This window comes from Pholcus phalangioides, unplaced genomic scaffold (assembly GCF_987345545.1).
Source record: "Pholcus phalangioides strain wild (caught in Gottingen) unplaced genomic scaffold, Ppha-v1.0 ptg000008l_1, whole genome shotgun sequence".
Classification (NCBI taxonomy): domain Eukaryota; kingdom Metazoa; phylum Arthropoda; class Arachnida; order Araneae; family Pholcidae; genus Pholcus; species Pholcus phalangioides.
In genome coordinates this window covers 27732657-27804745 of record NW_028301601.1, presented here as the reverse complement: position 1 = coordinate 27804745, position 72089 = coordinate 27732657, and the positions used below count along the sequence as shown (strand labels likewise).

At 37.3% G+C, this 72089-nt stretch overlaps 1 protein-coding gene across 5 annotated transcripts; it reads right to left on the bottom strand.

The window, feature by feature from the left end:
• Positions 1 to 15641: 15641 nt before the first annotated feature.
• On the bottom strand, positions 15642 to 61409 carry Aldh-III (Aldehyde dehydrogenase type III). Of its 5 annotated transcripts, none has more exons than XM_089234493.1 (13): positions 60807 to 61409; positions 35769 to 35830; positions 31158 to 31301; positions 30959 to 31054; positions 30204 to 30425; positions 25999 to 26162; positions 25582 to 25812; positions 23582 to 23708; positions 21745 to 21815; positions 20863 to 20978; positions 18047 to 18182; positions 17767 to 17917; positions 15642 to 16237 (listed from the first exon to the last, which is right to left on the bottom strand). In XM_089234493.1, exons 2-13 carry the CDS (start codon positions 35796 to 35798, stop codon positions 16214 to 16216), a joined length of 1512 nt encoding a protein of 503 aa, XP_089090619.1. In that variant the 5' UTR covers positions 35799 to 35830; positions 60807 to 61409; the 3' UTR covers positions 15642 to 16213. The 5 variants fall into 5 exon arrangements, with proteins under 5 accessions (XP_089090619.1, XP_089090617.1, XP_089090620.1 ...); XM_089234491.1 differs by lacking the exon at positions 60807 to 61409 and adding an exon at positions 40487 to 40729; XM_089234494.1 differs by lacking the exon at positions 60807 to 61409 and adding an exon at positions 37575 to 37820.
• Positions 61410 to 72089: the final 10680 nt, after the last annotated feature.

Genomic DNA, 72089 nt, shown 5'->3' with positions numbered 1-72089 from the left:
GCTCGAGAAAAATACGGAAAATTGATCTCCGAAATACGGGAAAATACGGGCCATTGCCAATAATCGCCAAAAATGATGCCGATAGTAAACAAAGTCGCCAACTCATAAACGAAGAAAAGTCGTCAAATGCGGAAAATGAAGCCGCACTTCAAATTGCAGTGAATTTAAAAAAAAAAACTTGACAAATGCGTCATAATTGTCAAGTTGTTTTTTCAAATTAGTAATAATAAGCATTACTCATTTTTAATTGTAAGATTAATACATTGTAAGATGAATATTATCGGACACCAAAAAAAGCAGAAAACACCGATTCTGTTCCGGGAAGTACAGGACGTCCAGTACGTCACTGCAAGCATTAGTGGAGAAGGTCGAGGTTGTAACTGAAAACAAACTGTTTGTATAGCACTCACATCTAGTGAGTCTCTGACATCATCATAAGCTGAAAGAAGGATATATTGGGCTTTTATTACTTTTTAATGAGGTGACAGTCCCGGTTTCTTCTGTTTTTTTGGCTGTCCCGACATTTCTGCAAAAATTTCCCGGTTTTCCACGTAATTTCAACGAAGCCAACATGACTTTTATTCTTCAAATTAACGATTAACGACTAAAATTATCTTCCCAACTCAGAAATGGCATTGCGATAATTACAACTACGAATAAGAATATTTATTTCACCCCTGATGGCTTCAGCGTCCAACCCCCCCCCCCTCTCAAACTCCTCCAATGGACCTAACTACTCGTCACATCTTTATTCATCAAGCAAAATATTCCTGAGGGAATGCGAATGCCGACCACCACCATCGGCAATACAGCAAAATAAGTAATGCACTGCCATCATAAACACAGCATAATATTCGATGCATACGTTATACACAACGATAGGCAATACACAGTAAGTAATTTTTGCTAGTTGCGCACTGTTATGCATTACGTATTGTAGCGCATATGTGCCGTATTGCTTATTATAATACGGTGCTTATGGCGGGCATATTGTGGTGCATTGCTTAATGCTTTATTGTGCTTTCTCAATGCGATATATCCCGTATTGCGTATTACGGTGTATTGCTTACGCAACACATTATTATTATTATTTTACACATTACGCAATAAGCACTGCGTTGCTATTAGAAATTACAGCATGCGATGCACTACAATATGGATGGCGCCACTATTTGCAGTACGCCGCAATAAGCAATATACCCCCTATACCCAAGAAGCACTCATTAAAATAAGCAATACAGCACGCGATGCCCTACAATACGCAATGCATTCCAATCAGTAATGCACCACTATTTGCAGTGCACCACAATTCGCGTCCCCAGTTGATAACTCACTCTATCGCTCACTTACCCTATCGCCCAATCACTCGCTCCCTCACCGGAGGCGCCGATGTGAACAAACATTGGAGGGGCTGAAAATTGGTATACGGGACTCATGCGCGTAAGGGGAGGATGGTGCATTGCATTTTTTTTCAGAAATTATTGATGGACCCTCGACCCCTTTATAAAATTCATTAAGGGGGGGGCCCGAATGTCCTCATTCCCTAGGTTCCGGCGCCTATGTCCTTCACTCGCCCACTCACTTAGTATCTCGCTCACTCACACACTTACTATTTCGCTCGCTCTCTCACGGACTCGGTAGCTTCGTGTCAACCTGTTGTCGGTGAATTTTCCTAGCATGGACCTGCATAGCGGTGAATTGTTGTCGGTGAATTTTGTGGACACGGATCTGAATGGAGCCTGACGAAAAATGTACACTTATTTTGCATAATTTTTCCTATTTTAGGGGGCCCACAAGAAAATGTCTGCCCGGGGCCACTAGAAGGTACGTTACGGCTCTTCATTGTTTTAGATGTTTTCTGATTGTTTTGATATGTTCATTGTTTTAGACTTCTCCTTGTGCCCTGAAGAAATAACTGAACTTGCTAATCAGTTCAGTTTGTGAGCTGTGTCCGTAGGGAACAGTACTTTTTTTTTTTTTTTCACACCGAGCATAACTCAGGTCTATTGCCATAGGCAATTTACTACCTAGTGAGTTGTGCCGGAATTATGTGTGTACCTAACAGTCTGAGTGCGTATCTAGTGTTGTGTATGATTTTTCAGTGCTGCCATCTATATCTCAGAAGTGAAGTGAGTGATGTGTAGTGACTGAATATTTGTACTGTTTGTAGGCCTGTTGCTCACTGTGGTAAGACTTTTTAACGGGTAGGGAACAGTACTGAATGAAAATTTCTGCTGTCGTCTGCTTTATCCAAGGTTCTTTGTTTTGGACGTTTCTTTATGCCCCGAAGGAAGAACTGAACTGGCCGTTCAGTTCAGTTTGTGGGCTTCACTCGTAAAGCCGGGTTTTCCTAGGAGCAGGTTTCCTGTGCCGCGCACAACGTGATTCGTCCAGCGCGGCACGCCGTCCACTCACCAATAAGAAAAGCAGCATGACTGTTTTCCTACAGAGCGCAATACGCCTGACGACAGCACTTTACGCCGGGCGTGATTGGCCGACTCCTTCTGGAGGAGTCAAATGCGTCGGGCACCGCGGTTTTGCCGATATTCTCTTCACTCTTGTGTGTTTTCTTTTCCTTCCCTTCAAATAGGAGCATGCAGACAACAGAGTAGCTGATGCCAAAGCCATATACTTTATATAGCCACCCTGATCTGATGCGCCTCGCTAGGAAAACACAAACGCGTAGCGTGATTATGTAACATGTTTCTGGCGGCACGAAATAGTCTAATTCGGTTCACGCTGCGCAACAAACATATTCCTAGGAAAACGGCTTAAGGAACTGTAGTGAATGTCATCTTCTGCTTTATTCTAGGTTTATTTATTTCTTTGTTTTGGATGTTTACTTATTCCCCGAAAAACGAGCTGAACTTGCCATTCAGTTCGGTTTCTCGACTTCACTCCTAGGGAACAGTACTGAATGAAAATTTCTTCTTCTCGATCCTAATTTTGTTATCACCGTGTGAGTCGTTTTTAATTTCTAACCTAGATGGCAAAAATTTCAGTACGAATCAACCTATGGAAATACTAGTTCAGGCACGAGCTAGAGATAAAAAAAGAGCACCCCTCAAGGTTGGCCAATCAGTGCTGGACTCAGAAAAATACATTTGCATTTTTTCGAGAATTTGCTACACATGGTCTCAGAAAAATCGCTTAGTCCAGGGATTGTCCTAAGACGGTCCTGTGGTCGACACAAGCCTTTTTTTACATGTTAACTGGTGGTGATTTTGCCCCACCAGTGAAGATAAGAAATGAGCACTGGTGGGGCCGAAACCCTTTTCTTGTTTTTCTGAGGCAGCTTCAACTTTAAACCCTACCAATATGAAGGGCTTCCTGTTAGTGTGAGGGAAATACGGAAACAATTTTATTTATCTTTGGTGTCATTGTTTGGCAGCAAACACCGGTATTTTCATCGAAAAATATGGTCAGTTTATGCAAATTACATTCGTCCAAACTAGAGTGACCATACGTCCCGTATTTCCCGGGACAGTCCCGGTATTTTCTGTTTTTTTGGCCGTCCCGACTTTTTCGCAAAAGTGTCCCGGTTTTTCCCGTATTTTACACGAAGCCTACTTGAATTTTTTTCTTTATTGAAGTCAAAGATTTACATTATTTTTCAACTCAGAAATTATTTTATGATAATAACAACTATATATGAGAATATTAATCTCCCACATTTGCAATGGTGAACGTTTTTTTTTCGTGGAATACATTTTAATCCACTGCTATTTGTAGTAATGCATCATTTCCTGCCATTGTGATTTTTCCGTAATTTCAACAATATTTGGCAACTTTGTTTGGTATTGGCGTCATTTTTGGCGATAATTGGCAATGTCCCGTATTTGGAATCCCGATGTCCCGTATTTCTCTCGAAGAAATATGGTCAGCCTAGTCCAAACAGAAAATGTCTTCAGATGCCTGAATCCCTATATAAAGATGTTGTTAACAATTAGGCTGACCATATTTCCTCGAGATAAATACGGGACATTGGGATTCCAGATACAGGGAAATACGGGACATCTCCAATTATCGCCGAAAACGACGCCAAAACCGAACAAAGTTGCCAAATATTGTGAAATTACGGAAAAATCACAATGGAGGGAAATGATGCATTACTGCGAATTACATTGGATTAAAATATATTCCACGAAAAAAAAACCGTTAAAGAAGGCAAATGTGGGAGATTGATATTATCATATATAGTTGTAATTATCATAAAATAATTTATGAGTTGAAAAAGAATGCCAATCTTTGATTTCAATAAAGAATAAAAATTCAAGTAGGGTTCGTGTAAATTACGGGAAAAACCGGGATACTTTTGCCAAAAAGTCGGGACGACCAAAAAAACAGAAAATACCAGGACTGTCGCGGGAAATACGGGACGTATGGTCACTCTATTAATAAATAGGTAATATTTTTTTTTGTCTGTCAGTGTTGCAATCACGCGCATGCGTATCGACACCAGACACACAGTCATACATGCAGCAATGCATCACAGCTGATATATGCTCTCTCTGGTGTTACTTTTCCGCACAAACAAATCCCGTGATTCTTTTTAAAAGGCAGGCCGATCGATCGATCGAATACACTAGGATGATCGGGATGCAAGAGAGGGAGAGAGAGATGGCTCTCACATATTAAAAATATCTTCTCTTTTCTCACAAAAACTAATTACTCCATTAAATTAATTGATAATTATCACATATAACGGGATAATGAAATAGCGGAATTTTCCGACGCGAATTTCATTCACACAGATCTAAATTAGCATTTTTTCTTTTCTCAGCGCGCGGAGATCATACTGTTGATGAAATGACGATGGCCGCCACATCGCAGTTGTTATCAACCCGAGCTTCCCTGATTATCTTTATCTGCCTCTTCTTCTTCATCACCCTGGCCATTGCGAGCGTACGGGACCGCCACTACTGCTCCTGCCGGACGAGCCTGGCCGGTTCCTCGGGGTCCGAACACGGTCTCTTCTCGTTCATGCTTAACAAACTCCAATGCTGCCAGGGTTTCCCGGTCTGCAGGCCTTGGAAGACCTCCATATACGGCGGGGAGTACGACCTCGACGACTACAACATGGTGTGTTTCAGTGACGTCAGCTGCCTGAGACAGGAGGCACCAAACCCTGGCACGTGCAGCACGAAAACCTGCTCGAACAACACGGTACTCAGATTCAAGATCTTCAACCCGTTCGGAGAGCACTCCTACTATAATTGCTACCCGCTGTCGAAGAAGTCTAACGACTCCCTGTGTCTCTTGCCCTACTGCGACAACTTCCAGGCTATACAGAGGAAATGCAATTGCAACGACGATGATCTGTCATGCGTATGTTACGGCTCGGCTGAGGTCAGCATAGCTGACGTTGAGCCCGAAACGCAGGTTGTGTTTTTGACTTTCGGTGACAACTTCGTTGCACAGAAGGGCAAAAATGTATTCCTTACGGTTCTCGTCGCTACATTGGTCAGTCTGCTGATGGTCTCTATCTTGGTTGTCGCTTTCAAGTGGCTGCAGTTCCCTAAGCTGTTGATAGATGAAATTGAAGACGAGCTTGAGTATAATCCTCTTGCGAGCGCGACAAACCTGTCTGCACAGATACCTAGAGCGTGTACAATGGATGGCACTGAATGCATCGATAACAGCATATTGCCCTCGTATGATGACGCTGTGAATAGTGAAAGAGAGCTGTACAATGAACCGCCTCCCGAATATACTCGTTGATTGTTTTCATTTGATTTTTTTTAACCAAACATTCTCATTGGGAAATTCTCATCGTTTTTATCATTGATCGTTATGTCAATGATGATTATTGACTATATATGTAAAATCATAAGTTAATAATCTGAGGTTCAGGAGCAGCTAAAAGAATCAACCTATCAATTGATGTAATCGCCCTCGAAAACCATGGATCTCATTCTCCTCAAACATTATAGGTGTCTTGACCAGGCTCATGTGCTATGACAGCCATGAACATATATATATTTGTTACAGTAAATGTGATAAATCAGCTCATATACATAATAACTGGTTATTATGCATGCTTACCAATTATCTTGATAAGTTTGATAAATTTATCACCTTTGCCAGCGAATATGCATAAAACCCAAATGTCGGTAAATTCGATTAAAAACATCACTTTTACTTTCAATTATGCATAATAACCAGGTGTCGTTGGTGAATTTGATAAATACTTGAAATTCATCGCCTTCATCTGTGATTATGCATAATACCCTAGTGTAATTGGTGAATTTGATAAATGTTAAAAATTTCCAAATGAGAGTCTAGTATGTGTGATATAGTCAGATATCGACATAACAAATTTTACGATCATACGCCCAATGATAACAAATTTTATGATTGTTCCCCAATATAATGATACATGTTCAATTATCATGTATAATTATCATATAGTACAATTTATCATATTTACCAATGATGCGATGGTTTTATATTATGCATAATTGCCGGTAAAAGTGATAATTTTTTAGTACTTGTTAAATTTAAGCATGACGCTTGGGTACTATGCATGATCACCAGTAAAATTGATAAATTTAGAGAAATTCATCAGAGTTACTATTGATGCTTGGTACTGTGCATAACTGGCAGTAAAATGAACAAATTTAGGGAAATTCATCAAACTCACCAAAATGCTTGGTAAGTATGCATAATAACTGCATCTATCATATTCACCGTAACATATATATATGACCAAGTATTTCACTTGGTGGAGCATCTTCCCACAGAAATCGGATCAAGGCACATCTTCTGAAACACTTCCTGACAGACCATCATTCTATGCTGTTGACACAAATACCAGATCATGCAGTGCTGCTATTTATTTGGGATATTGTACATATTTATACACAATAACGCTTTATTTATTTGAAGGTTTCATTTAAATAAACCCCATACATACATATTGAAACTGTTTCATAACGATCATCTCAAGGGGCTGAAGAAAAGCATCATTATACAAGATTTATTGTTACAGATGGAATATATTAATACTACGGGAAGCGCATCGGAACTAAAGAGTAACATTGTCACACCGGATTATCGTTATACAGGATTTACACTGCATATGTACAGCAACATTTCAGTCATCAAAGATTGTTAAGGATTCTGCTCTTTCCGTTAAAATTTGTCAGTTGGTTTCACCAATATAAGCAAAGGCCTCGATTGGACACTCAATCATCATCAGGCATGTATTTTATTATACTGCATAATGAGAATGAAGGTTGAATTCTGTGCATAGAGGGGCATTAGACTGGCCTGCACCGATTTACCGTACTTGATATTTGAGACTGCTTCAACTATTTTGGTGATATCAAGTTTTTAAATGTCTAGAGCCCAGATTATATGCGCTGAAAAAAAAGTAGCAAGATATGCACTACAAGACGTATGGAGCTAAAAAGGAAAAACGCTGAAATGTGTACTAAAAATTAAGAAAAATCTACATTTATATATAAAAATGCTCAGCTATAAAATGAAATCAAACACATGAGTGAAAAATGAAAACAAATCCATCTAATGATGCTGAAATATGCATTTAATTAGTCTAAATATGCCTTTAAAAATACCGAAACATGCATAAAATAAAAAAAGATGCTTTAGGCCAGAATTACACTTTTCAAATGTAACCGATATGCTTATTAGTTGTTTTTTTTTTAAAGTTTTTGTAAAAGATATCTAGTCAAACTTTTATAATGTAATACTGGTCTTAAAAATCCTTCAACAAGGGGCATATACTTAAAATGAAAAATATATTCCCCACGTGAATATAGAAAAAATATACTGAAAATAAAAAAATATATATGCATGCAATTAAAAGTGCTGCATTTTTTCCCAAGAGGAAAAATTTTTTAAAAAATGTTCATTTAAAAATGCAGTAATACAGTCGAATTCCATTTTAACGAACACCATTATTGCAAAAATCTCATTTTAACAAACACTTTTCTAATCCTCCAGATAAGTTTACATAGGAACAATGCATAAACCTTGACTCTTATAACAAAATTTTGTTACAACATTTACAAAAACAAAAATGCATGAAAATGAAAACAAATTGCATTTAAAACTGCCAAAGAATGAAAAAAATTCTTAAAAATAGTTAAAATAAGAATTTAAAAATGGGGGGAAAAACCGTGAATTTTTTTAAAAATGCAGAAATATCACCTAAGAATGAAAAATATGCACAAAAATGCCAAAAAATGTGTATTTAAAAGCTAAAGTATGCCCTCAAAGAAAAAATAGCAAAATATTAAGAAAACACGCATTTTCAAATGCAAAATATGCATTTAAAAATGTCTAAAGATTTGCCCTAAAATAATCAAATATGCCTTAATCTGCATTTAAAAATGCTGAGCTACGACATGAAATCAAGTATATGTGAGAAAAATTAAAACAAATCCATCTAATAATTCAGAAATATGCATATAAAACATGAAAAAATGCATAAAATAAAAAAATATGTTTTAAAAATCCTTTAATATGCTCCATGTAAATATTTAAAAATATATGTGAAAAAAAATGGTAAAAAGGAAAGTATTTAAAAATACTAAGTTTTTTTCTATAGGGGAAAAATTTGTGCGAAAAATGTAAAAAAAAACCCATGCATTTAAAAATGCAAAAATATGACCTAAGAAAATGAAAAATATTTACAAAAAAAGAAAAATGTGCACAAAAATGTGGAAAAAAAATGTGTATTTAAAAGCACTGAAGAGAAGTATGTTTTTGCCCTAAGAGAAAATAAAAATATGCAGTAAAACTGAAAAATATGAGCAAAAAATGACCAAAATATGCATTTATGGAAATGTAAAAATATGCCTAAAAAAATGAAAAATGCTCTATAGTAAAATATTTTCTCAAAATATTATAGAAATTTCATTGAATTTGAAGAACAAAAAGAAGAAAATCATGAAAACATTAATACGATGCAATTAATAGGAAAAAAAAAGAAAAGAAACATACTACACTTATCCTCAGGGTCGCAACTGGGGGGGGGGGGGGGGGGAGGAAGCAGACAGGTCTAGTGACCCGGGTGCTGGACCAGCACAAATTTCACCCTTGATCCTCTCTTTCAACATTACAAAGTGGGAACCAAAATGCGTGCTGGTCCTGGCTGAATAAGCATCTAGTTGCAGACCCGCTTTTAAAATTTCGGTGATGTTTATGCATTTATATCTACAATAACTATAAAAATTACTAAATATATGCAATTACATATGCACTTATACATTTGCATATTATCCGGGCTCTAATGATGTCAAAAAAAAAGATGACCACATACCGTTATTGACTTCAACACTAAGATTATTCATACAAAACTTAGTGTGACTTCGAAAATTCTATGTGGAACCCTCGATTACCTCCATCAACACACAAATCGCTTCTATTCTCACATGTTTTTCCATTGATATTAAATCAAATGGCACTGAATACTTATTTTTTTAAATTAATAACTGGTTCTTTATATGTTTTTCACAAATATATATACACACGGCTGCAACTAGAGACAAAAATTATACTTTATCACCCCACCCTTTAATTTCAAACAAGGGTCTGGTAGGGAAGGGGACTAAGGTACCAGACTTGCCAGTCCTCCCTCTAGCTGCAGCCCTGTACATACAGATACTCTACACACTTTGATATTCAAACTGGTTATAATGAAAAATTATTTTAAAGTATTTATCACCAGTTTCAACTAGACTTTTTCTCGAGATGTTGAATCCTCATAATTATCGTCAGATTATTACAGCTAACAGTATTTTATTCTAATATTTAAGTTTACAGTCTTTCCATCAGACGCAATGCAAGAAGTACAATTGAAAACTTGTTTGTGACAAATCTGTTGGATCCATTGCGCCAGATGGAGGGATAAATTTGTGCCATGGAGCTTTTTGTCAGCTTGTGTCAAGAGACGATAAAGTGAAATAAAGGCAGCTTTGTGACCTCATTTTGTTTTATATATCAAAGTGACTTAGAAAGAAAAATGTTTTTATTTGAAAATTATGGAGGGTGTGTGTATAGATTAATATATGATTTCATGGCCAGCTACAGAAGAACTATGTACAATTTAGGGGCTATGTGGTGGTCTGGAAATTTTTTTCTCTGAGGTATATGGTGGTGGGCCTCTCCGCAAGGCATTTTGAAGCAGTGACAAGATGTGGCCATAAGAGTCAGAGAGATTTTTACTCAATAGCCTGAAAGGGAATTGACCGAAACCATGGGCCAAAAGCACAGAAGTAAATTTCCCAGTGAAACTCCGGAACTATATATATATATATACACACACACAGACCTGGTCCAACAACTGAGAGTGAATTGCCCAGATCTTTGATTAATAGCTCAGAAGGAGATTGCAAAGGCCATGGCCCAATAACCAGAAGGAAAATTCTCTGGACCACCACGCAACAGCCCGGAAGATGTAATATTGGTTATCATATATTGGGATAGTTTTTGTACATGACATGGTTGATCGTATTTTAATTTTGTTATCAGTGATAACACAAAAAAAAAAAAAAAACTACAAATTTTACTGATCTTGCTGCCGAATTACTTGTAATTTACTGGTTGCAAGTCCCCAGCTGGATTATATTATTGAACTGTTTGGAATCGTACGAGTTCTGTCCCATTTTTATTGATGTTTTCTGCATGACAGAACTATTATAATGTTATTCACAGTGTTCACAATCCATTCTATGTATCAATTTCACTCAAGTTATTATTTCCAGTGTTGCACCAGATTCACAACAACATTGTTGGCATAATGATGTTTCCTATTATGAAGATATTTATATACACTAAACCCCCCTATTTAATGAATTGAATGTATAATTATATCAGTTTTATTTCTTAAAACCAGGGTTAATTATTACAAATATAAACATAGAAACATGCCCAGGACCTTTGGCAGGCCCCCTTGTATTTATTTTATAATGTCAATTATTGGGGGGATATCCTGATTCACTACCTCCCATCAAGTTAAGAGTGCTAAGGCCGCTCTCGTTCGGTTCACAGTCCATATACAACTCATTAAAATGGTATGTGTTTAAAATGTAGGTTTCCCAAAGTTTTTACTTTTTTGTGTCACACACCTGCTCAATCTTGAAACACTTCAGTACCATTTCATAATGTGTTTTGACAGATGGAAGATATTTTGGGGCCCCACAATTCCCAAACCACCCGGTTTGAACATCACTGCTCTGGGGGGATAAGCAAGCCTCCTACGCATTTCCAAGACGTGCTTGAAGCATGAAAGAATAGGCACCAGATTTTTGCTGAAGACCCACAAGCACTGTTCTCTTTGCACAAAGTTTTATTTGTTAAACGTACAATAATGCCTCGTTACATTGCAAATGACAGGAGACAAAAAAAGCGCAATATACTAAAAGCACGAATATATACCTAATGACTATAAGTTTTAAAGTTGAATTTTTAACTGTGGTTTTGATAAAACGCGCAAAATATCCAAATGTGCACCATAACGAGACGTTACTGTACTACGTTTTTAGTTTTCTCTATCATCAGCATCTGATATCTTTTCCTTTATCTATGTAACTTCGAGTAATTTTTTGATGTGTCTTAGTAGAATTAGAATTGCATGAGTTATACACAAATGTTATGTGTAAGTGAAAATTTTTATATAATTTATATCTATTGTTTGGTGTTAAATATTGTTATTATATGCATGTTAGTGATATATTATCCCCCCCTTATGTGTTTGTAAATGTTAGATCTCATTGTTAGCTGAACAAATTTTTATGGTTCTGTATCAAAAAACTGAACATTCTGGTCACTAACACGTTTTTATTTTCCCGTTAAAAATCATATATAACAAAGTAGTGTTTATCCATTCTTGGATTTTATAGTCGTTAAAATTTTTTTTTTGTTTTGTTTTAAAAATTGAATTTTAATAAATGTTATGTCAAAATTCTGTTTCATTACTTTAAAATACTGTGTTTCTCTATTTCAAGTCTGAAATATTTGGGATGAGTGAACACATACACACAGTTGCAACAAGCTTTATCAGCTGAGTAGTTGAAGGATAGATAAAATAGAGCGAGTTCTGTGCACTAGACCCCCTTTCTTCATTGTAGCCCTTGGGTGAGAAGTGTCAACATCATCTATACCAGAAGGCCTCTGAGCGAAGCTCGTGACATCACTGAAGGTCATCTCACCTATAGCCATTTGATATACCATAAAAAAAGAAAGAGTAAAGATGGCACATGCGTCAGCCTGCTATATCCAATGACTATAGGGGAGATAACCTTAAGTGACACCACAAGCTTTACTTGGAGGCTTTCTGCTATAGATGGTGGTGGAAGTGTTGAGAATGCTCTGGGTTTGAAAAGATATAGCTGTTTCATTCCTCCATACTTCAGTTCCCCCAATTTATATCTGAATACACTCAAAGCAGAAATATATCCAAAATAGATATATTTCACAGAACCATCCATTTAGAGAAAAATTTTAAGGAAATAACTCTTCTGTATAGAAAATACATTATGATAATTTTAACTGGATTCAAGCCACCAGATGAACCCAGGTTTCGATTTTTCTTATGCAATTTTGAACCTTTCCGAAGGATGAATGCAACTGGAAGTCAGTCTCAGAAACCCTCAATGTAAACATCAATGTCATCCCGCAGTGGAAGAGAACATAAAATGTATAAAGAATGAAAATGTTTCTGCAGGTAAAATTGCCTGTCAGGCAGGGTTGGTAAAAAAATCAAGAACTGGGTTTTTTGGTTTAAACTGGTTTTCTTTGTTTTAAATAGTATTAACATTAAAAACAATAAAATTTCTGAAAAATCATTCAAACTTCTAAACAATTAATTTAAATAAAATGTTTATTAATGTAATTAACACTATTCCCACATTAATTAATCAATAAATATTTCTTACATTTTAACAAAAACCAACTTTTGCAATTTAATAATTTTTTGTTCAACTCAATGGATTACTTTATGTGTGTTTGAAAATTCTTTTAATGTAATCATATAATATAAAGATGTTTTCTCCAGTTACTTTCAGTATGCTTAATTAGGAAGCTATTTTGCAAAAACTATAATAAAAATTAGGAGAATATAATGTATTTAATAAAGCATAAATAATGCAGATTAATTAACAATGATTTATGATATGCAGGGTGATTATAACTAAGGTTCTGGTTTCAAAACACTGTAAAGAAAGAACAATTGTGAGAATGACTTGAAAATTGAAATGAATATTCCTGAAGAAATAGAATTATATTAAGTAGGGGGGGGGGAAATACTTAAAAATGTAAAATTAATGGCATTATTCAAGATGTGGGGAATTTGCTCGTAGAATGGAAACAATAGCCAGTTATGGCAAAATGATAACTTAATTATAGCATTACACGATTTCATAATTCATGGAAACATTATAAAAAAGTGAAGTAATTGAACAAATAACTATAACTTACTCAAGAAATGTTAAATATGTTGTCCACCATGTTCTGGCTATGAAAGCACAAAAATTCTTGTTCAACAACAGATCAGAGTATGCCATGGTTATGATGTGGATGTGCTTGCAATTCACCTTTATTAAACCAAATGCGTCCCCACGTTAATATTCCTGAGGAACTTCTAACATATAGGGGATGGGCTGAAGCTCGCAATTCACCCAAGTTTGCGATCCGACCACTGTTCACAACATTTTGAGGTACCCCGACAGCCAAAAGTTGCAAGGGTTAAGGTCAAGTGAACTGACGGCCAGCCAGGTGTCGTGCCATCCTGTTATTGTCAAAATGGGTCTTCAGCTTTGCTGGTATTGCAATGTCCATCTTGATAGTTGTTCTATCCACACACTGATGCTGTGGAAGTGCCGAAAGGATGCGGTTGCACAAAATAGATTATACTGCTGGCCAAGTACAGCATCATCTACTTGCACTTTTTTCCTTTTGCGAAAGAAATTTCTATTGCTTCAGTAGTATCCATGCAAATTTTCGTCATTCTGACCAGTACTTATTGTAGTTTTGGAATCAAAACTTTAATTATAATCACCCTGCATATAGCTGATAATTTTTCATTAATCTGTTGCTACTATACAGTAGAACCTTGATTACACACACACATGAAAGTATAAAAAAAACTGCTGAATATATTAAGGCTGGGTGATATACAGTGTGAGATGTGCTACTTCTTATGGGAAAGAAAATTAAAATGTCTGAGGTAACGTAACTACTAGTCTTTGTCCTTTAGGGACAGCTGGTGTCTTTATTAGATTATAGGACCACCTGTGCCCCTAGCATGATGGTGTTACTACTGTTGCTGCTGCTTTGTGAAGGAAAAAAGAAACCCTGTGAGATAAGATAATACACCACTACGTTTAGATGTGTGATGAAATTATTATTCATGAATTTGCCTAAGATAGAGCATCAGAATGTAGCCAAAGGTTAGAAAATATGGTAAGAAGCTCCTGTATATAACTTTAAATAACTTCATATGAAAAAAATATATATATATTCAGGCCACTTTTACGAGACTTTTTGGAAAAACCACTTATACCATTTAAAGATATATCAAAATGTACCCCAAGAATATTAAATGTGGTAAAAATGAAAAATTTTGGCTAATAATGAACCAATATATTTTTCAAGGAAAAAATATTTAGGCCACTTTGATTTTTTGAATAAAACCAAGGTTTAAACCAAACAACCCTGCTGTCAGGTGAGGGCTTGTTACAATACAAAGCATTCTGCTTTGGGGAGCCACAATATCCGCGTCAAGGGTATCCCCACATATTTCCAGGGATAAAATTATAGTGAACATCTTTATACTGACTTCAAACCAGTGTGCTATACAAGATTCCTCAAAAGACTGGTTATATTTGGAGATGAATTTTCTTCCTAAAATCACCATCTCCGCCTCCATGGAGACTAACCCCAGTCTCTCGTTTGCCAGACAAGTGTTATGGTACTTATATATGGATTGCAGCAGCAACCAACTAATAGCTCATTAATAACCATGAGTTATTAGTTGATTGCTGCCATCCATGTATTTAGTCATTCAGCATATGTACATAACACTTATCTGGCAAACGAGAGACTGGGGTTAGAGTCCCAGTGGAGGAAAAGACAAATTTTATCCCTAAAAATCACCACCTCCAAATATAATCAACCAGTCTTTAGAGGAATCTTGCATTAACAAGTAGAGGCGCCACCTTTTTCTACAATGTGTCATAGTACTCTAAGGATGCTGGCAATAGAACACACCAGGTTGTCCATAATAGTTACAATACAGGATCACTTGGGAAAAAAAAGATGCCTACTCGTGGAAATTTTTTCTCAATGTGAATAAGAAAGGCTGGAAGGTCAAGCAGGCATATCTTTATATATGCCTGTAGAGGCTGAGCGGCAGAACTTATTCACAGGTGGCAAAACCATTAACCAAAAGAAATTTCAAAAGTTTGTGCAAAATGTGAGAGCAGCGATTACTGCTCTATAGGGTAGTCATTATCATGCGTTCGTTTTGTCATAATTCAACCACTACGTAACTTTATTGAAATTTTCTTTGATCTTGCTTCCACAATGTTAAGTTATACTTGTAAACTTTCAAAAAGCTTTCAAGATCAGACAGGCGTAATAAAAAAACCACTTAAGAAATAAAGCTTGCAATATTTATATCAACGTAAAAATTTTAATAGTTCCATTTAATTGTGTCATGTACAAAGAGCATTTACCATTGATAAACTCTCAATGGGGAGTCAATATTCAACATGATCATGGCACTAAAATGTTTTATAACAAGTGGGAGAATATATTTACATTTTATTGCTATAGTGTAAAAAAAGGCATCCTAGGATATAGACAAGAAAGCACTAATGTGCTAGTGAAGGTATTCGTGTGCAAAAGCATGTTCACACATAAAAATCTTAAAACATATTCATAGTGAATGTGTAACAAATTTCTTAACGATCGTTTAGGAAAATACAAATGTAGTTCAACAATTAAAAAAGAATATATAAAAATGTCTTTAACAAAAATTATGAAATATATATGTAGATATAATATATATGAAAAAATCTAATACATCATACAAATATACACGTCACTGTCACTTGAATTTTTTGAATGATATCACTAGAATCAGAAATAAAAAGAAAATTCACTTCTAATGTAATTACACTGGTCATACAGCAGAAAATTTTTTATAAATCTTGTTTTCCTCGATGATTACCAGGCTGAAGCTTCAGAAATAATTGACTCCGGCAAACTAGGAAAAAAAAAGGCAGTGAAAACCATTAACTCATGTGACAACATTTTACTATACTTTAGACAAGCAATTAGTGTTATTTTTAAAAACGAATTCTTACAGTAAGTATACAGGATCAAATGTATACTTAATATTGATTAAAAACAGTGGTACGATATTAGAAAGTTTCACAAATTTTCTGACAGTTTTTAGCATTATGTCATTATCTGTGCTGTCTCTGATTCAAAGTTCGGCAACCATGGCTATCCGTCCCACACAATCTTGAGCTTGACTCAACAAACAGTGCTGTCCACTCCATTCCTTCAGGTCCTCTGTCTCAATTCATCTGGTCTTTCTTCTTGTATCATTCTAATATCTGTGTCGTGTCCTGTGCTGTAGACCCTCTTAGGATGTGTCCAGCATACGTATTGACACTAAGAAATGCTGCAGAGAAAAGATTTCCAGCTCTCCTCTGGTGATTTTGTCACTAACGACGAAATAAACATTACATATGCTGCCATTATTACGAGCAAAGAAAAAAATGTCACCACAGGATAAGGCACAAATTGTTTCGTGGAGATGATGGCAGTGAATCAGATTTCTCTTCTATGGCATATGTATTCAACCCATGGCCTGCAGGATAATCACTCAAGTGGCCCACTCTCCTAAAGGTTAAGCACCCTTGTCTACAAGATTACTTTTTAAAAGCAAACATTTCATGTATGCAATGGGGTAAATAAACACTATTACTGAATTGGGGGCTCAGAAAATCCAGATGAAATTTTTGAATTGAAAAGAAACTGGCAAAATCAACATGTGGTATGCACTTCCATGTAATATGGTTATTTAGGCAATTTTTTCGCGAGACATCAATGACAGCAAACATTCAATTTTATGTGATATGCTAACTGCAACATTTACAGTCCAATATCTTCTAGCATGGCAGACCTCTCAGCACTGGGGGATGCAGTGCAGTCTTAACACAAGCCTTCCCCTCCCTAGCATGGCCTATTGGCCTCACATGCAGAGGCCTCTTCAAAATGAGATCTGGTTGAAATTTTCACGAGGAAATCTTTTAAGTGTAATGCTTGAATATTTGTACCATTGTAGATCTGAGGCTAGACTTTATTATTTTACGATATAAGTCATGCATCCGTTATTAGTCATGGCAAGATTTTTTTCAAAAGGGAGGAGACAGCTCATACTTGTATCTCAAAGTTGGCTTTCCAACTTCAGCTGACCATCACTGTGCTGCCAGAAGGGTTTGTTCCTGGATCCTCATGGTAAAAGCAGAGTCGTGCAATAAAGTCTAGCCACAGAAAGCAACAAATCTAAAAGGGTACAGATATTCAAGCATTACACTTCTCATAATTTGAAGAATAAATGGCAGCACTTAACTCAAGTAGAACACTGAGAATGTAGGCACATATGCACATTTTTGATGCAATTCATTCAGTCGTGAACAGCCCACAGCAATGGAGCAGAGTTGTATTCAGTTTGAAAAAAAACATTTACAGATGCTATGGTCATATAGCAAAACATGCACTTACATGTAGAATCATTTTCAAGATGAAGGCAGAGGCAAAGCCTAATGAGAAGAGAACAACATAATCAATGTGCGAAAACATGAGTCCAGCTCGTTTCTTCATCAGACTCTTCATGAACTTCCGTTTGGATTCTGAATATGGTGGATAACGAGGCCTGGAAGTAAACAATCAGAGAATTCAATTGTGTTATGAACTAACATTATAAAGGGAGGGCAGGACTCTTCAAACATTTTCAAACCAAAAAAATTAGATTAAAAGATAAATCATTGAAATAAAAACTTACTCGCCAAGTTTCTCCCCAAGCAATGAGTAATTTCTAACCAATACAGCTTTATTATGAGAGAACGTGTCAAACGAGTATTTTCCGTGGTACTGGCCCATGCCACTTTTACCTACTCCACCGAAAGGCAAGGAATCAACTAAAAGAAATATTCAAAGAAACAGAATTTATCATTGTTACATTGAGAAATATTACAGATTAGTGAAAATTTCAACAAAGCATATATAACAAAAAAAAAAAGAAGCTAATGATAATGAAGAAAAAAGCAGCTTAGATAACATTTCTATAAGAAAAAGTTTCTTTGTAGAACAGTATGTACAAAGGTTTTTAACAGCTGGCTGATGCAAAGATATATTTTGATATATTTCCCCACAGGGGCAGTTGAATTTTCTCTTTCCAAAATATATCTTCGCATCAGCCAGCTGTTAAAAACTTTTGTATGGATAGTGGACAGTGACATCATCCTTGGATAAGTAGTCATCTGGCGTAATTCTCAGCAATTGTGAGCTTTGGCCCGAGTTAGGTCCGACCGTCCATGTATGGTCCTGTTCAGTGCACACGCGCTTCAAGGAAAGATAGAGATATTTGCTGCCTTTAGTCTAGGGCATTCACCCGGAATGTGAAAGGACGGGAGTTTGATTTCCCATGGGGCAGTTGAATTCTCTTTTCAAAACATCTTCGCATCAGCCAGCTGTTAAAAAAACTTTGGATAGTGGAGAGTGACATCCTCGGAAAACAGTACGTCTCTAAAAGGTTTACAGTGTCGGAAATTCAAATCAAAAATAGAAATGTGCTATAAGTAAGACACTTAAATTAGGCACATTATTGAATAACTAAACTGATATACACCATAGTTATATGTAACATATTATAGTCAACACAAAAATTACTAAGTATAGGCAACAAATTTTTCTTCCTTATTTTGGAAATGACAGCATGATAATATTCTGCAATGGTGTTTGAGGCTTAATGAATGCTTTGAAATTCAAATGCGAGCCGAAGGAATGGAGACTTTTTGAAGATGCCCCGGAATATATTCTAAAGAAGTTCTTCATATGGGAAATGTAATTTCTTCTATCCCAGTTGCTTATACAAATATAACTGAAGAGTCAATATATATATATATTTTTAAATACACGATCAAATTGGTGAAATACAATGAGCGCAAATGGGAAAATATGTAGTGATTTGTAAGTATTTTCTATGATATTAGGTTTGCAACAAGACCACATGAAAATTTGGATGCTTTCTATGCAAGTAGAATAGCCGTGACAGAAATCCCATTCCAAAAGAAAGATTTTTGCCCCATCATAAATGGAAAGGGGAAAAAATATGCACAATGAGAAATTGGTAGCCAGTGACAATATCCTGTTGTCTTTTTTTACATCAAAAAATCTAGGTCTAATAAAATAGTTTGTCAAAGCCATTGACAAAAGGGGGGGGGGGTTAATCCATCTGGGAAAGGGTACTATGTACTTTCAAAAAAGTTTCCTTGACTTTCAGCTGAAGAAATAAAAAGAAAAGATTGAGGTTCCCCAAATTAAAGAACTTGAGAAAGACAGATTTTGAACAATGCCTGGAACCAAAAAGAAAAAAGTGCATGGATTTGTAATGTACTAAGAATGTAACTAAACACTTTCTAGGAAAGAAAAGAGCTAACAACTATGAAGAATTGGTTCAACAGCTGATAAATGCATACAGGGATTCAGGTTGCAACATGTCCTGTACATTTCCTAGATTCACATCTGCATTATTTTCCTGAGAACTGCAGGGATGTTTCAGACGAATATGACGTAAAGGTTTCATTTAAGACAATGACAATAGAAAAGCATATTTAGGAAAATAGATGAATGCACATTCAAGAGTGATCACAAAGGATAAAAATAAGCTTTATAAATTCTTGGAGAAAAACAAATTTGTTGATATTTTCTATTTATAAATAAGTTGTGAAATGTGAAAATTCATAGGCCTGCATTTACTTTTATTCTGTTTGGAGCATTCCAATACAATTCTAAAAGTGAATAGAGTAGTGAATATTACATATTTTGCCCACATAGATAAACAGCGTGGGAAAAAGTAAAAAAAATAAATTAAAATTGCTTATAATGAAAACTGTGCCTGACAAAGAAACATTTGAATTCAGGAGGTAGATTTCCATAAGAATTGTGACTGTCACCCCTAGAATAAAGAAAGATTTCCATCTTTATTTGTTGAACAGTAATATAAAATGATTGCTGAATTAAATATAGAATCTTGACACCTTCATGTCCTATTTGCCAGTCAAAGTTAAAAATTGTGCAACACAGAATAGGTGGGGGGGGGGGGGAAGGGGAATCATTATTTGGGGAAAACCATTATATTAAGGAAGCTTAGATAGACTGTGAAACTGGTACACTAGCTATTTTTTCCAAGAACAGAGGAGCTACCAGAAGTGAAGGGTTACAGATATGTTCTACAAAGAAATCCTGTAGAGCCCGCAATGTGTATGTGTGCCTGTGGAACATTACGTTCATGTTATGTATCCCAGATGGCAATATTAGTTCTGTAGAAGAATTTCTTCATGGAACCTGTCAGTAATAGTTTTTACTAGCAGCTCCTTGCTTCACGAAAGCTGCGAGTGATGCCACCAGTTTCTTATAATCTGCCATCTCTAATATAACATCTGCTGTATTATAGTTAAATGAAAAATATAAAAAAGGCATTGCAATGTAAATAAAAGGCTACATGTTCAATAAATATGGAGAAACAGAATACTTGCCCAGTACTTCAAAACATAAGCAAAGATAACACACATAACATAATAAATAAGATCAAAATACCTGATAGATTAACAATAGAATCGTTTACACAAACACTGCCACTTGACGTATTGTCTAATATCTTCCTAACGACATCATTCTTCTTCGAGAATATGTTCAGTGTGAGTGGCTTCTCTCTTCAATAAGAAATCACCAGATATGTGAAAGAAATGAAAAAGGTAGAAATTTATTGAAAACAATGCACGCTTCACCGAAACTGAATTACTTTCACAACTTTGGTAAACAATTTCAGACTTGCAAAAAAAAAATTAAAACACGTATATTTGCAAGTTGAAATTCAAAATACAGCAAGTGATATAATGGTATAGGCAATTTGCCAGTGATTGTCAAAGAGTTAATGAAGATATAAAAAAATAATTTGATTATAGAAAGTGGGAAATTATAATATGGGGGAGCAGTGTTCTGCCCTTGTGAATAGATCAAGAAATGAAAATGAATTGAACTGTGATGCGCAAAGGAAAAACAGGATGGTGGAAACAGAAATTCTGGACAAAGCTACAGAAATGCTACTTCACTACACCTAAATTCTGGCCATATCGCTATACTGCAATTTACTACTAATGAAGGCACCATTTATCAGTGCTTCCCTCAAGCTCATTAGGAAAAATCGTATCTACATTCTTCCCCCAGATTGAACCTGGGACCCGAAGGCAATCTTCGTGGCGACAGACAAGAATCTTACCACCACACCACTTAAGTGATTTAAATGATAATGGATGACTTGAAATGATACTGGATAAGGAGAATTACAATCAACAATGTAATCTCTGCGTAGATCAGTTATGGTTTCTACCTACCAACCCCTACATTTGTATTATTATTCAGTTTTCCTTATGTTTAAAATAGCAAAAAAACGTTTAATGTTTGTCTCGACAACCATACTTGCTATTTATGATGTCCACAGCTTCATCAGGACCATCAACAGTGATGATGGGCAAAAGAGGACCAAATATCTGAATAAAAATAATGCAATGTTAAATGAAAGTCTATTTGTTTGCAAATTAAATTACATCAGAAGCAAATGAAAAAATACACAGTAAGAAAGATGCCACCACAAGGTAGCCAGATGTCCTGGCTTTCAGGTTTCATCTCACTTACAAGTAATTTTGGCCATAGCTGTGCAGCTTGTCACTCTGAGAAAAATTTTCCCCACATGTCCTAGTTCTATTTAAAAAAAAAAGATTTGTCCAGGCATCTCTCAGATCTGGCCACTCTATATCAGCATCATTGCATTGAATGTCTACCTTGACATATGAATTTGCTGTACAGGACTTATTTCAGAATATATTAAAAAATACTTGGGAATGAGAAAATTTAATTAAGAAATGCAAGAAACCCTAATAACTGTCCTAAAAGCAACAGCATTCATAATTTTTTTTGTATGGCTGCATAATGTTTGTTAAGTGAACTAAATGTGATCCACAAGTAAAATTCTATAAAAAAAACATTGATCCACAAAGCAAAAGTACATCAGTTTGTGATTTGCAAACAATAGCCATCCCACATATTTGGCCCGCAAAGCTTGTGTACCTTACATGATAATGGATGACTTGCAGAAATGATACTGGATAAGGAGAATTACAATCAACAATGTAATGTGTCTGTAGATCAGTTATGGTTTCTACCTACCAACCCCTGCATTTGTATTATGCTGCACATCTGCTTAATGACAGGGTTCTCTATACGAAAACAAAGTACCTATCATTATCAACCAAAGTGCAATTTTAATTGTGCATATGGTTAATCACATATCTAAGTGTTTTATAGGATAATCGTATCTACAGCAGGGGTGGCCAACAGCTGGCTAGTGGGGGGAATTTCGTGCAGCCCCAGACAAGGCAAAAACACTGTGCATTAAATTAAATTTGTGATCATTTGATCTCTATTGGTTCCAACAGCAGATTTCCTGATTAATGAACTACACATATTCATTAATTCTGGTGACAAAAATCATTTACAATGTTTTCACCATATAACCTGAGAGAAAACAATTGATCAAAGTTTGGGCAAAAGTTGGCATACCTTGTCTCGATAATAAAAAAACTCCTTTTGAAGTCTACTGGTGCATATTCATCGTAATAACCCATGCTGCCACACAAAGCGCTGTTATATTAAGGGTACCAAATCAGAGGAAGGGAAGTAAAATTTTACCTTTAAAATTTAAACAATGAATGTGGTGGATGGAATAATTTGCAGAAGAAATTAATTTCAGATGCATTGATCTAGCTAAAAATGCAATCATATAAACATTAAGTGTCCATTTATAAAGTGGAGGAGAACAAAGCCCAGTTGAACGACTTAATTGCCCGTGTTTCTCCATATTACTTATGGCATATACAGATATGTTTACCGAGTCATTTTACTGGTACAGCTTACATGCCAGAAGGTGCAGCCTATGACGCTGCAGCTGACTATTATGTTGGCCTTCAGAGAAATTGACCCCCGGTCTACAGAGACTAGGCATTTAATCCCTGGAGATTTACATTATGAATATGTTTGAGAATTTGCAATACATGTAATACAGAAAATACTTATATTAATTGAAATTTGATTTTTTTTTTAAAGTTCCAAAATTTTCAGAAATAGTCTCAAACATTTAACACATTTCATAAACAAATATTAGTCCGTGGAATGGATGTGAAAGCGGTAAAAAACACCTGGTGTAAAAAAAATATATTGTTTATAAGAATTATTAAATAAAAACAAATGACAATTTTACCTCTTCTTGCATGATTGCATCATCAGGTTCAACATCAATAATAACTGTGGGTGCAATGTACCTAGTTTTCTCATCTGTGTCACCACCAATAACTATTTTGCCACATTTCATCAGGTCTTTGACACGACTGTAAAAATAAGCAATCAAAATAACAGCAAGGATTATATTTAAAAAAAACCACCAAGCTTTATATATATATATTTAGCTGCTTTCTATTTATATCCCAGTTTCTGAAAACCCACTCTGCTTTCAATATTTCTTCATTAATAGATTTAAAATTTGCTGAGATGTCTTCCTCCTGGATGTCGCCAGCCCATTTTCCAAATTTTAAAATTATATTTTGTTTGGGATAAAAATATATATTGAAAGAAATTTCTGAGACTAGTCTACTTTTATATTCCACTTTTTTCAGAATTTTAAATATTTTTTATCAATAGTTTATAGCTAAATGAATTTTTCCACCTTTTTTCCTCCCATTTGGAAAATATTGGCTGAAGTCCAAAAATACAAGTTGTCTACTAGTAAAGATTTAGCTGTTTGCACATCCGCAAGTTGAATCTCCAGGTGGGACTTTATATCAAAAATATTTAAATTGTTCAAGTGAAAAAAACAAAAAACGAAAATGAGCAGAATTTTAATAACTTATCATGTTTCTTTAACATTTTTCATGGATAAGTTTCTACAAATAAAGTGAAAGGAAGATGTCGATTACGAAGCAGTGATAGTGTCCTGTTCCAAAATAATAAAAATACCAAAAACAGAAACTTTCATTGATTTCAATAGAAAGGTTCACAGAAAATCAAGCCCAAACTCAAAAGATTACTTTAAAAAAATGTTCGTCATAGCTAAGTAAATACCTGATATGGTCAAGTTGAAGAAAATAAGAAAACTGATTTGAATTTTTGAAAGTCATGAAAAAAAAAAAAATGGTCCTCCTCTCCAAACGGCGAACACTGCCACTAAAGTTGGCATCTATGTATTAGTTAAATCACTGTCAAATTGATCAGAAAGAAACACCTTTAAGTTTGTAAAAAGATATAAAGTCGGGATGGATGGAAAAAACTGCTTGATAAAAATTTGTTCGGTGCGTTCAATATTTTAGTTGAATTCTGGTGAAATTGTCATTTCCTTGCTGACTGAAGAATGATTTTTTTTCAGATGACTTCATTCTTTGCTTGTCAAACCAGAGCAGAAACTTTTAGATTTCAGTGAAGAAATAAAGTTACTTTATCAACACATGCAGACAGCATGGTAGACATCTTACTAGTTTTATGGTATTGGTGTGCACCAATTGGCCACACAAACCTTCCCATGCACATTGTAAATGGCTTTATTGTCTCCTTTACTAAATAAAGAACAGATTCCTTCTCCCCCTTTGATGTTTGTCTCTAAAGAAGAGCTGAGAATTAAATAAAGGGAAGTCAAATCTTGTAATTGTGGTTTTGGGTGATGAGAAATAAAAATTAAGATAAATTTTCCCTCTATCGAAAAAAGGTTTTTTTATTCATTAATTAGAGAGGTTTCTAGAAATTTCAGAAAAAAATTTCCAACTAAAAAATTTCGACACCAAATTAGTCAAAGGGCTTGACAAATCCCAGGGGTTAGTTTGCCATATCAAATAAAAAAATTAGAACTGGCACTTAAAATTTTCCCATAGGCGATTTTATTAAATTTGTATCAGAGGACACAATTTGTTTATAATTTATGTTAGTGACCTTTTCAGTGTTGAGAGACATGCTAAGTCTTGAGATAGTTTAAAAAAATATTTTTGAAAGTTGTTCTGAAGAATATATATTTGACTTTGATGAAATTTGACTGGTGTTGAAATTTTTTTGATTTGTCAAACGCTAGGTTAACATCTTAGATTGAACACAACTCAATTGCAAAAAAAAAAGTCTGATCAAAATAAATAGAAGTTGACTATCACAAAAATTATTGCATAAATTATATCCATAATAAAGCTTCATATTTACTTTGACTAATGCAAAAAAAATCCTCACTTGAAATGTTTTTCGTTTATTATTCTACCAAGATCTGGAGACTTCTGTGGGTCATCTCCATAATATAATTTCAGGACCCTCTCTAAAGCAGGTACCAGCTTCTCTCGCGTTACTTTAGTGCACAACACATAATCTGGAGCAACACACGTCTGACCAGCATTGATGCATTTGCCCCATAGGAGTCTCTTACAAGCGATGTCCATATTCACAGAGGTATCAATATACACAGGGCTAGGAAAAAAAAATTTCAACGAAATAAACATAACTAATATTTAATAGATTTAACATTCAAACATCCTCCACTGTTATTACATTTTTACAAAGAATGAAAAAAAGTTCAAAAAGAAATAGAAAAGAATTTAAAGGATCATGCCATAGTTTGATTTTTTATGGTTGATAGGAGGTTCCCACAATTACCTTTTTCCACCCAACTCCAATGTCACAGGCGTCAGATATTCGTTCGCAGCATCACGGACAATCTTGCCTACAGTTGTGGAACCAGTGTAAAAAATGTAATCAAACCTCTCTTTCAACAGCTCTCCAGTCTCTTTCGGACCTCCAGTAACAACATGGAAACAACTCTAAAAACCCAATGGATAAGAAATTTTTTATGGTTATCGGTTATGTTTTATAGTCAAAAAACAGTATTCATTACATATTAAGCAACAAAAACCTGATCAAAAGCAGCTAAACTGAGGATTTTTTTTACGAGATATTTTATGGTTTAGTAATAGCAGCTAAACAGTTTTTTTTTTTAATGTTTTACCAAGATGTTGGTGTACTAACCCCTCACAAGAAAAAGGGAACACATTTTGTAGTCACTGTTTTATATCTGCCAGGTGAAAGCTAAAGACCAATTTAAGACTATAAAAAGGGGCATGTGACAGACTAAGCTTTATACAGCAAAGTCGGTTATGGCAAGTATGGCTTATAAGGAAAAACTTGCTATTATGAGTAATTCACAAGTGATTGTGTCAAAGGGATGTTAAAGATAAAAAACTAAGTACATTTTTTTTTATAAATGGAAATCAAAAACACATTTTCGCTATAATGACAAGATTCTCAAAAATGAAAAAAAAAAAAAAAAAAATATGTATGTCTTAAAAAAACGGGAAACATGGAGTGGAATTCTTTAAATCCCTTCACCTATTCACATGTGTTTATAAACGGGACATGTCAGTACCTTGCCCATTAGATAACAAGACCACATACTGTAAAAAGCACAACTGCCTGGATACCAAGTGAAGATGAAAATACAGAAAGGAAATTCACATTCCTCTGCGGGGGGAAAAAAAAAATAGAATTTGTCTCTCACTGTGAGCGAGTGCTTTATGCTCTACTATTAAAGCTACAGAGGACAGCCATTGTTTTTCCAAGACATTTGGTTTGAAGGTTGGCGATTTGATTTCCCACAGAGGAATGTAAATTTTCTTTCGTAACTTTCAAAAATTGGCTTGGTACCCAGGCAATTGTACTTTATATAATTAGTTGAGAGGTTTATCATTTTGTGTTGCATATTTTACATCTCATCTAGTGATCTATCTGTATAGGAGGTAGAAAAACATTTTTTCAATGAATACTCTAGTTGCAGAAACTGCTACATTCTGCAAAGTGCCAAAGTTTTGTTATACAATCAACATTGTGTATTCATAAACAGTTAACTGTACGTGCATGTTTCAGCAAAATTAGTTCAAATTAAAGGAAAAAAGAAAGGTAATTTTATATAGTTTGTCCCCCCCCCCCCCACCACATGTTTCTACAGTGCAAAAAACTAAAATTGGTTTAACAAAAAGTCTATTGTAACGACAATTTTCCGATTCACTGATTGTGAACTCTGTTGTTATAACTATTTTTATTATATTTTTAGTGGTAATGTCACAAGATTGTCTTTTCCAAGTTTTCATATTTTATGGAACCTACGTTGGAATCTACACGTTGATAACATTCTCTCACCACAAATAGGCCCAAATATTTTCTTCCTTCGCTGCAACCTTAAACATTTTATTCACAATGTAGTCCAACTCCTGTTACCAAACTTGCATTATTCCTGTACTCTTCTATGTACCTAAAATTTGAGACCCTTATACCTTAGTTAAATCGATAAGCTAGAATAAATTCAAAATAAATTCACCCGGTCTATCCACACGACTTGATCCTCCTCTATCTTTTCCAGAATTTAAACACAAACTTAAATCTTCACCTTCTTGTTGCTCAGTCTTACTTTCAAGTCACAGCAGTGGTGGTCGGCTGAAGTTGGTTTTCTGTGGTTCCCAACTATGAGGTGCAAATGCGAGCCAATCTCCCCATTAAAAAAGTCTCGCCGCAGAGAGCAACAGGCTTACAACAGTATAATTATTCATTCATTACACTTCACTCACTACAAGTTGAGAAAAACTCATAGTTTAAAAGAACTGATTGTTTCTGTGTAATGCTGCCATCTGCAAACTTTATAGAAGGTTCACTATACGTACACACACACTGCAACATGCACCAATTTGTTAGACGTTCCGCAGAGGAATATGGACGAGGTGCATGTCTGGTTTAGTAGTAGTCTTACTTCAAAGTATATTTTCTATGGTTCCCAACTTCGAGGTGCAAATGCGAGCCAATCTCCCCATTAAAAATTCTCGCCACAGAGCAACAGGCATACAAACACATAGCTGCCAACTTTTGAAAATGAAAATTCGGGAGATTTTTGCGCAAACCCGTATTTTATGCTAAAACCACTCCCTAATAAATACAATAGGGATTTTTCCAAATAAAATAGGGATTTTTCAAACATAAAAGTTAAAGCATAGGGAATAAAATCCCTACTGAAGTCAAATTAAAATAGGGATTTTACACACATGGAAGTTAAACCCTTGGGAATAAAATTCCTACGCAAAAAACAAGTGAAATTGGGGACCAAAACTTCAATGATGTAAAAATAAATATTGTGTTCAGTCAGAAACGCTGTGAGCAAACATTTTGCGCGAATGACCCCAAAATCATCGGAAGATGAAGGAAAACACCGTCAATTTTTGAAGAACACTGACTTTTTGTGACACTTGCTTGATGTTTTTTTTCCGTTTCACGAGTGATGATGGCAGTCTTTCCATGACCGATGTTTATGTCCGTAGCACAACTTGTACAAAAAGGAAAAGTCGGCCCTCTTCTGGAACATTTGATGAAAGGAAATTCATCGGAATAAGTATCTTTAAAATTGATTAAATATGTTTTTGCTTATTATTCATGCTTTGTTATATCGCACGTACGTAACTTCAACAAAAGAAATTTTGACCATATGAGCGTCACTATAATCTTCAATTATTATCCAGGACTATTGGCTGCTAAGCCATTCCCCTGCACGATAAGACAAACAACTTCCTTGTTACCATCAGAGGGTTTGTAAAACTTCCTTAAAAAGGGAATTTCCCCATTTACGACGTGTGACGTCATTTTGAAAGGGGAAAAAAAAGAGGCTTCATGCCCCACAAGAAATTCCTTAGGGATTGTTTTCATAAGCGGGGATTTTTTTAATGAAGTAGGGAATTTTTAGGGATTTTTGTGATTTTTGTAAAAATTCGGGAGATTTAAGAACTTTTCGGGAGGTCGAGCGATGAAGCTAAAATTCGGGAGATTCCCGAAAAATTCGGTAGACTTGGCAGCTATGCAAACAGTACACTTATTTGGCCATTAAACTTTTGAATTATAGATGGCAGCACTGAAAAATCACACACAACACTAGATATGCACTCACACCAGCAGGTACACATACTTACACTTCTGGTAATAAATTGCCCATGGACACGAGTTGTGTGCTCGGTAAGAAGAAAAGTCTTATTTCTTCAATTAAAACTATATATACACCAAAACCCTGATAAAGCTACTATATAAAATTCTCTGCGGACATCTAAAATCAGGTACTTCTGGTATTTAATCTAAGCCAACATATTTCTTTAGCAGAGTAACAATGCACAAAAATTAAACCCTATCTACATTTCTACCGACTGCTTTAAATAGTTTCTGTCAATATTATAGAACTGACTGGAATAAATTTCCCTTCTACTGTCATTGATTCACCCACACAACCAATGAATTTTTTAAAAATTTGTTAAAATAGCATCTCTGCTATCATATATGCATTCTCTTGTAGCATAGCAGCCAACAATATTGTATAAATATGTGCATTTTTGTGTGTATTAATACTTGAGTAAATCAAAGTAGATAAAAATAACTAAACAAGACTTATGTAATATTAGACTAAAGCTGGCATTACATTATAAAAAGTTTGGAAAAGTTATTTTAGAAAACTTGAAAAATGCAACCTATTGGTTACATTGAAGCAAATGTAACCAATGCTCTTATTGGTTGTTTTTTCAAGTTTTGTAAAAGGTATTTTAACAAACTTGTGTAGTGTAATCCTGACCTTATAAACAGGGCTTGGCAAATTGAAAAAGCAAATAAATTTTGTGTTTATCCTTAAACTTCAATTTGGGAGCCAATACAAATTTTCTAGTTGCCATGGCGACCTGGTGCATGGGATTTGTCAAGTCCCACTTACAAACTAAATCCTGAAAACAACGAAAAACATTACAATAGCACTAATAAAAAATAATAAAAACGATATAGATATAACTTACACTGTCCAAATATTTCGGAATGAGTTTCTGCATAGCTTCAGCAGTCTTTGGCGAGATCTCTGATGGTTTCAAGATGGCACAGTTCCCTGCAGCAATCGCCCCTACCAATGGCGCTAGTGACAGCTGTAAAGGATAGTTCCAAGCACCAATGACAAGTACAACTCCATATGGCTCTGGCTTTATGAACAGATCGTCGAGTGTGGTAATGAAGCTCTTTTCACACTGCAATAGGAAAATGTGAATGAAAGTAACCTTAAACTTAAATATTCATTTCACTGTTTATAATTTTATTCAGTGCTAAACCATTGATACTTTCACAGAAGTGCTGAAAAGTGACCTTTTAAACTTTTAGTGCCCTCCCCCTTAATCTGAAAATGGCAGATTAAACAGATCTATTGGATCTAACTCTTGCCTAACACAGAGATATGCACTGTCATTAAATGTTATAAAATAAATTATGTTTAAACAATAGTACCCAATTAACCGCATAAACCAAAATCTTCACTAATCTGAATAGGTCTAGATTCCTATTAGTATAGATTAACAGTGTTCTATTGAAATCTAACCCCCGATTTAACACCAGAAATTTTCAGTGAATGATTTTTTTTAATATATAAGGAATACATGGGTTCAACCACGATTGAATATAATGCCGAACTCGTAGCACTAAAATTGTGAGAAATAAATGGTGCCATTGAATCTGGCCTTGACAGAATTTCACATGGCATTGATAACAAAATACAAATTAAACATACGTTTTGAGATTTGGCCCATTTCTTTAAATTGTGCTTCATGCACCTGATATCATTGAGCGTGAATTCAATTTCAAACAGGACTGCTTCTTGCTCAGGCTATAATGAAATAAATAAAAAAAACAATTACTATAATTGCATAATCACTCGACAAGAATTTATGCGTATTTAAATATCTCCAGTACAAAGGAAATAATTTTACTTTTTTCAAATCTTCCATCACCGCAGATTTCAGAGCATCTGCGTTTTCCGTACACATCATATACAGCTTGTTCAGTTGGTCTATTCTAAAATCCAGGTTCCTGGTGATGCCACTTTTGAAGGCAGACCTAGCAGTTTGAACCACCTGAACAAAAAAGAAAGCATATTAGTTTGGTCCGTTATATAAGGCATGCTAAACTAATTACAGTCCCAGATCTGACACTGCAGAGCATAAATATCTCAGTGTGGGAGATATATTAGAGATGAATTATATTAAATGTAATGTGAGAGAACTCTCAAGTTTTTTTACAAGTCTTAAACTACTTTTGAATGCAACCAAACTGTCTCAAGATCAAGCAAAAGATCCTCTGATATTTCAAATTCTATCGCTATTTGTCACAATGGCACGACATATAAAATTCAGTTCTTTTTAAATCATGAAATTCTTTACTTTGTATGCCCAGATAGTTTGAAATAAATTTTCACACTGTTTAATCATAAAAAACGTGTCCCTACAGGTACATAATTCGACAGACTCCACACCCCTTACGAATTGGATTTGCCCTTCCAATTCATGCTCATCACTTTTTAATAGTTGAGATTGCAATAGTTATCTTCATAGTATACCCATGGGCGGAGATACACCCATGGGTATCATATCAAAGGTGAAGTCAACAGATCTAATGCATATATGTATAGATGAATCGACATCATCTTGCCCCCCCCCAGCAATAATGACCGTGCCCCACCCAGACTTCCAAATCTATCTCCGCCTATGAGTATACCAAGTAAAAAAGGTGACATCATACATTAATTTTATTGAAATTAAATCCAATAATAGTTTAGGAAGCCTATGTGCCAATAACTTGACACATTTTCAATATGTCTCAAAAGTTTTTCTCGGTATAAGTTATGGATAAATATAGTGGTTAAAAATTTTAGTGGCCATAATTGATCAGGATGAAGATGGTGAAAACTCAAAGTTCCCCCCTCCCCCACCAGGAGGAAAAACTAATTTTGGCCTGCATTAAAAATTGGGGAATCATACTGACAAAAGTACTTTGAAGCCAAATTTAACATTGCATGCAAAAAATTCCCTTTCTTCAGCGGCAAATAGACCTATATATACACTGAATCTACCAGAGACAGTACGATTACAATAATTAAATGCGTTTGAAAATAGGCCACTGTTGGGATGTATTAATAGTAAAACCTTCTCCAATCGAAAAAAAATCTTGATCCTGTGATTTCAATACCAAAATACACATTAAAAACCTGGATTAAACGGAACCTGTTCAATACAGAAACGAAAAGGTAAATTCTTCCTTCTTAACTGAAAATTTCACACAAACACTTTGCCTGTTTCATGACCAATAGACTGAAGGATCGTACAAAATGTTAAAGTGGTCAATCAAAATTTTTTTAAACAATCATTGCTTGCCAATGCGAGCTTTATTTCACCCACAACTCTTACATTAGCAAAAACCGTTTCTACACTTGATGCTGTGGATTTAAAAAAGCTGTATGCAACGGAAGTTTTCTGAAATTGTAACAAAATTTTTCGGAAAAGCTGGCTTTTTTAGGGGAGAAATCAGTGCGAGGGTTGGATTTTGAAATGATATGCAAGACTTACAAAATTTATACAAGCTGCTTTCAATGATCGTGTTGCAGAGTGAGACCGGACTTTGACGGAGGCGAAATGGACGATTGCCGACCGGCAAGATATAGGGGTAACAAAATTTTAATGACCGGGACAGAAAAATTATGTTGGCCTTCCAAATCACAAAAATCCTAGTTACAGTCCTGGTACTGAAAATTACATGAACGTAGAAAACAATACGTAAACTGAACCAGACATGACAGATATTGACACCCTCATTGAAAATTTTAGAAAAAGTCAAAGAATGTAAATATCGTCAATTCAGATGAACAGTGTGGAGTGAAGTTTTATACAGAGATGTCAAAAATCCAAATGCAATAAAACTCCTAACCCTTTAAACAATTATAATGTGGATCGGGAAAATTTTTAATAACTGCTACACTTAAATTGCAAAACCTTCACAAATTGCAACCTATTTTTAAGAAACTATCCAAGCCCCCACCCGATTTAGAGCTGATAACTGCTTCCCCCTCTAAACAAGACAATTTACTCTGCTCATCAGCCTACGATACAAAACATCTGCCTAGTGTTTGCCAATATCCATCTGGATGCGTGATTTACACAAAATTAAAATTTTTCTCCAACTTTCATTGAGGAATGAAAATACAAGTTTTTCTAAAATTGCCCCTTAAAATTCTGGAGAATGAAAATACTTCTCGAATTTTTTTTGGATAACACTACATCTGTCTTGACGTGTGTGGATTTCTATAGGAAGAGATTATTTGGCGAAAAAATCATCTTTGTATTATATTTACCGAGCATATATTTCATTACAGTGTTGAAAGAAGGGGGGGGGAGGGGGGAAACAGCTATTTTTTCTGCTCCTTCCCTTATCTAACCTTGAACAAGAGCAGACTGCCAACTGGCAGTTGAATGACTAGAGTGGGGATGGGAAACATATTTTAGAGTAAAAACTTCAACACATTTTCAGAAGCTGGGATATTTTGGGATGGCCGAAATAAAAGATCAATTTCGACGAGATATCTCGGGATTGCAGCTGAAAGGGTAAAACGGACATCGCTCAAAAAGTCACTATATTTTACGGCGAAGTCATAATCTCCCCTTGTACAATAAAAATACGCATTTCAAACCCCTCATTAACTGTCACCCAGCCCTTCTTTTAAGGACAATTTTTCATCCCACCGGCCGATCCGCAGGAGGTTTTACTGTATTCAGTAGAATAAATATACATTACTTTAATTTATTTAAATTACTTTACTTTCAATTAACTTATTTTATTTCAATTGCATACGAGATCGTTACATAATTTTACACATTATGTCACTTTATGAATGTTTAGTGAGCAGAAGCTTGTGTTCAACGGGAAAAAAATCTTGTTCCCTTGAAGACAGGTTTTACTGTATTAGATCTAAGCCACCACAGATTTAAAAAATATATTCTAAAAGTTTCAAGGTATGAATGTTTTGATTAAAAAACCCACTTACACACTACACCATTTGTATATCACATAGCTGCCAACTTTGAAGAATTAAGGTTTTCGTGAGCTTCCAAATTATGCATGAAAAAAATATATAAAGGGATTTTTGAAAAACAAATTGGGATTTGATTTTGGGGTTTTTAATTAATAAAAGCAAAATTGTAACGATATCTTCCCTTTGCAAAAGCGTGCCATCGTGCAAGCTACCACATCGATTAACATTACTACTCTCAAATCATGCCAACAAAGATATCTCCATCGGCTCGGAAACAAGATGACCTTGCCAATTTCCGATACTGAAAGACCAATTCGCACTGGCTGTTTAACAAATTTTGATATTATGCCGAAAATGAAATTTTTTGCTATTTGATGCAATGGTGAAAATTTACATTAAATTTGTGATGTCACTTTAGGGATAAAAACAAAAGCAGAGGTCCCCACCCCAAGTAAAAAGAAATTCTTTAGGAATATTTTTTTTTACCAAAAGTAAAAATTTTTTTCACAATCACTCAAAATTTCAGAGATATAAGAATTTTTCGGGAGTCCAGGAAATAGATTAGAAATTCTGAAGACTTAGCAGCCATGATAGAGCTAAAACAGATATTGGCATTCGACTTTAAATGTGTTCGCTACAGGGATTTATTAGAGCGATTCATGCTTTATTAAGATTTTTCTTTCAAACCATGAACAGCTCTATGCTATCGCCAGAGGCAATTTACTATGATTCTACCTCTGAAGAAATAGAAACTACGTAGACTTTGTCAGAAACGAAAACATTAACAATATAAAGTGGTCTATAGGTATTTATACATCACAAAATATAAATTTTCTTTTATTTCTTTATTGACTTGAATACCGTTACAAAAATTATGTAAATAGTTCCTTGGGTGTCCTTTTATAATTTATTACATTTATTTTTGCCTTTAAATAATCATTAACACATTTCTCTATAAATCTCAATGGCGAACTTCTTAAGTCTAGTGACAACTCCAATGATTTGGCAAAGTCACAGCGTCAAGAAAAGTGTAAAGATCTCTATCAGAATCATGGAGATTGTGGAAGGATTCTTTTGGAAGGTTGGAAAGATTGGAAGGTTTCTTTTGCCTATATAGTACCGCTGCCAGAGCAGAACTATGACAAGTTTTACGTTTTTTTTAGGAATAAGAGATCTCGTCTATTCAAGAAGACACTTTCCTGAAGCTCTGTTTTAGTGTGTATTGTCAAATCGCTGCTTGTGAATACACATAAATAGCTGTAAATAAATCTGTTGTCCTTCGAATTGCTTGCTCCCACGTAATTCTGTTGGGAGAAATCATCTGAAACACTTATAACTGCAATTTAATGCTTTGTATAAAGAGTTCCGAAAAATACACGATTTAATGAATTTGATTAAATAGACCCTTATTTTTGTCTATTAAATCAAGAGTTTGTATTTCAATCAATTTTATGTATATATTCAATTGTTGTATCGTACTATACTTTGATGACAAAATGAAAACAAATGTTTTACAAACCTTTGTAAAATTCATGATGCCATTCTCCATTGCAGTGTTCTTGTTTTGAGAGATTGAAAATTCTGTAAAAAAAATTAGATATTACAAAACAAAAAGCATTTTTGTTACAACAATGAAATAAAACTGCCATAATATCCCCCCTTTCCCATATGAATCTAGGCTAATGTCCAGCCCAGTTCAATGACACCCACGTGGTGTAACAGTAAGATGCTTGTCTTCTACCACAAAGGTTACCGCCAGGGTCCACTGGTTCGATTCATCTGAAGAACATTAAAAACAAGTTTACCTGCAGAGTTCAGGACGACCACTGTGATGGTGCTTTCATTTCACCAACTCCTCAGTAAGAAATTGCCCTATGGCCATATGACCAGAATTGGTGTGCAATACAACAGTGTGTGGTCCAATAGTCATTTGCAAATATTTACATAAAATGTTTGCTTTTCTTTACCCCAACGAAACAGCTCCAGTATAAACTGGCTACACATTGGCTCAATGTTCCACGGCAAATAGTTTCTTCCAGAATATCTCATTGTCGAGACCATTAGGGTTCTTCAACGAACCTGTGGCCAAACAGATTTAAAGATCAGGGAGGAAGACAGCTACTTTTGACTAAGAATGGGGGGCTAGAAGGTCCTGGTTGTTCTCTTCAACCAGGACTTTCCAGCCTCCAACATTTGACCCTCAAAGCAGAATATGCCAAAATCTTCGGCATACGTTACAGAACAGTCAGTGCTGCCTGCAGGACAATCTGGAAGAAAAGGGTAGGAAACACTTAGGGGGGGGGGGATTTTTACCGCAGAACATTTCCAGTCAACCAAGGACTCATTGCAGAACAATACAAAACAATCTGTTTTGGGGACATTTGACGATCATTTCCAATGACAGAGCGGCCACCCTGCTCGCCCACGACCAACCTTGGAAAGTATTGTCCCAATACTTTCCACACAAGCGTTACATCAGCTACATTATATGCTTGAGCCCTCCCAATAACTTCACACCTCCCCAAAGCAGAATATGCCAGAATCTGCGACGTACATTGCAGAACAATCTGGAAGAATTTTTAGAAAAAGTGCAAAAAAAAACACCCATATGGATTTTCACCCATAGAACATTTCCAGTCAGCCAAGGTTTCGTTGCAGGACAATGTTAAACATTCTGCTTTGGGGTTCACAACTATACCTCCTCCTAAACTTCATCAGCAAAAATAACATCAACAGTAACATTAGATAAATTTTGAAATTCTTGACTACACACTTAATTTCCATTGAAAATTCAATACCTTTACACCTATAACACAAATTTCATAACACACACACACACACACAGCTTTATTACAAATAAATATTTACCGCAATCACATGAACCCATAAAAAACTTCCTATTCAGTAACTACCACATGGTTTAGCCTCTTTTGAACTCTCAATTTTTTTATTTTAATTGAGAGAATGGGTTTATAATAAACATCAAGTTTACACATTTAGTACATTGACAGTCAAGGCCATTGACATTCATTTCCTTCCTCGAGACATCACCACTTGGATTAAGGTGAATGTCACGCACGCACACACATCCTCGTAGACACTTTATTTTCCCTCCACGAAAATAATCACCTAATTAGATCAAACCTATAAAAAGAAATAAATAAACCATTCAATGCAAAAACTCTCAAAATAAAACGTTCACCAACTTACCCAACACAACGTCACCCCCAAATAGAAAAACAAAAAAGCTCTCCAACCAACGTCAAATTATAATAGTATTTCGAATTATTATAAAAAAAAAAAGATAATTATCTCATGTCCGTACCGCAGTTATCGCAAATATTTCCCAAGTGATAATCGCGGTTTTTTTTTATCTCCAAAGATCCAGCGTTTTTTTTTTTTTTAATAGGAAATTATCACGTGACGGACCCCATTGGTGAAAAAAAAAAAAAAATCGTCATCGCATCGTTGTTGTTGTTACGAGCTGATTGATGATGATGATGACCTTTAAAAAGAAATAGTAGAGCTGGTGCTGGGCTTTTCTTTAATGATGGCCGGTTATCACCTGTTTGGCTGGATACGGTCCCCCCCCCTCCCCTCACAGCTGGAGGTGTTGCCATGGTAACGTGGATATAAACTATAGCGCAGCGGTTACCGCCACCCAGGGCCGGACTTACGCAGGTGCGGCCGCACCGGGCCCCGCTAAATTTTTTGGGGCCGCAATAGGGGATAAAATGTTTTGATTACTTTTTGACCTCGAACTTCTTAACAAACGCAATAGCTTTAAAATTCAGTCCAAAATAGAGAACCTCTAAGGTTGAGGGCCCAGGTAGATACAGTCGGTCCCGCTTATAACGTTCCAGCTCACAACAACTTCTTAACAAACGCAATAGCTTTAAAATTCAGTCCAAGATAGAGAACCTCTAATGTTGAGGGCCGGGGTAGATACAGTCGGTCCCGCTTACAACGTTTTCCCGCTTAGTAGGACTTATTTTCGCGGGGGTCCTAACTCTAACAAATTCTCATTAAGATTTCCCGTTTAGAGCGCTTTCTCGCTTACAACGTTTTTTTATGACGATTTTTTTTAAAAACATTATAAGCGGTATCCACCATGTGATCGGTTTTCTAGCCCTGAGAGCCCTAAACCTTCAAGTGCCCGGGGGCGCACTTGCAATTTTTCACTGGGAAGCGAACACTTTTGTCCGTATTTATTGCCAAATGGTATTTTTTTACGACCACGAAGTAGTTTTACAGTCGTTTTTGGACACTAGTGTGAACCTGGTGGACACCAGAGTACCCATGGGGTATTGGAAAACCCCTGTTCAGAGGGGCCGCATTTTTTTTTTTTGCACCGGGGGATGCAAAATACTTAAGCCCGTCCCTGCCACCACTGACAGTTAGTTCCCTTGCCACCAGCAGGACCGTCTTAAGAGCACCCTGTGCCTTGTCAACACCTTCTATAGTAGAACACCTCCGTGCAGAGCTCGTGACGTCACTGAAGTCGCCCAATTCACCTATAGTCATTGGATATACTGCAAAAAAAGGTAAAAACTTCGCATACGGTCGGACTGTTATATCCAATGGCTCCTGGTGAAATGGACGACTTCAGTCAAAGTTTCGCGCGGAGGCTTTCTGCTGTAGGTGTTGGCCAGGGTCGGAGCTAGAGGAGGGTGGGGCAACTGCTCCGGGTGCTAAAATTTAGGGAATGGCACTACGGCAAAAATCCTAGTTATGGCCCTGCCCTGAGCCCTGTATATAGGAATATGCGTACAGGATAAATACCTAGTAGAAAAAACAGATATTATTAATTATATATATATATAGAGAGTATTTCTTCTTCCTTGTATTTATTATTATTATTATTCTTGGTTTCCCGGGAGAAAACAATATCAATCACAAAAATAGAAATGTTCTTGAAAATGGATGGCGATTTTTAGAAGATTTAGTGATTTCCACTGTGTTAGTTGTGATCCGGATCGGGAAAAATTTAAAAACAGCTCAAAGAGGGTTAAGGCCTCTATTACGCTATAAAAGTTCTTCGACAAAGATTTGTTTTATAAAATAAGTTTGACAAAGAAATATGACAGAGTAATAGTCAACTTTGATGAAAGAAGTGCTTTCTTTCAAAGTTTCTTTCATCAAAGTTAGCATCTTTATCCAATATTTCATAAAAGATTTATGGCGACGCACTTTCTATCCTGCAGTTCCAGCCGCTGAAAAAAAATATATATATGAGTTGTGATTTTTTTGTCCAAATAATTGGGAAAAAAATGATGAGAGATAAGCGGTTGTGGGAGGTACAGTGGCGTATTTACAGATGGGTGAAAGATAAAACGGGCGCCAAGTTCAGAGGGGCGGCAAATTTGACAAATGGTTAATAGGAAATTATTAGAATGGGAGAAATTTGTATAACCCTCAAGAAATCCGTTTCTGTCAGTTAGAGATTATATGTCAGTGAGTGACCAAAAAGAGACCTAGAGAGTTTACGAGCATGTGAGTGAGTAAAAGAATTACATACGGTGCGCGCAAGCATGTGAATGGTGCCCAAAAGAGTGGTCTAGAGCTTGGCAAGCAATGACCTAGAGCAAGTGTAAATGATCGAAAGAGTGACCCAGCAAGGAACCATGTCAATGAGCAATCAAAAGAGGGACTTAGAGCATGTGCAAGCATGTAAGTGACCAAAACAGTATTGGAGCATGTGAATGGACGAATGGCGACTTAAAGGGTGTGTGATCTTGAAAGTGACCAAAAAGTGACTTAGAAACACAGGTGTACTTGCAGGAGTGGAGGGAGGCCAAGCGGGTTATTGCAAAGGGTGGCGAATTCGAGGAAAGAGTATTGAAGAAAATTAGACTAGAGAGAGAGAATGGGGAGAAAGCATGGGGGCGTTGCCCCCCCCCCCCCCGGCGTCAAAGTGGAGTAAGATCTTAAGATCTTAAGTCAGTAAAACCTCACTAAAAAACGATAAATCCCTTTAGAACGATACATTTTTCTAAAATCTTGTTTGGAATTGCTCTCCTCTCGATACAACGATATCCTCTTCTACGATAAATACCTCTATAACTACATTTTTACCCCTCCTCACCCCGTTTGGGGCTCAATCTATAAATGCCTAATAAGATGTTAACTCCAGACATAAGCATCATTCTAAGAAATTCAAAAATTCATAAGTAATTCAAAATTCATAAAAAAGCTTGCGAAACTCAAGATAGATGTATATATAGGACGTATACTTACTCTTAGACATAACTTCCGTACCCATACACAGTAAATGAGCGGAGAAGGCGTGTATTGAGGCGAAGTTATATATTGATGGACAGTTTAATCTAACATCCCCTATACAAGTGGAATACTTATGGAAGTGTAAGAATTATATTGATTTGTAGTTCAGCAAGTCAGAAATGACATGTGGGTGCTCTTTTTCTTCTAATGATGGCCATAGATGGTGCTTGCGATTCGAAAGAGACCCAAAGAATCTTTCAATACATAGCGGAAAAAGAAAGATCCTGATGCAGATAGGAAAAAATGACGAACTTTGATATTCAAAACAAAAGTCTCTCGTGCCCCCCCCCCTCCCCAAGCGTAGTAAAAACCTCATTAATTTACATCAATTATAGAGATTTGAGGGGTCATAGGCGGTCGAGGGGGAAAGACGACTTCCTCGGGTATCTAAGTTTGAATTCCGTTGCGGAAGCACCCAAAATAAATCAGGGCAGTGAACTGTTCATTATTAGACGTTGGAAACAACCCCCCCCCCCCCTCTTCTACATCTGTTATGGAGATGATCCAGTGATTATCAAACTTTGGCACCAAGGCACTCTTCCCCCCCTAACCATCCGCGGCTCCCTTGTCCTATCAGTCGTATATTCGCGACGCTATCACGGCAGTAGCAAGTTTGCAAATAATCAGGTGATATCTGATTTCACTGATTATTATGTAGGCGCACAATCATCAGATCGGTGAGATGCCTTGACAACGCTTAACGACAGCCATAGACTGGAAGCTTACAGGGACGAAAACAAGTCGCGTATATATGCAAGTCTTGCGCGTACACGAGACTTGCTTTCGCCCGTATTGCCTCCATAGGCGCAGATAGACTTGGAAGTCTGGGGGGGGGGGGTGCGCACGATGATGGTTGTCAATTCATATATACACATATACATTAGATCAGTCGGCTCCACCTTTGACGCTAGGCCCCCCCCCCCCGTATAATCTTATGTAAATATTGAAAAACTGAAAATATCAAGTCCATACTTAATGAGACATCTGACACAAAATCAATCAGAGAAGGCGTTCTATGTTGTACAGCTAAGTGAATAATTATATTTCATCGGTTACTACTTACCCTCACAACCCATAAGCGGAAATTATCAAATTTACGGCTTCCATGTTCCCGTGAGAAGGGAGGTGGAGAGAGAGAGACCGAGGAGAGGAGAAAAAAAACTTAGTGAAAGAGAGGCGCGAGAAAAAAAGTTAACAACCGTACTGTGCGCAGGTACGGCAAGAGCCGGGTGATCCCACAGGAGTCGGAAATTCTCCTCGTCTGTTGTCGTAACTGGAAATCAGTAGCTGAAGATCGCTATTAATATGGACGAAGTTCTCGTACTTTCTGTGCAATTGGGATCAGTATTGCGAATACAGACAACTGCGCGAGATATATTTATCGCTTACGCGATATAAGGTCATAACCCCGGAGGGCGTCTTCGTGCCGGAGAAAATTCTGAGTTAAAAAGGGGAAAAATAATTATTATTGGGGGGGGGGGGGGAGTCCCTATCATGGGATCTGAATCCCCGTTCACAGGTGCAATAAAACATCCCGAGAAGTTCCCGGTAACGGGGATTTTCGCTACAAACCATTCACTTGACGTTAAGTTTGTGCCTGTAATCCCCCTCTTCTTTCCGGAAGTCGTCACTGGTTACGTAGGTTGAACGGAAGTGATTGATTTAAGATGGCTGACGAAGGAGCTTAAACTAGTTTTCGCGGCGCAAAGGATTATGGGAGAGAAGGTCGGTGTCGACCACCAATCCACCCCAAGAAAGATGGGCTTTTTTGATGAACTTCTCTCCCACCTTTTTCTTCCCTACGTGGGGAAAAAAGTCGTCATGCCGGTAATTATCACCAAAGCGACCCCCAATCTTGCACATGTGAACGGGGCTTGAATAACCTTTAGTCATGTATGTGTATTCATATACTGTTACAAAAAAAAAAAAAAAAAAAAAAAACCGTGCGTGCGTGGTCAGACACATAACGAAGAAAATCAGATTGTACAATGAGTTCTATAGGGGCCATTGTTTTAGGGCACTTAGACAATATGCATTCTAAAAAGACCTAAAGTGCAGAGAGAGCCTCATAAAAATGAGATTTAATGGAAATTTTCGAGAGTAAGCATGCAAGTTGGTATAATGGTAGGCCTTTCTAGCCTGGCTCAGGAAAATCACTTTGTCATGGGATGAGATACGAGGGGGGGGGGGGGCGGCCGTTACACAAGATTATACGGGGGGGGGAGCGCCCTCCCAGAGTCAAACGTGGAGTCGACTGATCTAATGTATATATGTATAGATGAATTGACATCATCATCGTGCCCCCCCCCATACTTCCAAGTCAATCTCCGCCTATGCACTTTGTCCAAGGAGCCCCGCGATGCTCTAAAGATGGCCCTGAATGGGACAATCCACTGATTTCTCACCATATTTTCCGTGAAACAAAAATTAATTTTAAATATTATGCCTGAAAATTGTACACACTGGGTGGGAACTTCCAATCTCAAAATATTTTCGCGACGCCCCCTGACCGCATATAAAAATTTAGTTAGGAAATAACATCAAAATTAAACATTCAAAGATAGAAAACGCGCGCGCGCGCGCGTATAGTGATTTCCGATTTACATTGCGTCAGAATCTCGCCAAATTTAAAAAGCGTGTTTTGTAAAGATTCTGGCAACCATTTCCACATGCTGATAAAGAAGACCTTGAAAGTAGCTCAAGCTAATATGCATATTGTACGTAGACTTGAAAATTCACATTTTGTTTGACGTGAATGAAGGGAAATGTTTAGTGATACTCTTTTTTAATCACAAACATCATGTGATTGAACATGGTGATTTCGTTTTCGCGGAGTTAGTGGAGCTCCAACTTATTGATTCTTTCGCCCAGAATTTTATTAATTCTAAGCTAATTTACTGTGTTTTTAATTTTCGATGTCATTCTGAGATCATGGAAACTTTGATAATGTTTCGGATTTATTGTTGAATTTCATTCGAGAAAATTTTCATTCATTCGAATATTGTCTAAGGCTTTCGTGGCCGAAGTTATAGATGTCATGAACTAAATCTTTCAGGTGGTTGAGCTAGAGCAGTGTTTCCCAAAGTGGGCAATATCGCCCCCCTGGTGGGCGATGAAATGGGCCAAGGGGGCGATAGACCCTACTGATTTAACATAGGATCCTATGGGTTTACTTGAGTTGAAGGAAACGGGAGAAAAGAATTCCTGAAGAAGGGGGGGCGATGGAACAAAAAGTTTGCGAGACTATGAGATAGACCAGTGATTCCCAACGTGGGCGTTAACGCCCCCTGGGGGGCGATGGAATGTTCCAGGGTGGCGGTAGAAGCTACGGGTATAACATACTATCCTATGGGTTAGACTGCATTGAGGGGCGATGGGAAAGAAAAATTTCTGAAGAAGGGCGCGATGAGGCAAAAAAGGTTGGGAAACTATGAGCTAGACCTTAGAGTGGGATACATTCATTTGAGAATTTTTTTCATATTCATCAGTTACACTAGGGTATTATGCACAATCACCGGTGAAAGCGATAAATTAAAACTATTTATCAAATTAACCAAGTGCGCCGGGGTATTTATGTATAATCACCCGTAAAAAATGATAATTCTTTTAGTATTTATCAAATTTATTGCCGATGCTAGGGGTATTATGCGTAATCACCAGTAATAGCGATAAATTTATCAAATTTATGGAGACGACTGGCGATATTGTGCAAAAACCGATATATTTTATTTACCAACGTAAACGTAAGTATAAGTGCTTTAGTCAGTATGGGCTCATGCGAGCACGGTCCGGGGCAAAGCTTCATTAAGAGTTTTGATCTTTCAATCGGCTTTGGTCCGGGGCCTCAAGAGAAGGGGGGGGGGGTTGGGAACCTCACAAAAATGAGATCTGGTTGAAGTTCACAAGAATTTGCTGGGTAAGGACTCAGAAAAATCACTTCGCCCGAGGCCCATGATGCTCTAAAGATTGCTCTGGCTTTAGTATACTCGCCTCTTTAGCCAGAACCTCGCTTTAGCCCTGCCTAGAACTCCCTAATACACGTATATGAAGGCGTCTTAGCCCTGCCTCGCCTGTTAGTGACGCAATATTGATCTTGGCCAATGAGCGTAACCCATGTTAAAATCCTATGTATAGGATGGAATAACGCAACCCGGACCTGTACAGTCAGAGGCTAGCTCCCTAACCGTTCTACTGCCAGGCGGCGCAATCAGCTTTCGGTTACAATTTCAATAATTTTTTAGCTTGACGATTGACAATTTTTTTTCGGTTATACTATAAGAACAATTTTTCAAAAATACCAACATTTTTTTTTGGCTATACCAAGAACAAATGCTTTCGACTATACACCAGTGGTTCCTCAAACTTTTTCTACCCGTGGCTCCCTTAGCCTTGCCATCATTTTTATCCGCGGCTTCCCAGAATAGTCTAGAAAAAAATCACTTTCAAGCACTGCATATGCACATATCTATATACCAGGGGTGGCCAACAGCTGGCCCTCGGGCCGGTGCGGCCCGCGACAAGATGAAAAACTATTATATATTTTTTATATTAGTTGATTTAAGAAATTGTGGTTAACGTAGAAAAAAAATTATTCCTTAAATTTCTGACAAAAAAAATTTGTATATTTTCAACACACACACACACACAACCTCTCTTAAGTGCACAAGTCACATGATTGATTTCAAAAACCTATCAAGTAGCAGATTTTCTAGCGCAATCTCATCGGAGGTCAGTCATGATAATCTTCTCGACACGAACAAAAATTTTCCTCAAAAAATTTTCTTTTTAAGATTTTCCATAAAAATTCGAAACTAATGTGCTGCCGTCTATTGGTAAATTTAGCAGGGGGGAAAAAATCAAATTATAGAAAAAAGCATTGCACGAAATTCATAATAACAAATTTCGAAGTATCAAATTTTTTTTTTTTGGTTGAAAAACTTTAAACGGTTTATGAAGTAACAAAATTTGCTTCACTGCAGCTATTTAGGGTTTCCTCCTTTCTGATTTCACTGTCTATGAAAGAGAACATGTAAATACTCTTTTCCAAAAAAGAAAAGCTCAGTCAAAAATTCATTAGTAATTATTTATAATTAGTATTTAACTAAATGAAGAGTCAAGTTAATTAGTTAAATCCATAATCCATCCCGTCGAAATGTTTGTAGTCCGCGATGCTATAGCAAGCAATCATACTCGGTGTTGATTATATGCCGGAGCTCTCTCCCCCTCGTGCATGCGGCTTCATATAATATACCGGAGTTTTGTCCCTGGTGCGGCCCGCGAAACTGTGTCTGACCATTATGTTGGCCCTCGAACACAGAGAAGTTGCCCCCTCCGCTATATACCAACTCATCGCGACGCCAGTGTGTCTTGCGGCTCACACTTTGAGAACCACTGGGCTAAACTAATTGCGTGATTCCCAAGGGAACAGCATGATCAGTCCAGGGAATTTGTCACTGCTAATAGACATCCATGCCCGAACCGGGAATTCGAACCTAGACCTGCATAGTCAGAGGCCAGCTCTCCTAACCACTCAGCTACCAGGCAGCTGTCCCATCGCCCCCTTCTTCAGAATTTTTTTTCTCCCATCGCAATCTAACCCATACGATCCTATGTTATACCCGTAGCTTCTACCGCCGCCTGGAACATTCTATCGCCCGCGTTGGGAATCACTAGTCTGTGGGCTGTATAAATTTTGCCGCCCTTCTTTTTCTTGATCATTCATTTCTCAAATTTGCCGTTCCATCTAACTTGCCGCCCTGGGCTACAGCCCGCTAAGCTCTCTCCCCCTCCCCCCTGTAAATACAGCTCGGCTAAGAATGACTTTTTCCTATAGTCATGTTGTCGCCATATCTGTTGTACCGCCGCGTCAGGAAAGTTTCTGACAAGGACGAACCGCGAATCGAACTCGAGACGCCTCTAAACATCCTTTAGTTCTTTAGGTGAGTATGTTATTGATATGGGCCACCGCACTCTCACTAGACATTTATCAATGAAAAATTTAGCATTACTTCAATCACGTACCCAAATTGGTTTCGCCCGGAGACGGTAATGACACCGTAAACAAATAAGAAACTCTTATTGTCGCCTTCTATTACTACAATATTTTTTTCATGGACAAATTACGGCCCGCTTAAAGGTTGTATCCGGTCCGCCGCATATTTCAAAACGATAGTATAGAAGTTTTTTATTTCAGTGTTTTAAAAATATCCATTTAAGAGGGGAAAATGTTTCTTTTTTATACATGGAAAATATAGTTGTGTGAGAGTTTTTTTCCAGTTTTTCCTCAAAAACTACTCATCCGAATACAACCAAATTTTCACGATATCTTAAAGTGTCCATAAGGGAAGAGAGATTTATGTAATAAAAGTAGTTCGATTTCGACCACCAGGTGAATAATTTGGCGCTTCTATTTTCCTTTCTTCCGTGGTCCATATAGCGTATATACCAAGTTTCAATGGAATATGTCAACTAGAACGGGCGCTATATAGGTTTGAGTAGTTTCAGTATACTGACACTGCTCAGACCAACGTAGCGCTCGTTCTGGAGGGCGTATTCCATCGAAACTTGGTATATACGCTACATGGTCCGTGGAGGGAAAATTAAAATAAAAGCGCCAATTATTCACCTGGTTGCCAAAAATTGAACTATTTTTTATTGCATAAATCTCTCTCTCATCGTCTCATTAAGATATCCGGAAAATTTGGCAGTGATCGGATGAGTACGGGAACTTCAGTTATAATCGCCCTGTATGCAACACCATTCGAAATCATTGCTGGTACTCTGGTCCGAGACCAGTGATCAAATAATCGGACCACCGAGAAAAACGTTGCGATGATCCGTGGGACCAGTAGCGAAATACGTCACCAATCAGTTTGACGTCTGAAAATGGCATTTTTTGCTAAATACGCTAAAGAAAAAAATACTTGAATTTATATGAAGGTAATCAATGTTGCTGTTTGAGTCTTGGCAAAATGTTTCCTGAAAATGTAATTTCAAACCACCAACTTGTTTATCGATAAAGCCACAGAATCAACAAGTGGTGGCTTCATAAAGGTTTTACTACAGTTATAATATTCTTATATAGCTTTTTGCAACCCTTGGAGGTAGGTATATCGCTCTTCTAAATGATAATGTATTTAAGAAAATGAATTATTGTTATTCAGAAGAGAATATTCGTTTACAGCGGACCATTCATGATGTCTGCGGACCCAGTAGGTTCTCGTATTCACTGGCCCGTGGGACAGGTGACTTTTATTTTTCAATTCTAACGCTGTAACACATCCCGCCATTTACAAGCATAAAAATTCCAATTATGAATATGTCCGGTCCGCGAAAATTTTTTCTTCTTGTTTTTTTTTGGCCCGCTCCAGACCCACCACTGTCCTAAACTAAAAACAGAAAACCACAGCAAGAGGAAAACTATCAGAAATTTGCTAACCGTACATACTTTCCCCTTTTAAAAGGGCAATAAAAAATGAGCTTGAAAATACTCTCGTCTAACCTCCCACGTTTCTTTAATTAAGGAATCTTTTTGAGAATCGCGTACAAGCCGCGGCATATCACGAATTGCTAAATTCTTTCTCCATTTACGTATACAAAATTGGCGCCAAGGCCGAACATAACGAGTGAAGAGATTTTATCCACAATTTAACTGTGCGAGGGGAAAAATAGTAGTAAACATATATTCATATATTTCAGGATTCCTTCTTATAAGGAAGTCATTATACTGTATATAGATCTCTAGGAAACATTTCGAATATTTCTCGAAAGAAACTTTCACTTCAAGGTTATCCCAGGAATTTCCCACAAAAAATAATTCTGCCTTTGTTTTTTTCCTCTCGTACCTATTTTGTGCTCTGAAGAGTGGTTCCCATTCTTTTAGGATTCTAGCACCCCTTGGAAATGCGTAGTAGATTTATGTACATACACCCTAGCAATGCGTAGATACCTTGTTTACCAGCACTCTAGTGCAGACATCTTCAACCCGTTGCTTGCGAGCACCACGGTGCTCCCCTGAAGCACCAAGAGTGCTCGGTGCTCGTGAGCACTTGATCAACGTCTCAAGTAAACAGCTTGTACAAATTGCATTGAAGGATTGAAATAATCCTGATTTCATGCATTCGTAAACCAAACTTGCCGTAAGGTTGCTCTTCTTTTGATCATGGGTACAGGCAGTGCTCGCGGCTAGAAAAGTTGCCCTGGTGGTCGGATTCGCATCCCGGGATAGATTCCCTCAGGCCCCGGAATAGATTCCCTCAGGCGGAACAGTGGTGATCAGAGGCGTGCGCAAGAGGGGGCCTCATGCCACCCCCAAGACAACAGGAAAATATTTTTAAAATTCCTTTGTAAAGTGATATTAAAACATCGAAATAAAATACATTTATATGCTATCTTACACGGTGGAACTTCGGTTAACGAGCGGTTCGGTTAGTGAGCAATTCGCATAACCAGCAAAGATTTTGGAAAAAAAAATTTGATAACGAGCGATGATTCGCATTACGAGCAAAAGTTTTGCGTTTTGTTTATTTATTGTCACGTTTTCACAACTAAGTTGATGATTTTTCGCTTTCGTGCACACACGTACTGTGGAATTGTAGGTAATATTCCGGTCTGCGTGCCTCACTGGAAAAATTGAGTGTGACTATTATACGAAACTAGGTGCCGCTGTGGTGGTCGAGTGGTAATAGTGCCGGACTCGTGATGCGAGGATCCGGGTTCGAACCCCACAGTGGTGGTCGGCTGAAGTTGGTTATCTGTGGTTCCCAACTTCAAGGCGCAAATGCGAGCCGATCTCCCTGTTAAAAAGTCTCGCCACAGAGAGCAACAGTCCTACAACGGTAAATCATTCAACCATAACACTTCACTCATAGTTAGAAAAACTGGGGGCAGATGACAGCACTACACATAACAAGCATTACACAGAAACAAACTTTACGTCAGGTTGCACTACACGTACACGCACATTCCCGCAGGTACCGGTTCGTTGGGGGGGGGGGGGGTGCATGTGTGGTGTAGCAGTGGTGGGTGGGGCCTCCAAGGGATGGCTCGGGGATCCATGATGTTCTTAAGTTGGCCACCTCGTTGGGCAATTTGCCTGTTGTGGCGTTGTATTTGTATTTGTATTGTAATCGTGCGTATGTGCGCTTGTTTTTTATATAAATTCTGCTTGGCCAGGAGTTGACCATAAACGAACTGATGGACCTCCATTGCATGCAACAGCAAGAGATTATATTGAACTTATCTTTTTCTGAGGAAGAGAGAAGTCCCCCACTTTTCAAATGTGATTAGAGAGATGTGTAAAATCTGGGAATCCGTGCGAAATTCTGTAGAAAAGTACCAACGAAATAGAGACACAGTAAAGCAAGCAATAAATCTGTCCAACGACACTGCAATTTCTCATCTCCGAGAAATCCTAAAAAGGAGGCAAAAAGCCAGTGTCATTGGATACGTTCTTTTTAAAATCACACAAAAAGAATAAGAATGCAAACAACAACGAGTCCGTAAATCATCCATAGATAGTCCGAGATAGTCCTCTTCTATCTCGTTGTTTAGAGTGAGTTAATTTGCATACATCATCGTATCGCATAAGTGTATCGCGTTTACTTATTATATTTCATTATATATACTGTACATATTTCACTTGAAAGAAAGCTCTAATTCTACACCTCTCTTTCTGAGTGTGTGGGGCCCCTCTTCAGCCCTTGTCATGGCTCCCCTTTCCATCTGTGTCTCCCCTTTAGAGTATCCCAGGGCCACAAACGGGCCACATAGCATCAGGTTGCAAACTACTGCAGTATTATATAGCATGCAAAGAAAAACATTTTACTGAAATTTGTTGTCCACCTATCAAATAAAACTGTTATAATTTTCCAATTGAAGGTGCTAACTGGCTTCTGAATAGCGTAATAAAGTAATGAAAAAAATATTGTATCATATTAATAATATTTTAAAAACCAATAATATGTATAAAATTATTAAATTTATCAAAAAATTTTATCAGTTGATATTTGCGTATAGTAATATAATATAATCGAATTTTGTCAAGTGAAGCCGTCTTTTACTTCAATGAGTGATTGGGACGGAAATTAGAATAAAACTGGGTATACACAAAACCAAGGATGACCTTAATTTGCAAGCATACTCACGTTATTTTACTTTAGAAAAATATCAACCATTAAAATTTTGCAGCAAATTTGATAATTTATTAAATTTTATTGTTTATAAAAATATTTTATTATACCATATTATATTATTTTTTGATATAGTCTGCTAATCAAAAACTTTTTACCAATGTCAACTAAAAAATCATATTAGTTTAATTCGGTAGATGGCAGCAGATATTTCAGATCAATAATTTATGTTATTAACATGTTAGACTGCACAGGTTCTTAACATGGTGCCATATATGGCCCTCTAGCGTCTCTGTGATTTTCTGGGGTGGGGGGGGGGACCACGACAAGTGCTGAAGATGGGCCTTCAGAGAGGGAGGGGTGATAGATTTCAAGGGAATTATGTGTGTGCGGTGGGAGAAAATGTTAATACTTTCTGAATCCTGCACAGCATGGAACCAGGACCATCTAAATCAGCGGGCCCCCACATACATAGGAGGGGGCACATGAAGAGATCTGGTACTACAATTTCTGGATGTAATTAATGTGTATATAAGCTATTACTTCTCTCTAGCAAGTACGGGTGAGCCCAGAACACTTTGTCAGTGCCGTCTTAATACGTGGGCCCACCCTGGAACGGCCCGGAGGCCTCAAGTTTGAAAGGGGTGCTCATGATAACGATATTTGGTCAAAATTTTCGGGACCTTCAATATGCAAATAGCACACTAGACAGGCATTTCTATCCAAGTACGGGGCCTTAGAAAAATTGCTGCATCCAAGGGGGGGGGGGGGAGGGGGGGGGGAGTGGAAGCCGATGGGGCTCTTAAGACGACCCTGAACTTTTCCTGAGGACGTATGATGTTGAGACGCCCTCCCCGCAAGAGGTAAGTTCACTGATTTCTAGCCCAGGATAGAAGCGGATAGATCAACGTCAATATCTCTGAAAATTCATTGTTCTCGAATAATGAGCGATTCGTATAACGACCACGTTCGCGGAACGAATTAAGCTCGTTAACCGAAGTTCCACTGCATATACAATACATCAGTGGGCTCGGCCAAGACGCTGGGGGGGGGGGGTGGAGTATCTCTGACAACGCGGTGGTGATTGCAGTGCCACAACAGCCTTCGCTATAGAAAACTCTGGAGACGCAACGCAGTCTCTTCGATGTACCGACAGTTGGCGAGTCGTCCTAAGTTTGACGTTCGTCTAGTGCGTGTTGTTTGGCTAGTAGTGAAATGCTTCGTAACATCCGTACACATTGATGGGAAATTTCAGCAAACCACTCATGAACAACGCATAGTACGCGGATGTAGACGCATCTTTAGATACACACACGCACACACTTCCTGCACAATTCATTCGGTATTGAATTTCTCATGGCCATAACGCCAACCACCATAGATCTAGAGTCAATGCACTGGGCACTGTTGCTGCCCTGTCAACTTTTCCCTTGCATGGAAGCCATAAAAATTGTATATAGCCGTAAAATGTATACCAGTATGATGGTTGGTATATATGGGTATGCAAAGATGTAATATTTTTTTCGACGACAGTTTCATCGAAGCCTTGAAACAGAGGTCTTCAATCCTTTTTCAGTCGCGAGCTCTGCCTGTACCATCATCAAAAAAAGAGCACCTTTACGGGAAGTTTAACATAAGAACATATGAAATGACAATGGTTCAATCCTTGAATGCAATTCCTCCAAGATATTTAATTAGAATGTTGATGAAGTGCTCGCTAGCACTGAACCGGATGTGAGCATCGAGCACTCTCCGGGTAGTTAAGGGACCGTGGTGCTCGTGAGCAACGGGCTCAAGATGCCTGTCTTAAAGGCTGGATAGTTTCATATTACAGATTTATTAAAAACAAAACCTGGGTAAAGCTGGTATTAGGGTCCCTACCATCGATCGAGTAATCGATCACAGTCGAAGATATTTAGACAGTCAGATTCAGTGAATATATCACTACGTCGTATAGATTTTGGAGATTTGGAATCGTCCAGTAGGTTCAATAGTGAGACATAACTATTGTCTAACAGTCACGGGCATATGAAGAGATATAATGATGTGGTCGAAAAAGACCTATGTAGGCCATGCCGTGCATGTACGCGTTGTGCACCTATCGTGAAATTTGTTTCAATGTAATGTTTGTTATATAGTGTTGCCATACATATATTTCGAATTTATTGTAATTAATGACTGAATATTTGTACCGTTGTAGGCGTGTGTTGTGTCTCTCTGTGGCGAGATTTTTCAACAGGGAGATCGGCCCGCGATGAGCGTCCGCAACTCTGTGACCACTGGACTTATTTCCTGCCTCAAACTCATGTGGAAAATTGAGGCACGCAAGAAACGGGTTTAAGAAAACTCGTGTAAATGAAATTATACCAAATATTATTAGTTACAATTATCCTCTCGAAGACGACAGACAGTGAACAATTCCCTGTTTTTGCTTTAAGGGGCCATTCAAGTATTACGTAGGTAGATTTTTAGCCATTTTTGACCCCCCCCCCCCCTTGTCAGCAAAATTTCGTCAGCAGCTTAGAATATTTCATATCTTCAAAAAGGGTGGTTGATGACGTAAGCAACCTTCAACCCCCCCCCCCCAATAATCAAAAGTCAGCAAATCCAAATCATCCCCCCCTCCCCCCGATGCTGATGTAATACTTGAATGACCCCTAAGAAAAGTACTGTAAAGAATAAAAACCATTGAAACTCACTCAGAAAAGGCCACTATTTAGACTAAATTCCAGTTGTAAATTCATATCTGGGTGAGAAGTTGAATACTTGAGGTGAATCACGATCACTGTTACTAAAAACCGAAATTAGCTGTTTGTTTATGATGATTAAGGTGTAGGTAACGCGTGTTTATTTTGAGGAGATTTTTGCCGGTCAAAAGCTCAAGGACGACCAAAGTTGTTGATTCGACTTGAGGTCATTGAACAATACAGCATACATTTAAATTTTCTGACACATTCTCACAATATGTAAGACAAGGGATGACATTATTCATTTTGTGATGTATATATATACAGGGTGTCCATTGTTAGCGTTGCTCAATAGATAATTACTTAATCGTTAGTCTGGAAAGAACTTCCAACTGGAAAATGTGTTTCAAATGTTGTTACTCGTTATCCTCATAAAAGTAAAAAAAAATATTAGTTGAAAAGTTACAAAATTGACATGTTTAAACGCTCTCCGGGGTCTTACATGTCGAATTTATTAAAAGCATCTGCGAATGCATCGCTGGATCGTAACCAGGACCGGACATACCTATTTCCCGACATGTCCGATTTGGTATGCGTGGAATTCCACAGAAATGATTTCTTTGGCAACCATGATACAATAGTGTAGTCATTATTATATTTTCACTGTCCATATATTAAGCAGCCCTGTGCGGATACGAGTTGCAAACGGGCTCGAAATGGAATCATATACTTCAACTGGGCTGTTCTGGGGAAAACGGGAAACCCCACTTCCAGTGAAATATAAACTAACGGAATCCACGGATGAGAAAATGCTTCTTAGTTTTTGTTAGCAAACTAAGAAGTTTAATGAGTTGAAATTAAAAGTTTACATAAAAATTAACGTAAAAATATATTTTTACAAAAAAATTACGTATTGAATCAGCCACCTTATACAGTATATAAAGCGTCTGAAAGGGATAAAGATTCTGCGCCTGATTCTAATATTCAAGAAAATATTTGTACCGCATTTCTCTTCTACACAAATATCGGGAAAACTATATCAATCTCAAAAACTCTGGACCCTGCCATCAGGGCCGTCTTAAGGGCATCATGGACCCCCGGGCCAAGTGATTTTTCCGAGACCCTGTCTTGCCAATTTTCGAAAATTTCAACCTGTTCTCGTTTTTGTGGGCCCATGGGTTAAGACATCACTGCCTGCCATCTATCAAATAAAAGCTAAACTATCTGCTATAATTTTTTTTTTAATGTCAGTTGTTGGTTTCAAACCGGTATGCATCATGAAAACGAACAAAATGTCTTATGATGTTATTTCTTTTCATGCTACATACAGATGTAAATTTTATCTGCCAAAATACCGGTTGGCATGTTTTTGTGTTTGGCGGCTGAATTGCATCTTGCAATTACCGAAAAAAAATAACCGGTATTTTTTAACATAGAATTAGACCAATATGCAGAATTTAAAATATATATATATATACACTTGACCGAGTCAGATTTTCAGGTATTGGATTGAATGGATACGTACATATAAACGTGGGTAAACTGGGTTCACGTGGGTTAAGGTTCAGTTAACTAGCGGTATTCTGCGCGAACAGTGGCGTACTTACAGAGGTGGATTATATAAGGGCTATAGCCCAGGGCTGAAAGTTCTGAGGGGCGGCAAATTTGAGAAACGAGTGACCAAGAAAATTTGTTAAGGAATTTGTATGTATAACCTTTTCAACCTTCAATAAATCCGCCTCAGCCCAAGCAAAAAAAGACTAGGTCAGGGAGTGATCAAAAGAGTGACAGAGTGTAATCAAGAATGCGAGTGACCGAAAGAGTGACCTACAGAGCACGGGACCAGGTCAGTGAATCACCTAGAGCGTGTGCAAGTATATTAGTGACGGTGGCGGATTCGATCGAAGCAGCAAAAGAAAATATTGGGCCCTTAAATTAGAAAATAATATGAAGTTTGGGTTTTTCGGGACCCATTAGAAGTCGGGGCTCCGGGCCCCCTGTGCGCCCACCCTTAAATCCGCCTCTGGTTACCGACTAAAACAGTGTGCAAGCATGTGAGTGGCCAAAACAGCGTGCAAGCATGTGAGTGAGCGAAAGAGTGACTTAGAGCGTGAACAAGAACCTGAGTGAGCAAAAGAGTGATTTAGAGCTTGAGCAATCATTTGAATGACTAGACGAATGGCCTACGGAGTGAGGGAGCAGGCCAGTGAGTAACCTTAGAGCGTGTGCAAGTATGCGAGTGACCAAAACATTGTGCAAGTATGTGAGTGAGCAAAACAGTGTGCAAGTATGTGAGTGACCAAAACAGTGTGCAAGCATGTGAGTGGCCAAAACGGCGTGCAAACACGTGAGTGGCCAAAATATTGCACAAGCATGTAAGTGACCAAAAGAGTGACTTTAGAGACAGAGCGTACTTGCAGGAGTGGGGGAGGAGGCCAAGCGATTCGAGGAAAGAGTAGTCAAGAAAATTAGACTAGAATGGGAAAATTGCAGCAAAATTCGTTGAGCCGTCTTAAGAGCATCATGGGCTCCAAGTGATTTTTCCGAGGCCCTAACTGATAAATTTTTAAAAATTTCAACCTGTTCTAATTTCGATGAGGGCCCCCGGGTGGGCCCATGCAGTAAGACGGCAACGAACCCATAGGTGGCAAAATCATAAATGCGACTCTGTGCACGGTTGTCAAACCTCACCGAAAGTGAGAGTTGATGTATGCCAGGGTGAACTACAAAACTGACCCGGGAGAATGATTCAGCGCGGTCTTAACACGATGATATTTGAACCTTAGCTAAAGGGGGGAAAGAAATGTCCAAAAAAAGAAGCTTTATTTTTAACATTGTCCTTGGAGAGTGGAGACACCAAGAATGTTCTTCTCTACAACAGTAACGCGAGCGGTTCCAGAAAAGAGAGGGAGAGAAAAAAAAAAACTTGCAATAATTGCCACAGAGTGCGGTCTAGCCGACCTTGGACTCTGGAATAGCCTAGAGGTAGGTAGGTAGGCTATCTCGACCTAAGTGTGGAAAACGAACTGGTTGGGGATATCACCGTCATCAGTCTCAGCTGTTTCCAGAAGAATCAAAGACTTTCTTTTCAGATAAATTGGAAATAATAATAATAATAATGATTTATATGATTCTTTTCCATTTATAGCAGAAAATTTTATTCAATTGAATTGAATTTTTTATGCGTGTTTTAGTATAAAGGTTTCCGAATTCCTTATGCGAAATTGTATCGAAAAAGAAGAAATTATACGAATTTTTCAAATCATACTGAAAACTCTATAACAATACCCTTTACAACAATATTCGCCTAAATAACAATGCTACAATATGGCCCAATGTACTGTCTATAATAGTGTTAACATATAATAATATATAACACTATAATAACACTATATATAATACACTATAACGCTATATATAATACACTATAACGCTATATATAATACACTATAACGCTATATATAATACACTATAACGCTATATATAATACACTATAACGCTATATATAACACTATAATAGTTAACATATTCCATCTATAACAGTATATACTTCTCTAGAACGATACGTTTCTTCGGTCCCTTGAATACCGTTATGTTACGGTAAATGTGATAAATGTGGTTACTATATTTAATATCCGGTTATTACGCATAAATTTTGATAATTTGATTTTTTTTTGATAATTTGATAAATTTCGCTAAATTTATTGCTTTAAGCGGGGTTTATGCATGGGTACCAAAGCATCGCGTGTTGGAAAACATGGTAGATTGTACTATATGATATACTCTATATCAGTGTTTCCCAAAGTGGGCAATATCACCCCCGGTGGGCGACGGAATGCTCCAAGGGGGTGTTAGAACCTACTGATTTGACATAGGATCCTATGGGCTTACTTGAGGTGGGGGACGATGAGAGGAAAAAATTTCTGAAGAAGGGGGCGATGGAACAAAACGTTTGGGAGACTATGCTCTATATGGTAATTCATACAATGCATTGCATCATTATATCGGGGTACGATCGTAAAATTTGTTATCATTATATATCGGGGGTCCGACTATATCCATCACACAAACTCCAAAATGAATTATTCATTTTGGAGTTTTTTTCATATTTATCATATTCATCAATTAAACTTGGGTATTATGCATAATCACAGATAAATGCGATAAATTTCAAGTATTTATGAAAATTTACCAACGACACTCGGTTATTATGCATAATCACCTATAAAAGTGATAATGATTTCCGTATTTATAAAATTTACCAACGACAATCGGGTATTATGGAGAATCTCCGGTAAAAGTAATAATTTTTAGCTTGATAACGCTTGGGTATTATACCGGTGGAAAAGACAAATTTATCAAACTTACAAAGACGGTTGATAAGTATGCATAATAACCGATTTACCACATTTACCGTAACAGTTATACAAGGTGATTATTTAATCCCCCCTCCCCCTTCTAATTTATTACTGGCACACCGTTGATCCTAAAGGCAGGCATACTTCCAATTAAGAAAAGGTATCCAAATAACGTGTACAACTCGGGAGTTGTGTTTGGTCGCAGGAGAGAGAGGGCAACAGCTTTCTAATTGAGTATTTGAGCACGGGGTACCCGCATTAAGAATTTGATTTCTTTATTTTGACACCACCCTTTGCAACATGAATGAGTATCTGAGCTCTACACGTTATTTGTATACATTTTCTTAATTGGAAGTATGCCCCTAGGGTCAACGGTTCGCCAGTAAAATGCGGCAAGGGGAATTAAGTAGTCCCCCTGTATAAGCGTTTCACTGTATATCAAAAAGTAAAGTACTACACGTTACTTTAGTCAGCAGGGCCGTCTTAAGAGCATCATGGGCCCCCTGGCCAAATGATTTTTCTGAGGCCCTACCAGGCAAATTTTCGAAAATCTCAACCAGATCCGATTTTTGTGAGGCCTCCTTTTCTCTTGAGGCTCGCGGGCCGTGCCCGGGTGGGCCCATGGCTCAAGACGGCACTGGTAGTTAGTCCTATCTATTTATCATATATTGGTCACGTGCTGTCCTTGCCAAATGTCAACCCACCCTTATTTTTTTCTACAATTTACTCATGGTACCCCTTCCTCATATAATGCAGCAGAGTACCCCCCCCTAGTGCTGGGTTCATTGGTTGCCCCCCTTGGCCAAATTTTTTGACGGGTCCCTTTAGTTAATTTATAGCAGAGGTCTCCAACCCTTTTCTAGTCCCGAGCACTGACAGTACCCATCATCAAAAGAAGAGCACCCACTCGGCAAGTTTGACATGCGAATGCAGGATGGTTTCAATCCTTGAATGCAATTTGCACAAGTTATCAAATTGGAACGTTGATAAAGTGCTCGCAAGCACGAAATCGCACACGAGCACTCTGGGTGCTTCAGGGAGCACCGTGGTGTTTGCGAGCAACGGGTTGAAGATGACTGATTTATAGTGTGAAAGAACAAAAAAGATAAGAATCATCTCGGGCCCCCCAGGCTTGAGCACTGTAAGCCCCACTCTTATTAGATTGGGGCTATGACTCTTTCCTTTTTTGTTACAAAAAGTACCATATTGACCGTTTAAGCGGCAACGACGAGATATCTCGTCTTCATAAAAGCCTCTTATTTCAGCATTGACAATCCCAGATATTTTGTAAAGTTGATTTCTCAATGGCAAAACTCTTTTCCCTTATAATCCTTAGTTTCCTATTGAAAAAGTTTCCCCCGCAGAGAGCAAGCAGAGATTCAACACGGTTGACACTAAGATAGATGGCAGCACCAGTGTTACACGAAACTGGCATAACTCTAACAATATAAATGAGTTAGGGCCACGCATACGCTCAGAAAATATGTTCTGACATGGGCCAATTAGTTAGAAATTAGGGAATGTTACGAGGTGCATGTACTGGGCAATGGTGGTATATATATAATAGTAGTAGTTTTCCCTTCTTTGTTTTCAACCTTACTCAACCCTGATCTATAGAAACGGAGGCAATTTACTACTATTTTGATTCTGAAGAGGTGGCTGTGCTCAGGGGCGTCGGAAGTGTTTCAAAACTGTGGGTGCTCGTCTTTAGTTTTATATCGGAAATTTTAATTTCTGGATCAATTCTGGGGGTGCTCGGATCCATGTCACAAATTATCGTGGGTGCTTGAGCACCCACAGCACCCCCGGCTCCGACGCCACTGGCTGTGCTGGAATATTGATTATCGTGGTACCTAACCATGCATTCATGTGTAATTTTCCTGCATTGCATGTATGAGTTCAGGTGCTGCCTTCTAACTTCTACTGACGAAACTGGAAATGCATGAACAGTTTTATGAGTGAAATTTATATGTTGTAGGATCTCTAACTCTCTGCAGCGAGATTTATTTTTCAAAGGGGGATAGCTATTGGGAATAAGACGGTTGTATATTGACTCAGGGCCGCAACTAGATGCTTCGTCATCCGGGGCAAGTGCACACTTTGACGCCCCCTTGTAATGTTGAAGTAGAGGTTTGAGAATAAAATTTGCGCCTCCTCTGGTGCAGCGCCGTCTGCCCCCCCCCCCCCCAGTTGCGGCCCAGTATTGACTGCCCAGTTCAAAAAGATAATGTTAAAATTCTGTGTTTTGCGACATCTGCATTTTAAAGTTTCAACTTGTATGGAACTCAATGGGAGTCGGTTCAGATTAAATTGCAGTAGGGAGCGTATAAACAGAGTTGGGAGTTGTTGCTGTTTTGCAGCACATGTACAGGCATTTTCCACCGTTCTCATGGTGTGCAAACACAATGTTCCGAGTTGTTGCTTTTTTTGAACTGGGCTTAAGAACGAAATGTACTTCAGAAAAAATTAAAAAAATTCTTCGGTCCGAATTTTATAAAATGATTTTTTCGGTGATGATGGTATTGTGGCGTTTCTTTCAGAAATTACGGCAGTGGTTCTTAAACTATTGCCACTCGCGGTTCCCTTGCCATGGCAACGAATAGAATAGTCTAGAACAGTGATTCCCAACGTGGGCGTTAACGCCCCCTGGGGGGGGGGCGGTAGAAGCTCTGCGGGTTTAAAATAAGATCCTATGGGTTAGATTGCGTTGGGGGGCGATGGGAGAAAAAAAATTTCTGTAGAAGGGGGGGCGATGGGACAGAAAAGGTTGGGAAACTATGATCAAGAAGAAAAAAAAACCCACTCTTTAAAGCGCTAAACATAAATCAATCATCGATGTTGGCAGCTCACCGCGATGTGCATTTTGAAAAACGCTGAATTACTAATTGCCTAAATTGATATTTACTAATTTATACTTAACATTGATAGCATTCACAAAGGTTTAAAATTAAAAAAGAAAAAAACCAAAACATAAAAACTAGACACAATTATTATTATACTGCGAGTTGGTAGTCCGTTGAATTGTTTCAGACATTTATCTGGCTATTGATTTCAGAAACGCTGCGGTGTAATGTATATAAAAAGCGATAAGCTAACTTACCACAAAAAAATTCGTCTCGCTGTTTTTGCGATGAATGATTATTTTAACCGGCGAACTGTTCACACAAACAAGCGAGCAAAGAAACAGCCAGTCTCTCACAAACACTGTACCCACACGCAATGAGAATATCAACAAATTTTTTTTCAAATGACCGTGACGGCGGGAAGTGAAAAGAAAAATACAGCCATGGCTCAATGGAATAACATCCTTCCTGCTGCTGCTCGTGGCCAGTTTCGATGAAAAAAAATGAAGGGTGGAGGGAAAAGAGAAAGCTATATGTTATTTAAAAAAATGAAAGAGAGAAGACAATAGTAATAATGATATTATCTTTTTAGGGATCATATTGTTTGGTTATACAAGTTGGTGGCTGCGGGAGTCAAACAATAAACGCGATTATGTTCACTAATAATTGGCGTGAAGATAGAACTCTGAAACCTGTGTTGAAAGGAAAACTAAAAATTATTTTGTTGTAGAGTCGTGGAAAAATCAAGGAAAAAAAAATTATTATGAGCGTGCGCAGTAAATATGGAGGAAATAATGTCTTCATTGCATGTGCTACAGCTCGAGTTGTTTTGGCGTGGTTGTTATTGTGACATCTCTGTCACTGAATAGCGTGTAGAAGAAAATATGAAATGAGGAAAAAATGCCAATTTTCGTCTTGTGTTGCTGCTGCATATAGCCTGGCCGAAACAGCAAACGTGGTTATCAATTAATTGATAAGGTTTTCGAAGCCGGCGAAAACTGAAAGAAAAAGAAGTTCCTGGGGCAAAAGGTGCGCCGGACACATCTTGATGATGTAAACCGCTGGCGTTGGGGAAACGTTAAGAAGGGAAATTAATTCATACCCATGATGTGTTATCACAAGTGTGATTGTTGTTTTTATTCTTAATTTAGATATATCAAGCTATTAGTACTACATGATACTTCGGCTAATGAGTGCCTCAGCTTACGAATTTTTCTGCTAACGAAGATTTTTCTGCCTCGGCTAACGAATACGGATTCGGCTGACGAACATTTTTTTTCATATCGATGCACAGGCCATCCCAACACAGCCACGTTTTTAGTTGAACTTTCGCACCAATCATCATCATAATTGCTGTCACTTGAGCCCGATGAACTCATGTCCACCTCTTAATCTTTTACCAGATGTATCTCCACCTCTCTTTCTGAAAGTTTTTGAATCATTGCATGTAAAATGAAAGAGCTAATAGAAAATGCATTAAAAAAGAGAGAATATATATATATTTTTTTTCAGAGCGCGTATTATTTCAGTGCACTTATTTAAGTAAGACTCTTAGCATCGAACGGAACAGTCTGGACATCCTAAGAGATTATCTTTTCCATCTGCATGTACTGTATCAGACACAGAAATGAGCTGACCAAATCACAAATGAATGGGGATACCTAAGAACTCGAATGGGTTGTGTCAACACCAGCTTTAGTCCATTGACTGCATCGAATTTTTTAATGGTTAAGCTGATAATAAATTTCATCAAAATATTAACTTACAAAATAAATTTCCCCGCATAAGTAGATAAAATATTCCTATAATATGCATCAATTCAGAAATTAATGTTTTAAGCCATAGTTTCCCAAACTTTGAGTTCCATCGTCCCCTCCTCCAGAAATTTTTTTTTCTCTCATCGCCCCCAACTCAAGTGAACCCATAGGATCCTATTTTATACCCGTAGCTTCTTCCGCCCCCTGGACCATTTCATCGCCCACTTTGGGAAACACTGTTTTAAGCCAACGGCAGAGGACGCTAGTAATAGCAATTCTTCTCTGGCAAACGCATCAACAAATTTTTGATTGCTCTTTCAATTTCTTCACTGAATTGCACATAACTTTTACATATGATTACTGATTATTTTATTAACATTTAAGAAGTTTTTCGGCATTCTGCTCCCTCCCCTACAATGACAAAAATCAGACTGAGGGCAATCGACTTGTCGGCGGGAAAACAAAAATTCAAACACTTCCATTTTGATAGCAATCGACTGAGTTTCATAATTCATACTAAGAGCTGTAGATTTTAAACATAAAAATTCTTTTGAAGTTTCTCAATGCTAAAAATATCTTTTTCTACAGAATAAGGCCTCTAAAAAATTCACAAATAAACATAACACAATATCGAAATAAGCATTTACGACAGGAGAAATTGACAAAATAAAGATTTTTACAAAAAAAAGTTTGAAAATAGGCAAAAAAAAATGTTATTTATATGGCACTTTGCCTGAACTTCCGGGCTCTAGTCGTCAGTCTTTCATAGCGGCATGTAGTGTATATAAATGCATATTCGTGTTATGGGTCTGGTGCTCTATGTGGCAAAGACTTTTGAAATGAACAGCCGATTTGCATTTGCGACTCCCAAGTTGGGAGCCATAGAATACCAACTTCAGCAGACCGGATGGAGTGACACGCATTAAAATTTCAAGAAATACTTGTCCACGTAACCAAACGTTCGATTTTTTTGTGGAGGGGATGTCCACTGTTGGCCGCCGCAGGTTCGATAAGAATATAACTTTCCTCACCAATGGCTGGGATCAACGAGCATCTTACCACTGTGCCCTGCAATATTCTGCTGTATGCCTGATTCTTTTTGACTTAAGAATTCTATCCAGACTGACTCCTTGTATATTATCAATGATTATTACAGTAAAACTTGTCTTCAACGGAATCGCGAGGACCAAGATTTTTTTTCCGTTGAACAAAGGTTTCAGCTTAATAAAGGTTCAATTGATATAATGTGTAAAATTATGTAACGATCTCGCGTGTGATTGAAATAAAATAAAAATAAATTAATTGAAGATAAAGTAAATAATTATATGTAAAAATAGAAAATAAATACAAATAAATAATTAGTCTATAATTACTGAATACTGTATTTAGGATTTGACAGCACTTGTGTATAAAATTCCGACATAAACTTCTTCTTCTGAAATAACGACATTTACGTTCTTTTTATAACTTCTTCAAAAATTTTCAATTAGGGTGTCAATATCTGCCGTGTAAGTTTCAGTTTGTACATTATTGTCTATGTTTCTGTAATCCACAGCATCAGAGCCATAATTAAAAATTTTGTGAGGGAAAGAGAGAGAGAGAGAAAAAAGTAGAGAGAGAGGGTGAGAGGGAGAAAGAAAAAAAGAGAGTGGGGGAGAGAGAAAAAAGTAGAGAGAGAGAGAGAGAGAAAAATATATATATAGAGAGAAAGAGAGAGAGAGATATAGAAAGAGGGAGAGAGAGAGGAAGAAAGAGAGATATAGAAAGAGGGGGAGAGAGAGAGGAAGAAAGAGAGATATAGAAAGAGGGAGAGAGAGAGGAAGAAAGAGAGAAAAAAAGAAAGAGAGAAAAAAAGAAAGAGAGAGAGAGAGAGAGAAAGAGAGAGAGAGAAAGAGAGAGAAAGAAAGAGAGAGAGAAAGAGAGAGAGAAAGAAAGAGAGAGAGAAAGAAAGAGAGAGAGAGAGAGAGAGAAAGAGAGAGAGAGAAAGAGAGAGAGAGAGAGAAAGAGAGAGAGAAAGAGAGAGAAAGATAGGGAGAGGGAAAGAAAAAAAGAGAAAGATGGAGAGAGAAAAAGAGAAAGAAAGAGAGAAAGAGAGAGAAAGATAGGGAGAGGGAAAGAAAAAAAGAGAAAGATAGAGAGAGAAAAAGAGAAAGAAAGAGAGAAAGAAAGAGAGAAAGAAAGAGAGAAAGAGAGAGAAAGATAGAGAGAGAGAAAGAGAAAGAAAGAAAGATAGAGAGAGATAGATAGAGAGAAAGACAGAGCAACATGATTTTGCCGCCCATACCACTAAAATTCGATGATTTTACAACAGTGTTTTTGTTCCCACCTAAGTTTTTCCGTCAGGGCAATTGTCTCCCTTTGCCTCTCTCTGATTAATTCCGGCCCTGGCCAGCCTTGCGATCACTGAATGCATACAGCTTGCATGCTATTTTGTGTCTTGCATATCGTGTAGAAATTCAACCCTTACACTGATTTCTCCCGTGGAAAAGTCCTTTTCCGAAAAATTTTGTTACAATTTCAGAAAGCAACTGTTTTACTACATATGGCTTATCAAAACCACATCATCAAGTACAGAAACTGTTTTTGCTAAAAGTATAAATTGAGTAAAAAATTTTTCGGTGGATCACTTTTTATGATCCTTTGGTCAAGCACTCAGTGTTTTTGTAAAATTTTCCGTTAAAGGGTACAATTATCTTTTCTGTTTCCGCGTTAGACAGGTTCCGTTTAATCCAGGTTTTTTTTTTGTGTAATTTGGCATTGAAATCACGGGACCACGATTTTTTTTCCGTTGGAGACAGGTTTCCGCTTAACACAAGTTCCGTTAAAGACAGATTTTACTGTACTTATACTTTCTTTCAAACCAACACAGCTCTGCTCTATCACTATTTCATCGACAGACAGAAATGCAAATGTGGCGGGGAGGGCACTACGCTACAGCCTGCCCGTTGACCAAAGACTTCCACTTACAAATCCCCGTTGCTGATACACAGTCTTGGAAGTTGAAGGTCTTCCAAAATCCTGGTAGTTATAATAAGATTAAAAATCTTATCAACTTTATGGAAAATAATCAAGAGTTATACATCTTCCCGAGACCTATGGCATATCAAGACAGAGAAGATCCCTTGGACTCTGATTCGGACTCAGACTATGTACCATAACTGCGACGTCTTTCCTAACCCCATGTGCTATAAAATATATATATTGATATTTTGAAGAAATTTATCATTATCAGTGATGCCAATATGTATTCTTTCAATGTTCATATATGATATATATTTTTTTTATCCAAAGCATATACTTCAGATTCAATGTTTAATAATATCCTGTTTGAATTTTGCTACTCTGCTTTGATGGGCTGAGAGCAATTATTGATTGTGATTGAATTATTGATTGAATTTTATTATTGATTGAATTTTATTATTGATTGAATTTTATTATTGATTGAATTTTATTATTGATTGAATTTTATTATTGATTGCATTGTCGATTGAATTATTATTTTTTTTGATTGAATTGTTGATTAAATTTTTATTATTGAATCATGCGTAGTTTGCAGATGTTGTCCTATACGCATAATTAAATTTTATCTCATTTCATGTATATTTACTATGCATGTTATATACTCTACAATGTTTACATCATATCATCATGTATGTACTCTATATATCTTACGTTTCGTGGCATCGCTTTTTGTCTAGATCATTCGCAGAGCCCATCTGTTATAAAAATTCTGACGTTGTACTTGGACACCTGCTTATAATCACATTATATATACTTTCTCAACTGCTATACGAAACGCAATAATTATTGTTTTTCATCAATATATTCATGTATTCGAATGTATATCGCCGGTGAATCCACTAGCGCGCAACTGAACCTTGTATGTTCAAGTGTACTTTGTACTTTCTCCGAGCTTGATCTCGTCATTAGGTCTATAATATCCATATCTAAATATGTCTCTAACTGGCAATGGAAAGTCCCCCCCGGCTCCTTCAGTCTTGTGATATTATTAATATCAGCAATTGATCAATATTGATAATTCCCACTTACATATTTATAGTTCATTGGACCTGAATTTGTATATGTATCCTGTTTTTCATGTTCTATTTTCAGATTCGGACCTGTGAAAAAAAAACCCTTCCAACAGAAGACAAAATGAGAGAAGTTGGTGTTGCAGATTGGCTGATGGTTGGGGACAGAGCACAGTGATGAAGGCGGATGGCTCGGGATGTTTTCGTTGGCCTCTTGCGGGCGATTCGCCCGGGCTCCTTGGCGGGGGTTTCCGGGGACTTTAGAGTGTGATTGCCGTGAGTCGGAGGCGATGGGGGCCTCGGCGGGATTGGGTCCTGTGGCTTACGAGCCGGGGATGCCTGCCTGGCCCGGACATCGAGAGTTTTTCCAAGTGAAAGAGTGAGTCTTTTTTTGAAACAAGAGTGTTTTTCCTGGCCCTGGTTGGCTCAGCCGCTAGGTAATCTGCCTCAGAGCCTGGGCCATGTTTGGTGTTAGTGTCTGTAGTCCTTTGCGTGGGTTGGAGGTCGGCCCGTGGTCTTGGTGGCTAGCGGAGCTTTTTCTTTTTTCCAGCATTGCCCAGCCGCAAGGTAGCCTGCTTATATCCCACAAGGGACAGAGCGGGGGCCATGTTTGCTGTTTGCTGCAGAGATAATTCACCACTATCTTATCTCCGAAAAGGTAACTGTGGTGTAACATTGATTAATTAACTTTCAACGGGAACATTGGTTTTATTAATCAGAAAAAACTATTTTTAGTAGAAACGAAGAAAAAAAGTAGAAAAACTATTTTTTATTATTTTAAAACTCTATTATAAAAGCACTTGATTTTTTTTTTTTTGGTGTGACATTCCAAACGTAATTTATGAAACAAAAAATTTCAATCATTTCAACACATACACTAATAATTTAAATTTTTAATTACCTTTTTTTTAAGGCAAGAATAAAATTGTAATTTTTAGTTCTTTGTTTTAATATTGTTTTTATGAACATGGGGAAAGTCCAGAAAACCTACAGGGAAATTTTTTTCGATTGATATGTGTAAACACTGTTTCCCAAAATGGACAGTATCGCTCCCTCTGGTAGGCAATGAAATTGTCCAGGGGGAAGGGGCGATAGAAGATACGGATTTAACAGAATTCTGTTCGTTCACTTGAGTTGGGGGCGATGAGAAGAAAAATTTTCTGATGAAGGGGCTCGATGGAATAAAAAGTTTGGGAAACTATGGTCTAAACCAGTGGTTCCCAACGTGGGCGCTGATAAGTCTGAGGGGAGGGGGGCGTTTTTTGTTCAAGTCATATTGAGGGGGCGTTTCATGTTCAAGTCATATTAGCCCAGTTTGCATGTTCAATACTGCGGTATCACTGAGAGTTCAGGCACTGGCTTGATGAATGTTTTCCCTAGTAGAGGAAGAAGAGTAAAGAAAGAGGAGGAAAAATACTGTATTTACATATCCTCTTGGGGATTTTCGTGGTGCATACTATTTCTCATAATCCTTTGCGATTTTTCGCTATTGCGGAATAAGGAAACAGAGTTGCCACAGTTTTCCCTGTTCAGCAAAAAATTTTTGGCTTTGGTGGATAGCGGTTTCCCCTTATTTTTTCATTTCCCATGTAAACAAGGCTATTGAGTTGGCGTTGAAGGTACCGCCCTTTTAAGCATGTGCAGAAAATTCAAGGTCATATAGACCTTAAATTTCCGGGGCAATATTTCCCGGGCGGTACAATAGTGCAGTGGACAGAGGTTAAAGATTATTATAAATACCAACCAATGTATTTCGGAATTTCTTCATATCAAGGGTAAATTGTTACCACCAAAAGTAAGAATGTGTTTATTACTTTTATTGTTTTGATTTTAATAACCCTGGTAAAATCATAAAGGCATTTCACTGTAATAAACACAATATGTTCCGGTGATATTAATCTCCTACCGTGGATTCATTTCAATCCTGAAAAAAAGTCGTACCAAATATAGTGGCCGTGCATTGTATGATTCACCGACAACATTTCACCGACAAAAAATCTTAGTGATCGCTTTCATCGCTCGCTTCAATATGTAATTACAGCAGTTAACTAGATCAAAAGCAATGCTCTCCATAACAGAATATTTAGAAATATCTTTGTGATGAAAACGAAGACGACTTCAATCGTTTATATTACACACAGAAGTTCGTTGGTTGTCAAAAGGTACCTGTCTGAAACGATTTTACGAACTCTTTGAATCAGTCACAAAGTTTTTTGAAAACAAGGATGATTCATTAAGAGAGAATTTATTGAAATTTAAGAGCGATATATTGCCTATTTGGCCGATTTATATACCAAATTTAATGAAATGAATGTACAACTCCAAGGTTATGATTTGAATTTCATCAAAGCAAAAGGAATTATTTCAGCGTTCGTGTCAAAACTTACTTTGTACAAACAAAACTTTGGTAGACGACAATTTTATCAGTTTCCAATGCTTTCTTCAATTGAAACAACTGATGACGACATTTTGGTTTATTGCCAGCATTTGGAAGCACTGACAGAAGATTTTACGAATAGATTTCAGGATGTAGTCACAGTGGCGGATCATGATTTTGGGAGGCCCCAGGCACAACCTGATCTGGAGGCCCCCCTATCAGGGGCGGATTAAAGGTAGGGGCTGTCACCCCCCCCCCGAGAGCAGAAAAATTAAATGAAAAAAAAAATGTTTTCTACGTTTTTGACTGAATAACAAACCAAGAAAATAAATTTGCTTAAAAAAGGGGGAAAATTCAGAATTTTTTCCAAAAAAAATCAGAACCGTCCTGAAAAATTGAACACATGGTCACAACCACCGCCCCCACCCACAAATTATCCACCACTGCACCCTTTTGGCCCTAATAAGAACGAGATGGTTCACTAAAATGAACAATATTATGAAAAATCATAACTTTTTTTTTATTTTTGCATCACCAAAACCATAAACACAAAAATAAGATAAGGAAATATAATGATATTCTCTGGTACTAGATGAAAAATAATCACACTCCCATTAAAAAAAAAAAAAAAAATCACAGTAAAATTCTGCATCATATTTTTAGTAATCTAAGATGTCCGTCCTGGTGCCTTCAGCCACACGGCAAAAATGGAGATCCGTCATAGTTTTAGTAATTTAATATTACTGATTAATAAAGATTTGGTAATATCTCAAATATAATATATTTGATTTGATATAAAGATACTGATAATATTTAATAGAAAAACATTTCTTCAATAGAGGGAAGAAATTATATCAGAGTAAATATAAGAATTATATTTTTAATGAAAGAAATTATTACAGAATGAATTAAAATTATTTTCAATGAAAGAAATTATTAAAAAAATTTTTTTAGAAATTATTATTTTTTATTTGTTTATTCTATTTTATTTTTACTATTATTATATTAATTATTATTATTTTCTCTTTCTGCCATCTCGTTGGGCACTCTGCCTGTTGTGGCCTTTGCCTTTGTATTATTTGTATTCAGAGTGAATAAAAATCTTCTATATTATGCCCCCCCCCCCCGTTTCGTTTAATAACGAAAAATGCCACAGTATAACATTGTGGCCCGCGTACTTTATAAAATGTTTCAATATGGCCTGCTATGCCTCAAAGGTTGGAAGACCCCTGCAGTAGACTTTCGCTAATCCGGTACGTATTAGACCACGGTGTGCCAGATTTTACCGAAATTGCTGGATTAACTTTGAAGAAACCCATTGAAATAATATATGAAATTTCGTGCAAAGACATAGTCAGGACTTGATCAGCAATTAAGAAATATTAGAACGTGTTAAGGGGTTAGGGCATCAGGAGAAAAGTGACACCACACCACCTAAATATCCTGGACTACTGGACGTGCTGGATTAGAGCACGACCGAATTCTCGAGAGACTACTGTAGTTGAATTGAAATGCTCAAATAAAAATTTATCAGATAATTTATATATTTTTAGTTTTGCTTACCGTTATTTTTGGAGATTCTGCAATCTAAATCCTAAAGGAAATCTTGAGGATCGGCATGAAAATTTTTTTTCATTCCAATAACACACATCACAATTACATTAACAATAAACACTTTTCGGTCTGACACAAAGATGTTGTCTACCCAAGCCTCCTTGACCAATCCAAAAATGTAGCTCTTTTTTTAGAAAGAAGGAAAAGAAACCCCCTTGATTTTTTTCAGCCGGGGAGGGAGTGTTAAAAGCGAAACAGAAAAATCACGTGATTCAGAATGCATGTCATTCAGCATTCATTTCAAACCACACTTTTTTTTGTCATATGGTCGTATGGTTCCAGTCATATGTATATGTTGCAAATGTATATGTTGTTTGAACCAGCTTATAGTATTTCATTCAAACAAGTGGGAGACAAAATCACAATAAGAGCTCTACTACATTCATTTTAATTAGTACGAGTGTCTCTTCCTGTCGATGTCGCCGCTTGCCGATAGCCATCTTGCCATCCATTATACTGTATACAAAAGCTTACACCAAAGCTGTCGTATTATCGGCGCCCATAAAAGCATTTAATACTGTGGAATGAGACATCTGTTTATGCCTTCACTACAATTTTCATTTCGGACAGACATTAGGACCTGCTGTTCTCATCCCTCCTCCTGCTTGTGCCCTTAGGGAAATACTGTTTGAAAATGACCCTCCCTGAATGATCGCTTTACAATGTCTCTTCTTTCTTTGTCGGGGAAGAACTGGCCCTTGAGAGCTGCGTCTTGTAAATTGTTATTTTCTTTCAGTTCCCGTTTTTCTTCCGTTTTTCTTACGTACAGTATACATAAAAAAAAAAAAAAAATTGCGGTTAAAAAAAAAAAAGGGGAGAGCAGATACTGTACTTAGTTCAAGAGATTTGTTGATGCGCATGTAAATTCATATGTAGGATGAAGCACACAACTATTTGGAGGCCCCCCGCTCTGCCGAGGCCCCAGGCGCGCGCCTCATGCGCCTGTGCGGTAATCCGCCACTGTGTAGTCAACATGACTATTCCAGAATGGGTCCTAGAACCTTCCTCAAATAACTGAATTATCGCTGCAGGAAGAGTTGATAGAATTGTCAACAAATGAAGAGTTGAAATTAAAATTAAGAAAAGGGTATCAGGAATTTTGGCTACAAAGTCAAATTCAAACATTATATCCGGTTTTATGGGCTGCAGCAAAAAAGTTTTTTATTGCATTCCCATCATCATATTTAGCCGAGAGAGGATTTAGCATAGTCACCAATCTATTAACGAAGAAAAGAAACAGATTGTCAATACTGGAACGCGGATATTTAAGATTATTGATGACAAAAATGGCACCAAAGATCGAGAAATTAGTTTCATCACATCAAGCTCAGATACAGGGTGATCAGCGAATAAGCCCTTATTTCAAAATTAAATATCTCTACAACAAAGATCAATAGAATTATTCGGTAAACGGTACGTTTATGAGCTAAACTGTAAGAATGTTGTATAGAAATTTCGAAAATTTAGTTTTTTTTAAAAATTTTTTGAAATTTAAAAAAAATAAAAACTGGAGATTTTGGGGTTCCGAGAATCCTCATTTGTGTGAAGAGAAACCACTGCATTCGCCTAAAGTTACTGCATGGGCTGCGGTATGCGCCATGTGTGCTGACAAATTGTTCCAAAATTGTAACGTAACGTTCAGTAGTAATCGTTTCTCGCACGAAGAAGGGGGCCGATAATGTCTCTGGCGCATACCGCAGCCCATGCAGTAACTTTAGGCGAATGCAGTGGTTTCTCTTCACACAAATGAGGATTTTCGGA

What these genes read in the sequence shown, in the direction of transcription:
- Aldh-III (XM_089234491.1), bottom strand. Translation starts at nt 40,511, where the DNA reads ATGGGTACGGAAGTTATGTCTAAGA. An exon ending in AATGGGCCAAATCTCAAAAC is followed by an intron (nt 30,426 to 30,958) that starts GTATGTTTAATT and finishes TTCCTATTGCAG; the next exon opens with TGTGAAAAGAGCTTCATTAC. An exon ending in ATAAACGAAAAACATTTCAA is followed by an intron (nt 23,709 to 25,581) that starts GTGAGGATTTTT and finishes TTATTTTTACAG; the next exon opens with TCGTGTCAAAGACCTGATGA.